The sequence below is a fragment of the Marmota marmota genome, unplaced genomic scaffold (assembly GCF_001458135.2).
Source record: "Marmota marmota marmota unplaced genomic scaffold, marMar, whole genome shotgun sequence".
NCBI classification, from domain to species: Eukaryota; Metazoa; Chordata; class Mammalia; order Rodentia; family Sciuridae; genus Marmota; species Marmota marmota.
In genome coordinates, this window is record NW_026000225.1 from 2297402 (window position 1) to 2369490 (window position 72089).

A 72089-nucleotide genomic window follows, 5' to 3' on the forward strand; every position below is an offset into this window, starting at 1 on the left:
TCCAAGAGCCTAGCACAGCCCTAGGCACCCTCAACTCATATTTTTGAGTTAAGAAATGTTCCTATGAATTAACTTCAAGCCCTGGGCTCTGTTCAGTCAGGAGAGTCCCCTGTATCAAGTGTTGCTTTTACTAATACCTCATTTCTTCCTCACAACTCTTCTGGTGCCTCTTTTTACAATTTATGTGCCCTTCAGTACTGCTGCTATTAGGCTGAACCAGATGAAATTGCTGATCTTTGTTACTAATGTCTTGATCTCTTTTTAAAGAAAAGGCAATTTCATGTAACTCAGCCTAATAATGCCTGTATTTTATTTTAAGAATGTAGGAGTGGCTGAGTAACTTGCCCTAACATCAGAGGTCATCCATAGCATTATGTAGATTCAAATTTCAGTTTTCTGCCTTCTGAATTTCTTAGCATGCTACTTTCAACCAAATATTAAAGAACATGCACCCAGAACATGCAAGCTCCTTGGGTTTGAGATTCAGTTTCAATTAGTAGCTCTGTGACTTTGGGATAAAGACTTTTTCCTGTTCATCAGTTTTCTCAATGGCAAAATGGGGATAATGATATTAATATTATATTTTCTATTTGTAGGGTTGACTTGCAGATTAAGGAAATCTAAGTACAGACTTTAGGATAGTGCCTGGCACAAGGTAAGCACTCTGAAAATGTCAAGTATTATCATCAGGTTTCTTTTAATATGGTTTTTCCTGCTTGAGTAAAATGTGCCAACACACACACTGCCTTTGACTGCTAATACAATGCCATAGAACTGAGAAACTCAATGGTAGAAGACCTTGTTACAATTTTAAGTAGGTAGGTGATGAACATGAATCTCAAGGCTTGAGAGTTTCCCATAATTTCCCCCGCCTTACTGGAGATGAAAATCCAAGTTAGTTTAACACTACTCGATTCTCTTTGTCTGGGACTCTTTGAGGGGGTGTCACTTTGAGGAGTACCGCTCTTATTTATCATTCTTGACATCAAGCCAAGTAGCTGCCAAACAAGGGGAGCGCTGTGGGAGGACAGGCGGGCAATTCTTGTAAACAGTCCCTAAGTCAATCCTAGCGGGGGGCGGGGGCGCGGGAAATTCCACCTAGTTAAAAGATTAGGAAGCGGTGTCAAGTTCACCCTAGGAGTGTCAGGTAAGGAAATCCCCAAGCCCCTGTCGCAGAAACCGCTGCAGGTAGAAGTCGCTCGTCTAAGAACACGAGCGTATTAGTTCATTTTAGGGCCATTCTTTCATCTTAGTGAGCAGTCTCCCCGATTTCCTCCAGAGCTGTCTGGAAGCCACCTTCAAACCCTCTCCCTGAGCCCTGGGAGTCACCTGGGCAGGGTTCTTGGGGCTGGGTAGGCTCGTGCTGCTCTGCTCGCTGGCACCGTGGCGGCCTGCCCCGCAGCCCCGCGCGGTTCCTTTAAGAGCCGGCCAGGGCCCACGTGATCGTGACGTCAGAGCAGGAAGTGTTTGAGGAAGTCGCTGGTTTAAGATTCCAACATTTTAATGTCTTCAGGGGGGTGTCAGAGCCCCCAGCTTTGCCACCCCAGCCCCTGTCTCCCCTGCCCCCGGGAGCCTGTCCCCTGTCCCGCGTCCCCGCCGACAGGTGAGTCCCTTGGGTGGGCCGGGGGCTCCAGGTGCCACCTACAACCTGGTGTCCCCTCTGCCCGGGGCGGGCTTTCCCCCGTCCTGTTTTCCTTTCCCCTCACTTCAGGCTTTGAAGACATTTCTGTGGAGTTTAAAAACCGGGGTTTTCCGGGCGCGGGAGCGTTTCTCTCTGCTCTGGCCAGGATGGCCCCAGCCCCAGGTGGGTGGTTTGGGAGACAGCCGTGATTCATTGACTTGTAAAGACACATGTGACCGTGGGGAAGCTCAGAAATAGATTCTGTCTCTGCCCCCTTGGGCAGAAGGCGGGCAAGTCTAGGCGCCCCTCGCAGGAGTCAGGTGGGGGATCCCCTTTCTAAGTCGTAGCGTGTGGGGCAGCATCTCCCTCGAGTGACTCTTCCCTGCTGGCTTCCTCGAAGACAAGGTGGGGGAAGGTGAGAAAGCCCAAAGTTGGCCACCCCAAACAAACCACACAAACTGGCTTACTTACAAACGAATTCAGTTTTTTCTTCTCTCACATGGAAAGCAGTAGTATCTCATTACTTTCTCCATCTCCTTGAGCTCAATCTTTTCACCTGAACCTTAACTTTTGTCCTCCACCCCAAATTGCTTACAGAATTAGCAGGGCATCAATATGAGCTGGTCACCTTCCTTGCCAACCCAGACATGTGGGGCCTGGGAAATGAAAGAACGACTTGGGACAGGGGGATTTGGAAACGTCATCCGATGGCACAATCAGGTAGGGGCTTTCTGCAGCCTGAGCAGAGGAAGGGGAGGAGAGTGGGAAGATGGCCCCCTTTCATAGCTTCTGTTCTCACTGTTCTGAGTGGACAGAAGACCTCCCCTTTGGTGTGGTCATATGGGAGAGTGAGAAAGGGGCCATGGGAGGGGGCTGCTAAGCTGACTCTCAAACCTCTATTAGCTGTACTACTTAAATAGTACAAAAAAATTAAGTGCTTAACCCCATTTACGTATTTTACATTATATGTCTCTGAGAATATTCAAATATCAGGCACTAATACATAACATGCTGATAAATGTTATAAGACAGACAAATTGAAAGGATGAGAATGAAATTTTTAATATTTTAAAAATTAAAATATTTTAAATATTTGTTAATTGTGATGTCTCTCCAGTATTATTTATAGCACAAAATACACAGACCCGCTTGAACACAAGGATGGCATATTATTGAGGGTAATGGATGAAAGTCCATATTTCAGATAATTTTTAGTTATTTGAACTTATATCTTTTTGAATATGATAAGATCCTCATCGTGTTTAGTCCTTCTAACATTAGAAGTGTCAGTTCTCCCACATTTGTGTTTGTGCAGATGTTAGATGCTCTGAAATTTTCTGTAGGACTTTCTGTAAGCTGCTTGTTCACTGTATGAGAAACTTTAAATTGCATAATAAAATCAATAGTTCTGCCCAAGTGGGGCTGTAACTTGCCCTTGTCCACCCTCCTGCTCATGGAACACCTCCTTGCGTACTTTCCTGTGGTTACCTCCAGTGTCAGACATAGCACAATAAATGATCTGAGAAGAGTGCTGTGTGCAGAAGCTCAATTTTATTTTTCATTTTTTAAGATTTCAGTCTTGGGTAAAACTTAGAGAACACATATCCAATTTGGAGACCATTTCTCTAGGGAATCTTCATTCACCAAATAACTGAAATTAAGTTCCTGAACCCAAAATCAGACCCACTGAAATCCTTGAAGGAATGGTTTTTAGTTAAGGGCTATTGAGGATCTTTTGTGACAATAGGGGATAGGAAACTACTAACCACTTTCCAGGATCCTGGCTGCAGTGAGTGAGAGGGTCATCAAGTTTGCTAGCCAGCTATGTCAGAAGGTCATTATAGATGGTCACTCTCCTGTATCATTAGTTGGAAAGCATTCCAGGCCATGTCTTGAGTCCTGTCAACTTTGAGCCAGTGGAAGGACCCCCAAGGAATGTGGGTGTCAGACCTAGAGAGCAGAGTACTATTCCACAGGTGATAATATTCACACACCCAACTTGGAAACAAGGATTTCAGCAAACCCTATGGATAAGGGGCCCTTAGAAATATAACTATCTCAAGTCTGGCATGGTGGCACACACTTGTAATCCCAGTGACTAGAGAGACTGAGGTAGAAGGATCAGCAGCTTAAGGCCAACCTTTTCAACTTAGACCTAAGTCTCATACCTAGTCTGAAAATAAAAAGAGTTTTGGGGGTGGTGGTGGGTCGGTGGTAGAAGGCCTCTGGGTTCAATCCCTGGTACCACCTCCAAAAAAAAAAAAAAACAAACCAAAAAACACAGAAGCTGACTACTATTCTTGTTGTTTGAGGTTCCTCCACAGCCTGTCTACCTTGCCTTCTAGCACCTTGGCTTCCAACAGGTTAATCTGTGAGCCCTGTCTCTGGGACAAGCCTCCCTCTCCTCCTTTACATAAATTCTGCCTATTCCTCCAGGAATAGGCCTGTAGGCCACCTCCATCAACCCTTTTTCACAGGCTGCTTCATTCCCTGGGAATTCATTCTTCCATTGAATTCCTTATCTCCACTCATTTGGCATGCCTCTCATAGACTGACTTTTTGTCTGTGTGTAGGAGTGCCATGTCAAGATGGGTCAGTTCTGGATTTCTTTAGATTTTGGCATAGTGAAGATCTTATGTATGTATTAGGTGCACAAAATCATTCACTCAGTTCATCTTTAAGTATTTATTGAATGTGTGTTATGGCTTAAATGGTGGTTAAAACAAACTTTTTAAGAGAAGAAAAGAGCCGTTAATCAACTAATTATAAATGTGTACTCCTGATTGTGATAAGTGAGTCTGAAGACCCCTCATACACTGATACCTTATACATAGGTAGGATCAGTCAGGAGGTCAGAGGGGGGCATCCCCATGGAAATGGTGCTTCAAGTGGGTGGGACTGCAAGGCCAGTGGGACTGGAAGGGGGACTTGGAGAGCAAGGTGTACAGCGGGTAGGCAGCTAAAGGTAGAATGTGAGGAGCTGCTCTCTGTAGAATATGCTTCTATTCAAAGCCTGCAGAGATTCATAGGAAATTTAACCCGAGAAGGTTTACTTTTGATCCAAAGTGGGGGAGAAGGACCATGGTATTGGAGGCTTATTCTGACTGTAAGGGCACATTGGATGGGATCCAGGCAGTCAGTAGTGTGCTGGGAAATTTTTGTCAGTCATCAGAACAACAAAAAACAACAAAACAAACAACAGCAACAACAAAGAAGAAAAATAAATGTTCTGGTTTTTAGTGTTAACAACCATTTCCATAGGGTTACTTATTCCCAGCATGACTAATTTCAAGCCACCAACAGTTGAACAACCAAGTTTTACTAAACTAAGAATATTGAACAATTAGCTGATCCTGGGACACCATTGGCACCACTGTAATAAGGTGGAGAGACCAGTTAGGAAGTCTTTGGAGTAGCCCAAGTGAGAGGTTGGACTGACTGATAGTGGTGGAGATGATGGTAAGTGGGTACATTTAAGTGTTATTTTAGGTGTAAAATGAACCAAACTTGGTGGTGGGACAGTGGAAGGGGTTGAGAGAGAGGGAGGAGCCAAATGTTAACAGACTTTTAGTGATGCTCTCTGATGAACCTGCTCAGCCCAGAAAGCTTTCTGTCATCCTTGTGGGTAATTCCTCAGTTTGGGAAGCCCTGAGGGGCTTCAGGGTGCTCAGGGGAGGCCTTCAATCACTATCTAAGATCAGAATGTGAGAAGCTGCTCTCTGTAGGATATGGTTCTATTCAAAGCCTCTTAAACAGGGTAGCTGAAGCATTAGTATTGGTTATTTAACTCCAGTCAAGTATAATGCTTAACTATGTTCATTTTCCAATACTCTTGTGGTTTATCTTGTCTGCAAGTGGAAGAAAATTTGTGGTCAACCCAGGAGAAATTACTTTTAAAAGCCTAAGAATTGGTACTCATAGTCAGAGAAATGATGCCTGTTAATCAGACCCACTGTTTATTGAGAATCCATCATATGCTAGCATTAGGGTAAGTATCATACATGCTTTTTTTTTTTTTTTGGTGGTACTGGAGATGGAACACAGGGCCTCATGCATGCCAATCGATGTGCTTCTACCATTGACCCACACTCCCAGCCTTATCTCACCTGCTTTATCTCTAGTCTTCACAATAACTCTCACAGGAAGTACTACTGTCTATTGTCATTTTTAATAGCTGAGTAAACTAAAATACAGTGTGGTTAAGTAATGTACCCAAATAGGCTAGGCTAGTAAGTAAAGGAGCTGGAAGGTATACAGCTGTTCAAATACCAGACTTTCACCACTATGGTTTCTCCAGGTAGAGCCCATGAATAGAGACACCCTGGGACCTTCCCAGTATTTCATTCCTAGTACTCCTTTATTCTTCACACTCAATTCAAACCATTTTAAAGCATTAGGGGAAACACTCTTTGAAGGACAAAATATGTAAATCTTTCTGGTTAAACCAAGAGTTCCCAAAAGAGTTAAGATTGAGCAATTAAGATTGAGCATTCTTAATCCAAAATGCTCCAAGATCTAAAACATTCTGAGCACCCATATGACACCACAAGTGGAATATTCCATACCTGGTCTTGCAACAGGTCACAGTCAAAATGCAGCTGAATGCACTGAGGTTGTGGCTCAGCAGTGGAGCACTCACCTAACGCGTGGGAGGCCCTAGGTTTGATCCTCAGCACCACATAAAAATAAATAAATAAAATGCAGCTGCCCTTAAAATACTGTATAAAGTTACCTTGAGGCTATGTGGAAGAAGTGTATGTGAAACAAGTGGATTTGCATCCCATCCCCAGTATATCTCATTATATATATGCAGATATTTCAAAATCAGAAAAAAAAATTCAAAATCTGAAACATTCTGGTCCCAAGTGTTTCAGAAAAGGGACATTCAACTGTATATCCCAGTGAGGAAGGATAATAAATATCTCACCCCTGGTCTCCCAGTTTCTCTGATTTTCCTACAAAGTGTGGGCCTTGATGTTCCTTGCTGTCAGTCTGCTCTTAAATCTTCAGTCCAATGCTCAGCATAAACCATTTAGCAGTGTAGTTTAGATAGCCCAGTAGTTCCAGTAAGACCTATTTAGCATTCAAAGGAAAAAGAAAATGCGGTAACTCTAGTAACTTCAACCTGCTGTACCTTTTGGGAAAAAGCATTCAAGGAAAAAAAGTGGCTTATAATCATATAGATATTGCTTCAAATCCTGACCCTGAAGTGTCACAGTCTTGGCTTTGGGTCACAAGTTCCCATATGCATTATGAGGTTTCTGAGATACTGATTCCCTCCTCAGCTTTGGATCCCCAACACAGTCAGCAGGACATGGGGCAACTGCTCTCTGGGAGAATCTGAAAACATCTCAGGAAGCCTTGAAATGTATTCTGTGTATACTTTGATGTAAAAGAGGCTGGGAATACTCCCTGGGGTCCTATGGGATGCTTGTGAGGATGGAGGTAATGCACTGGCTATTAGAAGGCAATAATATTAATTATCCTTCCGGCGAAATAGCACTATCCTACACTGGATAATACAGCTCACTTCTGCTTGTCTGTGTGATTTAAAGTCCTGAAGACTGATTTGGTTAGTGAGTTCACTATGAATTTACTGGGCGGGTCTAAGCTACATCAGGGATATAGAAACAAAAATAGATGACCCTGTCCTTGATGTTCTTATAATTGAGGTAATAAAATTAGTACTTGGGAATATATTGAGTAAGTCTAAATACAAGCACAAAATATTGTGGAAATAATAATGACTACCATTTATCAAATGGCATGTGCCAGCTGTGCTAGATGCCTGTCCACTTGTGTCTTTTGAATGCTCAGAGGCAAGGGATGACTTCTTCGAGGGAATGGAGCTTCAGCAAGATCTTGAAAGGAGGTAGATAGCCTGATAGGAAAAGAGAAGACCTTTCAAGTGAGTAGAGCAACATGGATCAGAGAAAGGAACTGATAGTGCTATAGTTAATCCAAAGCTTACTACGGATCAGATGCTACAGTTCCATTTAATTGGCAACACTGGAAGGGGTAGAGTCATGAATAAAAAGTAGAGTCACTTATGGATAAGTAACCAAAGACTTAAGTAATAGGCTCAACACCACACATTTGCCTGGTGAAGGAGGAAGGAGTTACACATTTGTCTCCTGAGCCCGTGTTTCTGGCTCCTGTGGGTAAGATTGGAGTCCATTGTGTCCATTAGGTGTCTCTGCTCTGCTTTAAGTACAATTGAAGGAGTCACAGTCTCTGATCAATGCTGAGGAAAGAATGTTTCCCTCACCTGTTAAGTTAGAGATGAAGCTGCAGCCGGACTCTGGACCTTTTGACTCCCCAGCCTTGGTCCTGTCCACATAATCTCTCTGGGTCCAGATTAGCACCTTCTTTCCAAAACATTCATCTTGAGAGTCAGGGTCCGAGAAGGAATGAGGAGATTATTACTAATTGTCACTGTGGCCTGGTTTCATGGTTGCCATGAAAACAAGCAATGGCTTTTCTGGGCTAAGGGTCTAAATGGAGCTCTGGTTTCCTGTGAGTTTCCCCTGAGTCATTAAGGGGCTAGCTTAGGGAAGCTGGGCTAGCCCCTTTTGTTTCCTATGTAAAACTGACCTTCTGGCTCACTTCTGCTGAAGCACCTTTTGGTGGCCATCAGGTCTGTAGATGTGTCTCCCTTCACCCTTACCTTTTTTGAACTTTATATTGCACATTTATATACAAGTTTTATTTTTTATTTGTTTTTTATTCCAATTAGTCAACTTTTATATTTTCATGCATTAAAGGCAAAGAATTGCAAATTGTGAGGGCCTTAAAAATCAACCACATTCAATATAGATAATACTTTTGGCCCTTTTATTTATTCAGAATACAGCCAGTTTTAAATTTTGTCCCACATGAGGAATCCACTTACTAGAGAGTTTGATACTGAGATCGTTTAGGGCAAGTCTGGGCTTCATAGAACTGAACTAAGACTCCAGGGGTTCAAGCAAAATACAGTAAGTCATTGACTAGTATCTGAGTTTCCCTGCTAAGAAACAATAAACTCTGGGGTGGGGATGTGGCTCAAGCAGTAGCGCGCTCGCCTGGCATGCGTGCGGCCCGGGTTCGATCCTCAGCACCACATACTAACAAAGGTGTTGTGTCTGCCGAAAACTAAAAAATAAACATTAAAAATTTCTCTCTCTCTCTCTCTTAAAAAAAAAAAAAAAGAAACAATAAACTCTCCAGGGTTTCAAAACCAGTATTCATAGTCTGTTTCTGTACCATTTAATTGAATTTTGCTTTCTAGAGCAGGTATATTTTTAGTAACAAAATCATCCTGTTTGGGTTTCTGTTTTGAATGAATCATTAATCAGAAAAATGGGAATGTTTTAGAGTATTACCTAGAACCAGTGAGGGCCACTGTGTTAGGAAAAGTTTATGTATCTATTGCAGACATTCCTAGGCCTAGGAAGTTAGGATTTCCCCTACAACTGTAGGGCTAAACTGAGCTATCCATAAGTAGAAAGTTATTTTTCAACTCTGCTGTTATTCCAAGACTTGTTAGTTCACTCTTTTTAGTTTGAGTTTGAAGATTGAAGGGCAGAATCTAATCCTCAGCCTTTAATATCAACCATCATTATAAAAATCTATTCTCAGAATAGAGGTACTTTGGATTAGACAAAGGGGAATGAAGGGAAGGGAGGGGGGTTGGAAACAGGAGTGGAATGAATCTGACACAATTTTCCTATGTTTATATATGAATACATAACCAGTGAAACTCGCCATCATGTATGACCCAATAAATTAACTAAAAAAAAAAACAACTATGGATTAAATGGCAGAAAGATCAATAGAGGGAAGGGAGCAGGGAGTGAGGGGAGGAAGAGGTACTGGGAACTGAATTAGAACAAGATATATTCTGTGCTTTTTTTTTTTTTTTTAAAGAGAGAGAGAATTTTTTAATATTTATTTTTTAGTTCTCGGCGGACACAACATCTTTGTTGGTATGTGGTGCTGAGGATGGAACCCGGGCCGCATGCATGCCAGGCGAGCGCGCAACCGCTTGAGCCACATCCCCAGCCCCTATTCTGTGCTTTTATAATTATGTCCAAATGGATTCTACTGTCATGTATAACTAAAAAGAACCAATAAAATAAATTTAATTCAAAAATTTAAAAAATCTTTTCTTGGCTTTAGGATTGTGCAGGTGGTAGCTGTGTGTTAGATACAATGTTTGTGTTCAGCAAAAGACTACAATTTTCCAATTAGTAGACTGACATATTGCATTAATTATATCTCAGTAGAACTGTTTAAAAAGAGTAGGTGTGGGAGATGTAGCTAAATGGTAGAGCTCTTGCTTGCCTATTTTTTGTGAGGCCCTGGGTTCAATTTCCAGTACTGCAAAAACAAACATCAAAATAGAAAGTAGACATATAACTGCTCAGAGAGCTTGAGCAAAGCAGTTTTGGGCTTTTTAAAAAGCAGCTTCTGAAAGAGTGCTAGAGGTGTTGTAAATATCTGTTCTTTGGCAGTGGAGCTGTAATGGTCAAATGATGCTTCCACCTTATTTCTGAAGCTTTGAGTTCTTGAATGCCAGTTTTAGAATTGGCTTATTGACTGGTGATTTAGTGATCTTAATTAGACAACTTCTGATTGTGTTTGGAGATTTGCGTGGTTCCTTTTCTTATTAGTTGGCTTCTTAGTTGCCGAGGATCTTGGCCAGTCTGGTATATGTGAGGTTGTGATGCAATTCAGGATAGCAGCATGCACACTGGGAGACTTGCCACAATCCTGTGCATGTCTTTAAGTCCCCTTCAGTGCCTTATGAATGTAACACTTAGAACATTTAGGATTCCTTAGTATGCATTTTCATAAAATGAGAAACCTAGGAAAATGGTCTGACAGGGCCTCCAGGATATCCTTCAAAGGGGCCAACAGTATTATCTATATAGATATAGTTGATTTTAAAGATCTTTATAGTTTGTAATTCTTTGCCCTTTTTACATGGAAATAAAGCTTTACATAAATAGAGTGTATTATAAAGCACAAAATTTGTAGAATTTGGGTATAGTTTTGAAATATTTCCTTATTGTCACATTTACTCCACCATCCTGCAAGGCCATTGCTCTTCTCTAGGTGTGTGCTGAGTGTGAGGTTTTTGAAGGAGATTTTTGCTGCGAATGCACAGAATGCACAGGACACTGACGCAGGTCAGTTGTTCACTAGTAGTTGGATTAGCTTCCAGTCTGATGCCACTGGAGTTGCAGCTGGGGACACTGCTATCCCTTAACCATCCTGGAGGCCCCCTGGTGGAGGCCGCAGCTGCTGCCAGCTCTGCAGTCTCAGAGCCCTTGCTCATATGTGTCCCGCTTGGCTTTTTGGTACACCAGTGATGAGAGGTGACTTAATCCTTAGGATTAATTCCTAATCCTTAGGAACCAACCATTCAGTTGATTAGTCACACACACACAAAATATATTGATTGCCTTCTCTTCCACTTAAGAAACCACAGTAGAGAACATTGTGCTAGTTACTAGTATAGAGGCTAAAGCCACAGAGATGGATAAGCCTATAATTTAACAAAGAAAAGAGAAAAAGCCCTGTTTCCCTATATAAAATAGCTCTTTAATAGATGTATGCAGCGAAAGAATTACCTGTTATAAGAATTCAGATGAAGACAAGGTCCTCTCCGTCAGGGGCTAGCATTGCCTGTACTGTGTGGTCAAGAGCACAGATGTGGAAAGCACAGACCAGGACAGATGGTGTAATTTAGCTGCAATTTTGGAAGCCTGAACCATTGGGGAGTGGCAGGGTAAGCAAGTTGGAGTCAAACTTCAGAGGTTTTTAAATGAAGGAGTATCTACATTGTGATAAGTTGTCCTCTTAGTAGGGTCTTCAAACACCTACCAGGGACAGGACACTGCTCATCTTCATGACAGCCCTGGAAGGTGGGTATCAATATTTCCATTTTATAAAGGAAGATATTGAGTCATAGCAAGTAGTGACCCCAAGGTCACATAGGTGGTAAAGACAGTTGGAATTTGGGCTGGCCTGTGTCCCATCTCTTATACTCTGCTTGTATCCTCTCTGAATAGACAAAACTCTTACATGAAACAATGATGACACCCAATATGGCATGAAGTATTGGGTTGAACCAGTATGAGTGCCATTTTTGTAGGTCAAAGTTGTCATATATTAACAGTATCACCTGGTTCAACCTATTATAGAAGCAGTCTCCAAACAGAGTTTGGAGAGAAGTAGAAATTTTTCTGGGCAGGAATGGTCAGCAGAGATACCATAAAGGAGGTGGGAATGGAGCAAGGTCTTAAAGGGTTTGTAGATTCTACATGTAGAAGTGATGTGGGAGAAGGGCAGGCTGAAAAGTGGGAGTGGTGAGAAGAGCAGCCAGATTGAGAAGATACCCTGAGCTCTCTCAGGGACAACTGTGTGGTCTCTGAGCCCCAAGAGGTAACCACGTTTGGTAGTTCATTCTTCTATCCCCACTCTGCTCTTCCTATAGGAAACAGGTGAGCAGATCGCGATCAAGCAGTGCCGGCAGGAGCTCAGCCCACGGAACAGAGACCGCTGGTGCCTGGAAATCCAGATCATGAGAAGGTGAGGGTCTGGGCATTTTGAGCTGTGGGAGCTGCTACCATGGCCATGGGATGCTGAAATGAAATCTGCAGCAATGGCCATGCCTGCTGCATCTTGAAAAGAGAATCATATCTCCCTCTGTTGGGACACCTGCCAGGCTGTCCAAATAAATGACTCTCCTCTTCTAGAGACTTCTAGAGAAGTAACATATAAAGACTACTTTGGGCCTTGTGGCCAGTTTTATTTATTACATTAAATAACTTTATATGGTTATGAAAGCATACCTGTAGTCCCAGCTATTTGGGAGGCTGAGGAGGTAGAATCACTTGAGCCTACAAATTCACAACCAGCCTGGGCAACACAGCAAGACCCCATCTCAATAAATAAATAGCTGTCATGGTGAATTTTCCTTTGTTAGCAAAAATTTCTTTCCCCTGTATTTCCAATTCTAAGGTGGCATGAGACTCTCTACTGTTGTGAGCCTACTGCTGATATTTATTCCTCCATTGTGGAGCCAGGGTCTGTCACTTGCCAGGTGGATGCTGTCCCCTGAGCTAGGAAAGCATGGAGGTAGTACTGTCAGCCTGGAAGACAGCAAACAGGTGCTCCCTCTGCCAACCTTTCAAATAAAGGAAAAGGAGCAGGTGTCCACCTTGATTATGTGCTCACATGCATGCACATGTCATCCTCTTGAATGAGCTTGAAGTCCTTCTGTTTTCTCTGCTTTTAGAAGCAGTTTTGTAATACAGTAAGGACTAGAAATGGGGCCCTCTAAAGAAAATTAAGTGACACATGATATACTCACAGGGTGCTTGAGTTCAGGGTGCTGGAAGTAGAGCTGGGTGGATGCTAATTGACCTAGTGACTGAGGTAAGTTGCTTGTTCCTGGGTCCTTGTCTTCCTCTATTTGTTTCTGAGGACCCTTGGTTATTCCAGGCCTTGGTTGGAAGGTTGATACATGGAGAGGGGAAATGGATTTGAACTGAAGCTCAGGTTCTGCCCTCATTTTGTTTTCTCCTTCTTCTTAGACTGAATCACCCCAATGTGGTGGCTGCCCGTGATGTCCCTGAGGGGATGCAGAACTTGGCACCCAATGACTTGCCCCTGCTGGCCATGGAATACTGCCAAGGAGGAGATCTCCGAAAGGTGAGGCTTTGAGGGTAGTGAGGTACAGAGCTCATCAAGGCAGAGCTGGGACACAGGGAAGGGAGAGAAAGGAGGACCTCTGACCAAAGTCATTACCAGGAAGCTCAAGGAGCCATGATGATTTCATTGAACTTTTTGTTCTTCTCAAATCCCCTCTCCGTGCCCACTTTGGCTGGTGTTATATGTATATATGTGTGTGAATCAAGAGACTGAATCAGAAGCCCTTATGAGAAAGTCAGGGAAGGGCCTTCTGTACATTCTTCACCGTGATTATTAAAGTAACAAGGAAAACTCATCATCAGGTCTGGAGCATGGGGAAAGACTGGATGAGTTCCAACACAAACTTTTCTTCACTTGCATGTTAGGGCCACTTCAATCCTTTAGGGTCAGTGTTGCTGCCAATCTTAGGAGGACTCTTCTCCACAGATATGACATCACTGCACAGAGTCACAGAGCATATCAGGAAGGGTACTGGCTTAGTCATTGGGGCACTTGGTTGTGGTTCCAGACCTACTGCTGACTCACCTGCTGGGTTTTGCCTTCTTCCTTCTCACCAAGAGACTTTCTCTGTCCCAGAACCTACACCCGAAGGTGGATGTTGGCACCTCTCCCTCATCTCAGGGATGGTTCCATGTGCTACCCCCAGCTGTTCTCTAGAACAGCACTACACAACCTGCTTTAACATGGTTCCTGTTTATGGTTTTCAACAGCCTTATGATGTTTGTGCACAAGTAGGATTTCTGTGGTATAGATGGATATTATAGACCAGAGAGGTCAGGTCATCTCAGGCCTCAGGAGTGCAAGAGCTGAGCTGGGGTCACACTGCTATGAACCCAACCACAAGCTCCTCCTCATCTGTGAAACTGAGAAGTGCCACTTAGGAAAAATAAAAGCTTGGATCTGTTCTTAGTATAGTTCTTCTCAACTCTTCACTCTAGAAAGTCCATGATTTGTGGGGATCAGAGGAAGGGATGCACATTCTGTTCTGTCTATACATGGCAGTTTCCCAGACTCACATCATGTGCTATTCTCATTCTTCTGGGCATTTCCGCCTTTTTTTTTTTTTAAAGGAAAGTTTCCATGAGGGTTGATCTATGTGAGGAACTTTCTCCAGCCATGGGAGGTAGGCATGCCCTGGGAATGGTGAATTGTCTGGCAGGATGTGAATACAGTCACTGGCATGGTTCAGGAGTGGCCAGTAAGAAATGGGAATGTGACAGTGCTTTGATTTTTTCCACCCTGTTTTTCTAACCTTTTGACAATCATCCAGTTACTAACTGCAGCTGTGTGGAGATAAAACCTTGTTGTTATAATTGAATAGAGAATTCCTAGCGGACAGCTGTGGGCAGTAGGTGACTATGGCCAGATTACCAAGGATTCTTGAAGTGGAGCAGGGTATTTTTCACTTGGTCTTCTAGGCAACAAAGAGCCAATGAAGGAAGAAGATGATGAAAATTCCAATATGACTCCCCTGGGTTGCAGGTGATCTCTGGGGAGGCAGAGGCCTCAGTTCTTGCTGTTACCTGGAGTGTGGCACTGTGGGGAGGGCACTGTTGCTTAGAGTTCTTGTCATCTGTTATTTCTTTTGTTCTCCAAATAAGAGCCTGTCTTTCCCTCCTCTAAAAAGTTCAAAATCTACATTCATGGACACAGACAAACTTGGCCAGCCATGCCAAAGTCAGAATTGATTTAACAAGTTAAATCAGCCAGGCATAGTGGTGCACACCTGTAGTCCCAGCTAATTTAGAGGCTGAGGTAGGAGGATTACTGAGCTCAGGAGTTCCAGACCAGCCTGGGCAATATAGCAAGATTCTGCCTCAAAAAACAAAGCAAACAAACAACAACAACAAAAGAGTGAAGTCTGTATGCCATATAGGTAAATAGTCCTTGGAATATTCAGGAATATTAATATTAATTAGTGACCATACTCCCTAGTTGGGAGGTTTCTTTCTCCATTGTTTTCATTTGAGACCAACTTCCAGCACACATGGAGCCCCTTGATAAGTCAAGTGGCCAGTTGGGCAAAGGGTAAGTGCTCAGGCTCAATCACCAGGTGGCTTGCCTCGCCTTCTAGCCCTGCCCTCTGATAGCTTCTTGAACTGATAGATATTGGAATCCTTTAGTCTCAGTGCCCCCATCTCTGAAATGGAAACTCTAGTAGTGCTTACCTAAGCAGAAGCTGTGAGGATTCAGTGAGATAATGCAGGTAAAACCTTAGTGAGCTCATGTAGTAAGTGCACATTAACTATTCCCTGCTGTCATCACCGTGTTGCAAGGCAATGTCAGGGAAGTGGTCAGAGGGTGGGTTTCAGTGAATGCCTTCCCAGCCTGGCCAGCTGAGCTGAGCTTAAATTCTGGCCTGCTTCCCTCAGGACTACAGCAACAGGTGAGACCAAAAGTTCCTCATCTTAGAATGACTCAGACACCCCACCCCACCCCCATCAGGGCCAGTGCTGTGTATGCACGAGAGCCTCTGGGGGTGTTGCCTCCTCCAGCTCCTCCTTTGACTGTTCTGCCAACTTTGCTGCTTAGCCTCCCTCAAAAGCAGGTCCCCAAAGCCAAGGGCTGGCTTTGACACTGGTATGATACTGTGGGGCTGATTGGTAATTTGTGAACACTCACACTGACACTGCTTTTCAACTTCTTGGCAGTACCTGAACCAATTTGAGAACTGCTGTGGCCTGCGAGAAGGAGCCATCCTCACCCTGCTGAGTGACATTGGTAAATCCCTTCCCTGGAAGTCAGGCTGAGGCCTTCAGGTAGAATGTAGTACCTCTGTGAGTCCTTACAGAGCACAGAGGGGAGACATTTCAGTTCTTTGGTTTTTACAGAGGGTTGGATGGGGTCATGGTGGGGCCCCAGTGGAATGGGGAGGTCAACAGGGACTAGTCAGGCAGGCACTGAACTCAAATAGATTTCCCTTCCTTCCTGACTAAGTCATGAAGTGAATTATGATGCATATAGAGCAACAGATTTCCTTTCCCATTAAAAAACTCCACTCCCTACTTTCCTGGAATGGTAAGGGATGGAATACGTTGTCATTTGAATGAATTTCATCCGTTGGCAATGAATTTTTCCACTCCCACATTGATAGTTTTTTGCCAGCCGCTGGCATTGGAAAAACTACCCTTGTTTAATCGTTTGGTACTGTCAGTGTCCTCAGATGAGGGTGTCTGTGGCATTCTCTGAGAAGTCCAGGCTGGCTTTGGAGACAACAGTCACCTCAGCCTGCAGAGGTCACATGCCGTTCCCACGCCTTGGCTCTGGCCTAGGAAAACAGGCACCAGAAGTGCCACAGAGACTTTCTCAGGTCCTTTTTTAAAAATAAAAAAAAAAAAAATCCAACAATATCCAAGGTTGTTAGTACATATTGATAGTTTGAGATCTTAAGGGTCAGAATCTATTTTGGATATGACTTCATTTTCATTCCCCCTTTATCTCAACCTTTTGAAGCTGTACATTTTATTTAAGTTTTTTTTTTCTTGCAAATTGTCAAAAAAAGAAAAGTTACAAGAGTAGTGTAGTGAAACTCACACACCCTTTCCTTAGATTCACCCATCGTCAGCATTTTGCCACATTGGTGAAGCTGTATTCTCCAACCCTTGAGCTGTCCTCTAGTCTCTATCAGTCACTTGGCCTTGCTAGTGTGAGTCCATCTCCCTTACTCTGCTTCTTTGGATAGAGGGTGAAGGGACAGTGGGGAATCAATTAATGAAGTCTGAGATTCAGTAATCTGAATCCTTCTCCCTCTATATGTGGTGTCTTTTCCCTTTGGGTGGAGTTCACATGGAGGGCAAGCTGACATTATATCAGTCTTATCTGACTTGACTGGGCAGTCACCATTGGCCTCATTGATTTCTCTGTCTGTGGACCTTCGTGTGTCTGCAGGAAGGGCCCTCACTATTTACCTAGACCATCTAATCTAGAGGTCAAGAATTTCACTTGATTTATTGACTCCTTGCAGCATGGCTTGCTCATCCAGATTATTTATGTTTAGCAAGTAGTTATTTAGAAGGTCTTTAAATTATTGGCTCAAGTAGCCATATCTGTCTTCTGCCATTTTACTTTCCTAAGTAGTTCTCTACTGATATTAATAACACCTCTACTGGTTGCAGATTTTTTTTTCACCTGGGTATATTTTGAATCTTCTTACCATTAACTTGTGTGGTAACTTTTGTATTATGCAAGTTGCCCACACAGATGTAAGTTATATGTGAATCAGAATAATGAGGACAGGTGAGCTTTAAAGTGCTTATGTGGTACAGCTCAGCTCTCTTATATGAAATAGGGGATTTAATTCTTTAAGTCACTGATTCTCTCTTGTTTCTATTTATAACCCCAAGTTGGAAATATTTAGGCTCTGAAGAACTTCTAAACTAGAATTAAACTACTTTTTGTGGGGAGTGCTGGGGCCTTGCACATGCTAAGCATGTAGTCTACCATTGAGCTATACCCCGAGTCCTGAATTAAATTTCTTATAGGCAGAAACCTGAGTAACTGCTTTATCACCAGCTTCTAGAAGAGTATACCTTGTATATATCATCTTCTCTATCAATATTTATCAAATGAATGAAATAAACCCTAAAGGAAATTAACACAAAAAAGAACTTAGTTTTGCAAAAACCTGATGCCCACATATTATCCTTAAACCAGCTCTTCCACTTACTAGCAGTATGACCTGGGGTGTGTTACTTAATTTTTCAGAATGTCTGAATTATTAATTATCAATTAGAAATGTGACTAACTTCATTAGAATTGTTATAAGGATAAAATGAGATGGTATACCCAAAGCTCATAGCATAACACTCTTTTCCTAGCAGAATGTACAGTTAGCTGTTCCTTACTCATTTCCTTCCTGCTCTGGATTTGTATTTATGGTTCCCTTTTTGAAAAATGTCAGGTCCTAATTTGGGTTGTGACCTGAGTTTGGATCCAGCAAACCTGACAGGTGGTTGTGTTATGAGACTTTTCTTCCTGGAAGTGGCTGACCTTCCCCAGATCCATTCCTATCTCAGTCAGCTTTTGGATGCAGTCACACCCCTTGATTTTGTGGTTATGCTAATAAACTTGTAATTCATTTTTATTTGCATTTCTGATTTGTATACGGGGCCCATTAGATTTATTTCATTTGCAGGGAATCTCATGACTGAGTCAAATTTCAAAAGCTTTACTTGGAGCAGCTAATCTAACATAATTCTTTTGTATTTTGAAACATTTCCTGAGCATATTTTGTTCTAGTTTGTTCCAAGTGTTGGCCCCACATTTCCTATGTTGGAGTTGCCACTGCTGTTCCTTTCCCTGTTGACTTCAGATAAGTGTCAGAGCCACACCCTTGTCTGCAAGGTCCAGATTTATTGCCTTCTCTTCAGGGTTAAGCTTATTTGCTTCTAATTTCTTCTGTACCTCTGCCCTCCCTAGAGTAGCATCAAGATAATGGACATAGGTAGGATTTTTCCACTGAACTTTACATTGACAAGATAACACTGCAGAATACACATGAGGAAATTAGGCAAGCACATGGGAGCCCGCCACTTCCTATACTAGGGCAAGCTTGCTAACCATTGCCCTTACACTGGCAAGAGATGCGGGGGCAGGTGTGGAGCAGCCAGAAATTATTTGGCCTTCCACACAACTTGATCCCAAAATAGATCAAGGAAGTTATATGCAAGTGGACTGTAAATTAACATCTTGCTCATTATCCTTTGGAAAACATTGGACTGTGTTTCCTTCTGCCAGTGGAGGAAGAAACTGATGAGCAGTCAAAACAGAGGGTCAGACAGCAAGCACTCCCTTGTACCAGGGGTTAGGGGGATCCTGCCCATGCTGAGGCCAGCTGGGCAGTCTGGACCCCTTTGTGGATTGTAATGGCCTTTTTGGTTCTTACGTTAGGATTGGTCTCCTTGATTCTCTAGGTGGCTGACTTGCTGTGGTGACTGAATATATTAGTCAGCTTTCTATTACTGTAATGAATACCTGAGGTAATCAACTTATGAAAAGATTCATTTTTGTCTCAGTTTTGCAGGTGTTCAGATCATGTTTGTTTGGCCCCATTGTTTTGGGCAAGTGGGGCACATCATGGTGGGGAGCATGAGATTACAAAAAGCTGCTCACCTCACAACCAGGATGCAAAAGAGAAAGAAGAAGACAAAAGGGTCTGGAGTCCCACTATCCCCTTCAAAAGCACACCCCCAGTGACTGGAAGACCTGTCACTCATCCCCACTTCTTAAAGGTTCCACCACCTCCTGATAGTGCTAAAGGCTGGAGACCAAGCCTTTAACACATGGATCTTTGGGGGACGTTCCAGATCCAAATTATGACACTAACCATCTTGTTCTCCGAGTCTTCAGGAATCCCACCCCACATTATTTGTGCTTTGTTCCCTGCATCACCATCTCCACTTCTGTTGGCAGCTGCTCCTAGATGGCATCCAGTATTTCAATAGTAAAGAGCAGAGAGGGTTCCAGGGAGAACACATGGCTTGAGGGAAGAGAACTCCATTAGGAATCAGAAAACTGAGTGCTCTGTTTAGTGTTTTCCTACCTGTGAATTTTCTTGCTTGTTCTAGTGAATGCATCAGTCTGACTCTACTGTTGATTATAACAAAACATGTTTACTTGATCCCAGATCATTTCTATAGAAAGTGTGTCGAAAAGCAAAAATAACCAGATTAATAAATAAATATAATATAATTACAAAAGAGAAGACAGCTGGCTCTCAGTCCTGAGTTTCTCTGCTTTACCAGCTCTTTAACCTTGGGCAAGGCTGGTGACTTTCTGGGTCTGAGGGTCCTCAATTTTAAATGAGGGGTTTGAGCCTCTAAGTGACCTCTAAGGTCCATTACACCCCAGCTATTTCATTTCACTGCTTAGGTAGCTGATCTGCAGAATGATTTTCCCAGACTGTCCTTGAGTTGCCCTCAGCTGTCCCAGCCTGACAGCTTGCCACAGACTCATCTGCATGATCTTTTGCCAGGAGCTTTGTCTTCCTACTTTCTCCTCATTCCTGCTTCATCCCATTCATCCTTCCCCACATGGATCAGTGGCCCATTGCTTTCTAGTATTCTGTTTGCCAGGCTGTTCTTGGGTCATCTTTATTAACCATTTCTTTTCTAAAATCTGATTTCTATCCTCAGTCCATATCCATATCTACAAGAATTTCTCTTAGAGTTGATTCTAAATTGAAGTCCTAGACTTCTTCCTTAAACCAGAGCCTTTCCCAGCTTCCACTTTGTTGTGTCACTAGACCCATCTTTCTGTCAGTTTCCCAACATGAGTGTCAATTTTTAATCTTGCTCTTCTTAGAATCTGTCCCTACTCTTGCTCCATACCCTCCCATTTAAAAATTCTTCAGTCCATTTAACCTGCCTGTGTTGTATATTCCATTTTCCCTGTTACTACTGCCTCCACTAATTCAGTGTCACAGTAAATCACTGTCATGACCTCTTACTGGCTTCCTTATCCACATTTTGCTAATCTATCATGCCTCTGAAAAGACATTTCATTATACTATTAGCTAATGGCTAATCTTCTTAATCTAGCATTTTCTCCACCCTCTAGAGCCAGCCTACCATATACTTGACTCTCAAAATCCACTTTTTATCCTCCTGCTGACTTTTGTGCATGCTGCCCCTTATTAGGCTTCTGTTTGTATACCTCCCCAAGGGCCCTCAGCCTTTTTGTCTTTGTGGGCAGAGGTTTAGACCTGATACTGCACACACAGTGATTCTTTCACAGGATTCCTCTTCCCTTGTTCCTAACGACACTACAAGTACTTGTTGAAGGACTGAGGAAATGATTTTACACTTTCCTCAGCACTTGGTGTTGCTGCCTTGCTACCTTGCTGATTAGTCATAGAGCCTGTTTTAGCTGGGAAACCCAGCCAGACTAAATCTTTCTCCATATGTCCACAGTTGGCCTTCCACTCTGTTTTGTTGGCAAAATCCAGGGACACAAACTGGCTGGCACATATTAGGGACAAAATAATTTTTGATTGAGTGCATGGGCATCCTATTGCCATTCTTAGTCAGTGGCAACTTGTATTTTGGTGACTACCTTTACTTTTTTCTTTTAATCTCTGTCTCAAGATTTTGATCCATTTGTCTTTCCATTTCTTCCCAGTGGAATGTACTTTAAACAGGTATTCTGAAGTGAGCTTAGTTATCTCTTGAAACTTGTGGTGTGGTAAGTAGGGATTCATAGACACAACCCTTCTAAAGCTCCTTTCTACATTGAAATCTAGTGAGTCCAGCTATTCCCTAACTTGGGTTGTTGTCCAGAAAAAATACACAGGCTGTGATTTAGAATTGTGTTTTATCAGTAAGAATCACAGGATAGTCACATTCTTCAGTTGTATGTCTGTGTCTGCCTCATAAGCTAAGGGAGCACTGGGGTAAGTCTCTGAATGCCATTCCTGATGAGGATAATAGCTGCTGTTATTTGTAGAAGATTCTTCAACTGGGACTCTTCTTTCTGCAGTGTCCTTTCTAGGACATGCCACAGTGTAGTCTAGTCAACAATTGTTGTATGTGTGTATGTGTGTTGCTGGGGAATGGATCCAGAGCCTCACACATGCTAGGCAAGTGCTGTACCACAGAGCTACATCCCCAGCCCCTGAGGTATAACATCAAAGTTCACACAGAGCAAGCACTTCTCATAACTTGTTTCTGCTATTAGAACATGAAAAATTAACTCTTGGCTTTTATGCATTGGAGTGATGTAGTTCCCAACTTTTATAAATGTGTACTATCACTATTGCCAGGAGTTTAGAGTTGTTGTTGTTTTTTAATAAACTTCCAGATGCAACACTGTTTTTCTTAAATCTCAATATTGCATTTTTCATCCAGTTTAAACTAAGGTTCTCTTGGCTTTAGACAATTTTGACTTATTTCCTGACACTGTTCTTCAGAGGCTGTTTTGTGAAATGTGACTCTGTCTGACTAAACTAAACTCTTTGAAGACCTGTTCTGCAAGAGAAACCATTTAAGAGGTCTTGCTTGTCAGAATTTTTACTGTTTTCAGTTAGACAATGTGTAAATGTGTAAAGAAACTACCTATAACTATACCTGTTAGATTCTTTAATTCTAGACTTTGTTAAGTGAACAGAAATATTTGAGAATAAATGACCACCCTGAAATGAGAACTAAAGTTTGTTATGTACAGTTGCTTAAGCATCAAAATAAACAGTTATTAATAGTCATCAGTGGACTCAGTTGCCATCCCTCTTCACTTAATGAGTGAAGTGTAGAGAATAACATGTTGTCTCATCTGAACTCTTTCTCCTCATCGGGGACTTTTTGAAACACTTCACCTGCTCCCACCCCATGTAATTTGCCTTAAAATGTTACACTTCTGGCTTCAGGGCCTTTGTCTTAGTCTGGCATATGTACTTCCTCAAATTACATGAGTCTCAAGTTTCACATAAGTCTGCTTTGGAATAAACTAACCCACACTTTTACATACATTATATCCTGATATTCTTCAACAGCTTGTCACATACCAAAATTTTATTGAATCCATCAGTAAAATTTTAAGTTATTGTGTGATCTTGGTGCCTGCTGGCAGATAGTTCAAGATTAATAGTAGTGCTATCTCTGACTGTAAGGTTTTGTGGGTGTGGTTATTAGAGTTTTATTATACTTCACTTTGCTTCTTTAATAAAAATAGCAAAATAAAAATGAAAGTGTTGGTAAGAAGTTTTGACTTTTAGAAATTAATGCATTTGAGCTGAGTATGTAGCTCAATGGTAGAGTGCTTGCTTGGCATGCATGAGACCCTGGGTTCTGCCCCTGGTACTGCCAAAATAAGAAAACAAAGTTGAGACCAAGATAGAGTGGAATTCTTCAGGCACATGGAAAGCAGCACAACTTTGACTTCATTTGGATGGTGATTGTACCTAATCCAATCAGGTTACTATGTCCCTTATGAAAGAAAAGAAAATCAGGAACAAGTATGAAATGTTAAAACTATGTTCAAAGACTGGATTTAAAAGGGTATATAATTAGCAACTTTGCAGTATGGCTTAATGTCCTGAGCTAAAACCCGCCTAATAAAATGTAGTTCCATTGTTGAGCTCTCTCATTTCGCCTTTCAAGTGCATTTTTAGGCAATGTTCAGGTGAAAGTCCTCACAGAGCATGCTGATCACTTGGGTTTTGTGGAGGCTTTCTCCTCTCTGCACAGTGCTCCCTCCTGATGCAAATAGACAGGACCAGCCACCTATCCTGCAAGGCTGCCTACTTCTCCACGGCTGCATTCTCAGTCTGACCCAAAGAGAGTTTATGTGTGTTTTTGTGTGTGTGCTTATATGGGCATGGGAGTGTTTAAGCATGTGTGTGGTGGCATAGAGAGGGCTTGTTTTTAAACTTCTCTTAATGTTGCTGTTGCTTTTGCTTTTTACTCTCATAAAAAAAAAAAAAAAAACAGGTCATACCATTCACTTGGCAGTAGTACATCATTGACATCCCTCTGAGTCAGAAACTATAAACTTAAATTACTTTAAAAGAGTTGCCAGTTGTACTGTGGATCTACCATAATTTGTCCAGCCATTCCCTGATTGTTGACTTTCACTTTATTTCTAGTATTTGGACTTTGTTTATAATATCTTTGTCGTAAACTTTCAAAACTTTTTAATGTTATTTATGCTTTTATCTTTATACCATGTAGTTTTCTGCACATAAGACTACTTTTTTGCTAATTGCACTTCATGATGTTTTTGTTTTTGTTGCTAATGTGAAAGAGATTTTTTTTTTCTCCTTTTCAACTAGATAAGCTAATACGGAGGACAGCTATTGATTTGTATACACTTGTTTTGTTTCCAGCCAACTAGATTCTTACTAAATTCTTTCCATTTTTTAGTCTTTTGAGTTTTCTATGCATATTTATCATATCATCTCAAATAGGGATAATTTTATCTCTTTCCAATACTCATTCCATTTTTCTCTTCCCTAGTTAGTCTCTTGTTAGCTATTAAAGTTGATTAAACCTCTCTTACAGGTAAAAATCACTTCTTCTTGGAGTCCAAGTTACGGATGGATCTCTGTTGCTCTGTGCCATGGCCCTCCTTGTGTAATATCCCATTTCTTCTTCACAGCAGAAGCTGTGTGTGTGTCAAATGACCTCACAGGCAGTTTTCTATAGGCTCGCTTTCCACATAAATTCTTAGATTTGGAGCTGTGTCCTTTGTTTTATCCCCTGCAGAACCTTCTAGAGAACTAGGCACAGTTTATAAATACCTGCTGAACTTTTGAAATGTATTGAAGGCATTCCTTTTCTGTTCCTCTCAGGCTTCCCAATATCTTCTTAAAGCCAGCTCCAGCCTCGTTAGACTCTAGGTCTTAATGACCATAGTATTCTTTGCCCAAATGGCCTTTTTGCCCTCCCTGCAGAATTTAGATTTTCATACCTCAAGACCAGAGAAGTTCCCCTTAGATTATTTCAGTGTCAGTACAACTAGAGAACTTGTGATGCTGAAGTAAGCCTGAGAATTTAGCATTTCTAAGTTCAAGTGATACTGGTCCAGGTAATTCAGTTTGAGAATCACTGCTCTAAACTATAATTGGTGACCTCATGGGTGCAAGGCAGAATTAATATTGTCAAAATGGCCATACTACTAAAAGTGTTATACAGATTTAATGCAATTCCAATTAAAATCCCAACGACATTCCTCACAGAAATAGAAAAAGCAATCACAAAATTCATTTGGAAAAATAAGATACCCAGATTAGCCAAAGCAATTCTTAGCAAGAAGAGTGAAGTAGGAGGCATCACAATCCCAGACCATAAACTATACTGCAGAACTATAGTAACAAAAATGGCATGGTATTGACACCAAAATAGACACATAGACCAATGATACAAATTAGAAGACACAAAGAATTTTTTTTTCTTATAGTGCAGGGGACTGAATCCAAGGCTTTGTGCATGCTAGGCAAGTGCTCTACCATTGAGCTCCTCTTCAGCCCACTGAGGACCATCTGTCCTAGGCCCCTTCCTGCCACAGTGAGTTTGTGCACTAAAAGTTATAGAGTGCATTTCAGGGGCACATTATATAGGATAGGAGATTCTGAAATGAAAAGCATTTCTTAAACTTAATAAAAATTCACTCCCCTTTCCACTCCCTCAGCTTCTGCGCTTAGATACCTTCATGAAAACAGAATCATTCATCGGGATCTAAAACCAGAAAACATCGTTCTTCAGCAAGGAGAGCAAAGAGTGAGTGACCTTCCTGTACTCAGGAAGTCTCAGGGGCTGCCTCAGGGAAGCTGCCTGGTAGAGAAGGAACATGTTTTGTAGGTTTGTTTATATTCACATTTCCTTGAGTCACACTTTGATCCTCTGGCCATACTTTTTTATTTGAAACAAAATTCAGCAAACAGTTCTTACTGGCAGATTGAGGCAAGTTTAAATGGCTCACATTGTTAATTGCCCAAGTTGCAGGATTCTGATAAGGAAAATACTGTTTGTTGTCCTACCTCTACTCCCAAACTTTGGGGCTAGTACTTCTTGGAAGTAGACTTATTGTTTTCCATTTGTTTTAAGAGCCTTAAATTTTAATACTAAAATGGAAACCAACTGTAAATTGGTTATCAGTGTGTCTGAGAAAAGACGCTTGGAAATGGCATTTGCCATCTCAAGCCTTGTCCAGCCTGCAGTCCCCCAGAATTCTTGTGACCCTCTTGAATGGCTGCTCTGCTTAGGTATGGTGGTAACCACCATACAGGACTTGATGCTGTTGTTGACTGGGCTGATGAAGGGAATACAGCAGCTCAGCTCCAGTTCACTAATCCCTCCTGGTACAACTCTGACAGCATCCTAGACCTGACCCCATACCTATGACAGGATTCACTTTCATTCCAGGGCATATTCATTCTTGCTGGTAGTTCTAAAATTTGAGAACTAAAGTATTTCCTGAGAAGGAGCTTGCCTGATCTCTGACATTAAGAAGTCCAGGTTTAGCAATCTTGAGGGCTGGTCCATGACCAGTTAATTTTGGCCTTTTTGTGATTGGTGGCAGAATGAGGGAGAATATATGCCTAGCATTTTTACAGTGAATGATTTCTCTACCATATTCAGTGCATTCTTCTATGTATCTGGCTTTAGGAATCTAGGATTTAATACTCTCTGGGAATTCTGTAATAATCTCTGCTATAATGACAAATTATCTGAATCTTTGTAGAAGAACAACACATTCTGATAACCCTCAGATTTCTCCTCCATTTTTTTTCAGTTAATACACAAAATTATTGACCTAGGATATGCCAAGGAACTGGATCAGGGCAGTCTTTGTACTTCCTTTGTGGGGACCCTGCAATACCTGGTAAGAAATGGGATTTACATGTTTGCTTATCAGTTTCTCTCATGTTTGTAGGGCTCCTCTCCATCCTTACCTGCCTGAACCTAAGTCCTGCCAGATTCATGGATGTTTCCTAGATATATAGAAATTGTCTCATGAGCTCACAACCATAATCTGCTCAAGTTAGCATATTCTGCCATCAGATGCCCTCCAGGAGGATGTAGTCTTCTTTGATGTCAGAAGGGCTGAGCCAGTGTGCCTTTACACAGAACTGTAACCTCACTGTCCTTCAGTATTTTCCTTACCCTTCTTTATTTTATGTGATCTAAGTTCTGAATTACTCCATTTATTCCAGAATATCGATCCAGTGCAGTCTGTGTGCCAGGTGCTATGCTTAGAGCTGGTGATGCAATGGGAAAGAAAATAAGCATTCCCCTGCTCTCCAGGAGCTTAAAATTTAGCAAGAAAGTAGGTGTTAACTTGATACACAGGTAACTAAGAGTTACATTGCATTGAGCCCTACAGAGGAAAACTGTAGGATGTCATGGGGGTATATAGGACCTAGCCTAGTCTGGGCCCCAGAGGATGAGTAGATAAGGGCTAGAGATTAAAGGCAAAGGTGGAGGAAGGGGAGATTTGGGTGAAAGGAATAGCACATTGGAAGACCTAAGAGCATGACTGAGACCTAGAGAAGGAAGAGGGAGTCTGAAGTTGATGCTGGGGAGGGAGAGGGAGAGGGACGACAGATCGAGGGCCTGCTAGCTGGTTAAGGGTCTTAAACTATATCCTAAACCCTCTGGAATGACATTAAAGAGCTTTACCTTGGAAAAGGAGCAGGCTTTGAAAAGACTACTTTCATTTTGGTGTAGAGAATGGATTGCACTGAACAAGAGAGACAAGCAGTAAGAAGCCTATTTCCGCAGGCCCATTCAGAGCTGGTGGTAGCAGTGAGGCGGTAGAGAATAATTAGATAAAAAAGGTTGAAAGCTAGAGGAGCTTAAATATCTTCCTGTTTTTTAAATAAGAAAGAAGCCATTTGTTCTCTTTTTGCATGTGTTAATATTTCTTTCGTGTCCTACCAATTCTACTACTGAACTCTCTCCGTTTATCACCTGCTCAGTGGAATAGAGGTTTCTTAGTGGTGACTCGTGGGGAGCTGTGATTCGGGCATTTGTATCCATAGAACGTGTACTTATATTTGTTCTGTTGAGTACCTGCAGGAGTCGTCATCAGCTCAGCAGCAGTTAGGGGGATCCTAACAACTGTGACCAGTTGTTCACCTGTGTGAGTTAAAACATCTGTTCATAACCAGAACCAGAGGTTGACCCGACCATCCCCAAATTTCTTCTCCTGGCTTGGACTCCCTGACCTTTCTGTAACACATTTCTACCCACATTGTACATAGTTCTGTCTCCCTTGCTCATGAAAGTCCTTTCTGTAATGTCTATGTCTCCTGCTCATTCAATGAACCTTCTGAGGCCAGTTCTGGCCCCACCTGGGCTTTGTTGCCTTCCTGGATCACCCTAACTCTCTCACCTTTGGCAGATGTCAGGCTTCTGGCTTTTTCCTGCCTGATTGAAAATATCTCATTCCATTGTGTGGCCACATGTTACTTGGTTCAGGAGATTCAGTCAGCATTTAATGCATGCATTGTTTATTTGGTATACATAACCTGGTATTGTTTTCCTTTGGTTTATGTATTGTATCTTTGCATCTCTACAGAGCATCCATGACTGGGCCCTGCATTGTCTTAGCTTTTCAATAATCCCTTGAAATTCTTCTGCACAGCCCTCATTTTTAAAGGGGAGAAATTAAAGCACATTGAAATGCATAATTGATTTACTCTGATCTACCAAATATAACCCCTCAGGGCCCTGACTCCTTAGCTCTTCTCTCAGCATTTAATGAGAGTATGTGAGGTACAGGAAAACCTTAGGTACCACCAGCTAGACCACCATCCTCAGGTAGTTACCTCCTCACCCTTGAGTGGATGTGCTAGAACCTCTGGGATGGAGCCAAGAGAGATGGGGGTTGCGTGGGCGGGGGCATGATTAGATGAGCTACTTGGACCTTTTGCTGTGACTTCTAAGAAGAGAGGACAGCTCAGGTGTGCCTTTATCTTGTGTTGTTGCAGGCCCCGGAACTGCTAGAGCAGCAGAAGTACACGGTAACTGTGGACTACTGGAGCTTTGGCACCTTGGCCTTTGAGTGCATCACAGGCTTCCGGCCTTTCCTCCCTAATTGGCAGCCTGTGCAGTGGTGAGTGAGAGCCTGGGCAGAGAAGGCTGCCTAGTAGATGGAGTTACCCCTGGCTCTGTTCATCTCTTTCACTTTGTCCCCAATTCACTGGTTGCCCCAAAGCTGAGCCTGAGAGGTCTGTGCTTGATCTTCTGAGAGGAAAGCCTATTAACATATAGCATGTGGGCATTTCAAACTCCACAAATCTAGAAAAATGGGTGGTTGTTAAGAAACCTCTTAAAATTTAATACTATGTGAGTGCTACTTACTTGTTCTGTGTTCAGCAGTAACGAGTCAGCCTCTTTGTCCACTGTTAAGTGAATGTGTGTACTTAAAATGCTGTACATTAGTAAAAAATAAAGGATACCTGCACATTATACGTGAGGAAATATTTACATGAAAATTTAGTGTTGACAAATTTTAGTGCACCTTAATATACATTTTTATTTTTTTCTTTTAAAGAGATCAAATCTCACTATGTTGCCAGACTGACTCTGAGCTCCTGGGCTCAAGTGCTCCCCTGTGTGAGCCTCCCAAGTAAATGAGACTAAAGGTGTGTACCACCATGCCTGGCCTGAATATAAACTTTTGTTTTAAAAGTATAAGAAAGTCAGACTGAGGTTGTGGCTCAGCGGTAGAACGCTTGCCTAGCACATGCGAGGCCCTGGGTTCGATCCTCAAAAACAACATAAAAATAAAGATGTTGAGTCAAACTACATCTAAAAAATAAATATTTTTTTAAAAAAGTATAAGAAAGTGGCTTTAAATGTGAATCTAATAAATTATTTTTTACTTATCAGTTAAAATAACTTCAAGTGCTGGAGGGAAAAGAAAAAAAGCTTAATCATTACTAAAATACATGATTTAAAAATTAACATTCTCCCCAGTCAAGTAACTTTCACTGAAAATTACTTCTTGGGAAGCCACACAATAATTCAAATGATGTTGTTGTTTCTCAAAAAGTTTTTATTTCAAGTTTTTTTTTTGTTTGTTTTGTTTTAAGCAGTAATAAGTTTGCATGGTTCAAACTTCAAAAGTGTGAAAGAGTATGTACTCAAAAGTCGTCTCATACCCTTCTCCAACCACCTGGTCCCCTCCCCACAGGCACCTGATACCACTTGGTTTTGTTTACTTCTGAGGATGTTTTTAGAACCTCTCAACCAAATTGACCGATATTTATTTGTTCAATTTTGCATTTGCCCCCTTTTTTTGCACCACTGGTGGCATAATTTGAACACTTTCTCTGTGTGCTTTTAAAGCATTTTACTCTGTAAAAGTTTCCTTCGAAGCCAATTTATCTACAGCATAAAAAAGATCCTTGTCTTGAGCCTAAATAGTCTGCCCAGTTTGATTACTTCAGATAAATTTTGTTTTATTTTTGTAATTTTAGAAGATACAGATAAAATTTTTAAAAATAAACAACTATAATCAGACAGTCTGGGAATAACCACTATGAACATTTGTATATTTTCAGTGTGTGCATGTGTTTTATAATTTTAAAAAATAGGTTATTATACATACTCTGATATACCTTGCTTTTCAAACTAATATTGAACCTACTTTATATTTTTCCATGTTGTTTGAATGTCCGTTTGGTGTTCCATTGAGTGTCTGGCTGCATTGTAGTTTATTTAACTTATGCTCTGTTGTTGGAAGCTTGGGTGGTTTATAATTTTTACTTCTTAAAATAAAACCAAGAATAACATCCTTGTATGTAAATCCTTGCACATTCATAGTTATTTCTCTAGGATAAATTCGTAGGAATGGAATTAACAGATCAAAGAGTATGCACGTTTTAAAGGCTTTGATGTGTATTACACTGCTTGCCAAAAAGGTTATTTAAATACTTACTTCCGCCAGGAATACACAAAGCTGCCTCTTTCTCCACACCATTGCCATTGGCTGTTGTCATCTTTCTAAATATCTTTTTGGAAACAGTAAAGACATTAACTTTTCAAAGGACAAGTGTTTACATCATGAGAATGTTTATTGATGAGAATAAAGTGTAACCTCTGAAATGAGTTCTAGAAGAGAGGTTTTTTGTGATGGCAACCCAAGTCAATTCTGTATTTGTATCCCAGACACTGGTAATGTAAAGAGGACAGAGATGAAGTCCCTTCACTGGAGGAGTCTGGCAAAGTGGCAAAATATGCCCTCCTGTGGTGACTTATGGAGAAGACTTTTTTTTTAGCTGCATAGATTCTGGAATATTAGAGAATTTCATAACTGTAGTCACATTTTAACTGTAACCATCATGAAAAAAGTTTGAAATTATTTGTGTATCTATAGTGATTTTAATTAATCAAGGGATTATTGCATTTCTTCAATTTAGATGTTGAACTTTTCCATTATTTATAACAAGATGAGTTAGAGTCCATTAGAACTGCAGGAACAATTTTTTTTTATATTTATTTTTTAGTTTTTTAGGTGGACATAATATCTTTATTTTACATTTATGTGGTGCTGAGAATCAAACCCAGTGCCTCACGCATGTTAGGCGAGTGCGCTACCACTTGAGCCACATCCCCAGTCCAGGAACAAATGTTTTTGAAAATATATCTCTAATGGCTCAGCATCTTCATAGTTAAATCTATTGTCTACAGAATCTTCTTCCTAGAACTACCCTCATCAGTACTGGAAGGCCAGGTGGCCTTAGTAATTTCAGAACAGGAGCAATTTTGAAATATATTTTAGGATCTGCCTAAAACATAATTTTCCATTTAGTGTGTTTTTTTGTAATTTTCTATTGATAGACAGTTTTCTGTAGGAGGACCATCCTACTTCAATTAGAAAGTGAGAGGGCCTCTGATTCCTACCTATCATAGTTTCTGCCAGATGTGGAAACTCCAAGACTCTGCCAGACACCAACTATTCTGGATCTCATGCATGCTCTTGATAGGCCAGTTCACTGAATTGTTCAGGACAATAGCATTTTTAATTTGAATTTCTCAGGAGTTTCAGTAAAAGATGTATTTGTATATTTAGGCAGAGTATAAATTACACCAGTAATTTTCAGACCCTAATTCTGCCATTCTAGTTGTGTGACCTCAGACAGATCACTTCATCTTCATCTCCTTATCACTAAGTGTTGGACTAAAAATGATATCACCACATGAGCAACTAAGGAAACAATGGCAAACTACATAGTTATCTTTAAAGTTGAAATATAAGGTATTCTTGTTACCATGAAGGATTGAAGCCAGTTGGTTTTAAATTTCTTTCCTTCAAATACTACTTCAGATATCCCAAGAGGTTCCATAGATTGGGAAATGTAAAAGTTCATTTCTCCATAGAAAAAAATATTTAGCAATACACATTTAAAGGGAAGTATATATGTGTGTGCATGTATTGCACATCTCATGTAAATGTGACCTGCATTTGGTAATCTTGATTTGGAAGTCCTAATTTTATCCTGTATCAAACATGAGAACTTACATTGGGTGGAATGGAAAGTAGAGAAAATGAAAAGCAAGAGCCAAGAATGAGAGTTCTGCTGTTTGTAGAACTCAGGGCACAAGATGGTGAATGACCACTAGAGGCTGTCCTTTAAAAACTCGCTCAGGTAGTACTGACCATTCTTGTAATGTGGTGCTGCGTATTGAAATAGGGTCTTGCACATGCATGCTGAGTACATGCTCTACCACTGAGCTACACCTCCCCTACCCTACTACTAACCATTCTTAAATGAAGAAACCAACCTACCAGGATACCAACCATTTTTCCAAAAGATTAAATATCCATCTGGAGGTACAAGTCATCTGTATAGTTGTAAAGTGATGTTACAAATGTTAAATGGCTCTTGAGGCCACTGAGTGACTTGAGGGAAATGATAATGGCATACTTGCAGGCACTCAAAAGTCCGGCAGAAGAGTGAGATGGATATTGTTGTTAGTGAAGACTTGAATGGAGCAGTGAAGTTTTCAAGCTCATTACCCTACCCCAATAATCTTAACAGGTAAGGTACCATGGTAATTTACTACATATCTTCCTTTTTTCAGAAATAAAAGTTTAAGGTAACATCTGATAACTTTGAAACAGACTACCCTGTGACTAAGAACTTGACATAATCTATCTCAATCTTAAACAGGGTGAAGTCCCATCCCTCACCTACCTCGAAATCATCTTTTCTCTTTCTTTTTTGTTCATTTCTTGTAATTATATATAAGATAAAGCTCACGCAGAACTCAATATAATTACTTCCATAGTAAGTCTTTTAAGGGGAGCAGATTGTACCTTATTTCTCTTTGCACTCCTCATCTGTCCTAATGCTGTGTTAAGAGTCAACAAATCCTTGTAGTTTGAATGGCATTCCAGTCTAATCCAGTCAGAATACAGCAGTTAATTAAGTTATCAGAATTGTTTCATAATACAAAGGAAAGTTACAAGGCATGGGGAATGATGACCATGAGCATTTAGAGGTATGGTGTGCAGTAGAGTTATGTGGGGTGATTTTGGATGTGCTGGGAGGATGTGTATGCTATGAACAGATGAAAAGGTTGGAGGAAAGAAGTTCAGAGGGGAGACTGGGGTGAGCAAAGGCACTTTAGGGAGGCCATGAGTAGCTGTGTGGGTCTCAGGGGAGGGCTTGAGTGCATCTAGGAAGCAGGTGCTGGGAGTCCAGGAGAAGGGGTTTGAATTTTGTCATGGGCACCTACCAGATGCTAAGTCCAGCAGTATGGGGGCTAGGTTGCGGGGTGGGCTAGTGATTACTTATAAACCACTCCCTCCCTGGCTGTCCAGTGCTGCAGATGGAACCCAGAGCCTCATACATGGTAGGCAAGCACTGTGCCACTAAGCCACACCCAGCCCTAAAATGCATTCTTTTAAAAAAAGTTTTAGGTATAGATGGACACACTATCATTTATTTATTTATTTATTTTAATGTGGTGCTGAAGATCGAGCCCAGTGCCTCACACATGCTAGGCAAGCGCTCTACTACTGAGCCACAACCCCAGCCCCCTAAAGTACATTTTAAAAACTTCACAGATCATTGTTCACAGATCATTCACAGGTAGCCAGTCGGAAATGTGTACTGGTCCATGAATTGGAAATCCCTGATTTAGGGGAACTGTGTTCGCAGGTCAGGAGAGGAGGGATGACACATGAATGATTAAATTGGTTGGAAGCACTTAGGGTTTTTTTTTCTCTCTCAGATTAGTCCATTTCATTTTCAATAACCATTTATTGGTTGCCACCCATGTGCATAACGACAAGACATATGCAGGGTCAAACTTTTAAATTTACACATAAAGGCAGCCTGAGACTGGCTGGCAGTATCTCTTCTACACTGTGCTTTTCTCAGCGTACTGGCAGAACGACTGGAGAAGTGGCTGCAGCTGATGCTTATGTGGCACGCCCGACAAAGAGGCACAGATCCCCAGTATGGTCCAAACGGCTGCTTCAAGGCCTTGGATGACATCTTAAACTTAAAGGTAAATGCGCAAGCAAGGTAGCCCTGAGGCAACTGCTGGGTCCCCTGGTGGGACATAGCAATTCTGACAAGAAAGATTTGCTGGAGGACATAGTAGGTCAGGGGCCAGCTTGCTGAAGGAGGAAATTTAGGCTTCTCTGACAGTCTTTCCACAAAAGAGGCTGACAACTGAGCTCACTGACCTTGACAGTTAAGTCCTCACTGTTTGCAAACACTGAGCTCTTTGACCTTGACAGTTAAGTCCTTACTGCATACAAACAGGAATACTAAAGACTGGAATGTGGAAACCTAGCACCCAGCCTCCCTTCCTTAAGTTAGGCCTTTACTTTGTGGGACTGGGAAATGTTGGGAAGTGGAAGATCTCTACAAATAGATGGGGATCTGCATAAAGACTGTTGTTTTTGTTTTGTTTTTTAATATAACATCTGAGTTGTGTTGTAGCTGGTTCATATCTTGAATATGGTCACGGGCACCATTCACACCTATCCTGTGACAGAGAATGAGAGTCTACAGGACTTAAAGACTAGAATCCAGCAAGATACAGGAATTCCAGAAAAGGACCAGGAGCTACTGCAAGAGGCAGGTCTGGCGTTGATCCCCGACAAGCCTGCCATTCAGTGTATTTCAGATGGCAAGGTGAGCTCCTTGCTTCCTGAAGATTGCCCTATTTTCCCCTAACTTCGTCTCCTAGTAAACTAATCACACTTTTGGATTGCTACTTTATTGTATCAAATAGACTGTTAATCATGCATTACATATACATGCCTGCTTTTTTTTTTTTTTTTTTAAGTTGGGGTATGAGATCTCCTGTGTGGCTTACTAGGAGACACACGCCACTTCATGCTTGACTTGTTGTTTCCAGATCAAATTTGCTTTCTTTTAAAAAATATTTTGTTTTTTAGTTGTAGCTGGACCCAATACCTTTAATTTATTTTTATGTGGTGCTGAGGATCGAACCCAGTGCCCCACATGTGCTAGGCAAGCGCTCTACCAGTGAGCCACAACCCCAGCCCCCCAGATTTGCTTTCTTTTGCCTTTATTGCCAAAATGATTCTCTAGTCTTCTGAGTAACCAAAACTATTTATGATTAGAGCTGTTAGGCACCTCAGTGTTAACCAGCTCAATGTGAGACATGGTCCTTGCTCATAAAGAGCTTATAAACTAACTTATAGTCATTGCATAGGGAAGTATACAGTGAACTTCTAACTGGACAGGAAAGTTAATCAGAGAACAAAATAGAATACAATGTATTGTAAATAAGGTTTAGGTTCAGGTTATTTTTATGCTTGATTTCGGGACCCCCAAAAGACCACCAGAGACCAAGATCCATGTAAGCAGCAAGGAGGCGTTTATTGCGAGCTAGCTCCATCCTCCCCAGGCACACAGCAACTGGTGACACTGAGAGGCCCCGGGTTTGCAGCAGTTTTATATACTCTTTGGGGAAGGCAGGGACTTTACATACATCATAGCATCACTTAGCAATCATCACACACCGCAGGAAAATCATAAAACAACTCTAAAACATGATTTGCACACTCACTGGCGGGAACAAGTTGGGTAAGGATGATTGGTTAGTACAAGAGGGGGACACGTTTGAACTGATTGGTTTAAACCACGAGGGGTGTATGTGCTGAACTACATGGTTTCCCAACATGTTATCAACCACCATAAACTACTGGGAGGGTCATCTGGCATCCCAGGTATTTTCCCTGTCTCATGCTGATTGGTGGCTGCTAGGGGGTTGCTATGGGTCCCCACCTAGCCTGACTGAGTCAGGGACACCTGGTGCCAAAGATCTCTCCTGTGATTTGTAGATAAACAACTCAGCAGGGTGGGTATGTGCCTAGGAGTGCTCTGTGGGTCTTTTCCAAGGACAAGGGTCACGCCCCCTTCCTTGGACAGGCTTTGCTCTGAGGTAGAGGCTGGTTTCTCAATTATGAAAAGGAAAGATGAGTGTAGGCTGGAGTCAGGAAGAAAATCATCATACCTGCTTAGTACCTGGGGCTAAAGATGATGCCCTTGTTGAACAATGGAAGTTGATCCAGAACCTCTCATGATTAGCTGGGAAATGGGAAGGTTGGATCCACAAGATTTCATTCTGTTCTTGCCTCTTTGCAGCTAAATGAGGGCCGCACACTGGACATGGATCTTGTTTTTCTCTTTGACAACAGTAAAATTGCCTATGAGACTCAGATCTCCCCACGACCCCAACCTGAAAGTGTCAGCTGTATCCGTAAGAACATCATTTGTTGTTTTTTTTTAAAAAAAGATCAGTTGTAATATATGGATGAAGGCAGAAGAGAGAGACTTGAACCAGGGGAGGGAGCTACATAAAGGAAATTCATTTACCCAGTCCTAAGGGCAGCTTTCTCAACCTAGGATGTGAAAGGAGTAACACAAGCAAAACAAGTCAAGGAGATTATCAGTTAATTTCAATATAATAGAGCTTTAAGCAGAGGACAGAATACTGCATATTAGCCATTTTAGTTATTTTTGAAGTTGCATTTATATTTTAGTAACTAATGTATGTAAATGGTATCTTTAAGAAGAAATATGAAAGATTGAATATACCATGAAAAAATAAGCCAGCCTCTCTTTCCAACTCCCCAGCTTGTGAGTTCCCCTTCCAGGAAAACTGCTGCTATCAAATTTTTGGATATCCACCCAGGGGTATTTTTTCCTCACACACCACTGGTAGTACCCTTTTAACTTAACAATTTATTACATAGATTTTTCCCCTGTTGGTACATACAGAGCTGTTTTGTTTTTTAATAGCTGTATAACATTCCATTGCATGAGCGTTTAATGAATAATTTTACTCCCATCTCCCCAACAAACATACATATACTTAGAATAAACAGACTGGCAGTCCAAGGTCTTAGAGATCTCTAGGCTTCTCGCTAGTTTAATTATCTCTAGTACTGTTAGCTGATGCTGTGTTTTTATAAAACTTCATGAACCTTAAATGTTGTGAACATGAAAGACTTTCTTTTGAAAATATGTGGGCCTCTGTACATGTGAACATGCCTTTAAATGGTTCACAAAATGTATCTTCAAATCAAATCAGTAGCTGTCTATTAACCATCTGGTGCATGCTTATACTGTGAATAGGCTACACAAAATATTTAAGATAATAACCAAGTATAATACCAAAAAAGTTATGTAATAGTATAATAATTATAAATTTTTTTTAAATACTAGTGATGTTTCAAAGCAGGATGTAGTTCTTTGCAGGAGAGTTATTTTCTGACAATTGTTCATCTCTTTTTCCAGTTCAAGAGCCCAAAAGGAATCTCTCGTTCTTCCAGCTGAGGAAAGTGTGGGGCCAGGTCTGGCACAGCATCCAAACCCTGAAGGAGGATTGTAACCGGCTACAGCAGGGACAGCGAGCTGCCATGTATTGTGCCAGACATTTTTTTAAAATTTAATTTATTTAAAATTCCTTGGTGGCTTTGGCTCTAAGAGAGGTGGCTGAGGCAGGGACCCAGAAGCAACTCTTCTGAGAGACAAGAGGGAGACACTGGTTTGGATAGGTAGGCAGTGGTTGGGTGGGCTAGCTGGAGGGAAGCCCTTTTCAACCTGATGAGGTGAGTGTGGTCAGTATATGCAGCAGAATTGCAAAACTGAGGGTTGAGTTGGCTGAACTGTGGACAGAATTTGGAACTCAGGGAAGCTCATTGCAATTTGGGTTAGAAAAACTCCCCTGATTATTATGCTGGGTTACAGATGCTTTCCTCATTTAAGAGAATTTAGTTTATTGGCCGTTTGTATATAATTCTAATTTTGGTGTAGAACCCCATGTATTGCTAAGGGCTAGGAAATTGTCCTTATGGTTTTAAGTGGCTTCTTTAATAATAGTGATGATTATTATTATAGCAGGGACCTCCCTAGGTGTTTGAGGGGGGTTTGTTATTATACAGGAAATGGTATTTGGATCCCAAAGATGCTCCAAGGTTCTGTTTCTTGTGGTTCCTGCAGGATGAATCTCCTCCGGAATAACAGCTGCCTCTCCAAAATGAAGAATTCCATGGCCTCTATGTCTCAGCAGCTCAAGGCCAAGTTGGATTTCTTTAAAACCAGCATTCAGATTGACCTGGAGAAGTATAGTGAGCAAACCGAGTTTGGAATCAGTGAGTGTATTCTGCAATGAGTGTAAAGAAACCCTTCCTTCCTTTCTTTCTCTCCTTTCATTCATTCATTCATTTTTTTCCCTTAGGTTTCTTTTGTCCTTTTGTAATTAAGTTGCTTACTTCTGTTTTGGTTTTGTGGTGTTTTTGTTTTTGTTTTTCATTTTTTTTCTTCCCAATTTTTGTTTTTCCAGCATCAGATAAACTGCTACTGGCCTGGAGGGAAATGGAACAGGCTGTGGAGCTGTGTGGGCGGGTAGGAGACTCATTTTAGGTTTCTGTTCTTGTGATATGGCTTTGTTCTACCATTTCCCACTTTCTCATCAAACACTGGTTGATCTTTCATGTCAGAATTCAAATTTCTTTGCCATGCCCTTTCTCCTTAACCAGACTTGTTGGAAAGAAACTGATAGAGTACCCAATACAAGAAGCTCTACTGTAGGCAGACTCAAGGTAGACATCAATGTTTCAGATTTAAGTAAAGAGCAAAATATCAAATGTCCTTGGAGAAAAACCTAGACCTCTTGTTGTTAGGAAGAGAATTAGATGAATGATCAACGCACCCTCTTGTTAAAGTTTTTGCCTGATTTTGTTGGTACATGAAATTCATAAGAAAGGAAAGGTCTTGGCAGAAAGTTTCAGGACACTAAATCAGATGCCACTGAAAAAATAGCAATTATGGAGTCAATGGAATGTGACTCGGTAAATCTTGCATAAATTCAAGACCCTGGGCTCCAAGGCTTTTCCTACCATCTCCACCCTGTGCACTTGCATGAGGACTTTCACCTCTGTTCCTTGATGTCTGTTTTTAAAAATGAGTCCTGATGGGTTTAAACTTGTTTGGAAGTGAATATCATATAGACATTTCCTTATTTGGCATTTACATACATCATCTATGAAGTAAAGGAGTCCAGGCCTTCACACACATGATGGCACTGGGATGGACAAATGGAGAGAAGACAAAGTAATGTGCATGGGGCATCTTCTTTGTGCCGGATACTTTATCTTACTTAATCTCTAAAATGGCCCTACTAGAATTCTTTTTATGGAAGAGGAAACTACAACTCATGGGTTAAATAACTGTCCATGGGTCACACAGAGGTAGATGTGAGATCCAAACTCCAGTTATTCTGACTCCAGAGTCCATATTCCTTCAGCCAGTCATTTGAAAGTTTCCATTGAGTTTGGAGGTTCTCCCTCTGGCAACCCAAAGCAAACCTTGTTCTTCAGAATGCTTTTCTTGCATCAGTTGATATTAGTGTAGCTTTTTCATTAGGAGAATGAAGTAAAACATCTGGTGGAACGTATGATGGCACTGCAGACTGACATCGTGGACTTGCAGAGGAGCCCAATGGGCCGGAAGCAGGGGGGCACACTGGATGACCTGTGAGTACCACCTGGGAGAGGACCAATTCTGCTCCCCCATACTGATACCCCTGCCCAAGTTTCTGGTTGTGTGTTAGTGTCATCTCAGGAGGCTTGGTAGAATCAGCCTCCTGCAGAGCATGTTCCCCGGGTGAATCATGTCAAGATGTTCCAGAGATGAGCCAGGGGAAATCACCATCACTCTGAATTTCAGTTTCCAAATCTGTTAAATAGCAGGGAAAACTGTCTGACCTCACAAAGTTTTTGAGGATGCATTCGTGAATTGCATATAAGAAGCAATCTATAAAGATCTATAAAATACAAGTATCCTTTACCATTGTATCAGACATCACTGCGCATCCTGCCTACCGTGGCTCAGAAAAACAGGGAGGGAGGAGCCTGGCAAGTCTAGGAATTTAGATCTAGACACGGTTCATTTGAGTCTTCATTAGGTATTTGGCATTGGCTCCAGGAGGGAATGAGGCATACAGGCAGAGCATCCTACCTGAAGAAATAACATCTTTCCCCTGTGTGCTGACAAGAAGGAAGCAGGCAAGCAGGATCAGTGTATTAAGGACTCCATGGCTGAGCTCAGTGTATTTCCTGATGCTTTTACTAGGATTCTTGAGATGAAAAATCTGAGCATCAGAACTTTAATTATTTGTTCCATATTTTCTCTAATTCTTTAATCCTTATTCTCTAGTTTTCAAATGAGAGTCTTCTTTTGAGAACATTGCCTGACCTTTGTTAGGGGAATGGGATAAGAATTTGTGTCTGCCCTTGGCTCAAATTTTCAAGGGTAAGCATGTTTTCTTGCTCAGATCCAGAGATAGCACCTGTAGTCACTACTGTAGAATTCAAGTGGAAGAGGAATTCAGAAGGATGGAGCCAATACTGCTTCTCTTAAGATTTGCTCTAGTGATACCTTGGGGATGTTTGAATTGGATGATGAAGGCAATCATTCACTTACCACAGACATTACCAGAAATAATAGTCTTCTCCAATCCAGAAAGACATATCATCATTCTTATGTTTGTAAATCAGTAATTCTGCTGGCAGGAATTAGCAACCAAGACTTCCAGGGTTCCTATTTGGTCTTGAATCTAAACAGAGCTTCCTATATATTTCAGAGAGGAAGAAGCAAGAGAGCTTTATAGGAGACTAAGGGAAAAGCCGAGAGGTAGGTGGTATGGGGGCCTCTGGCTCCTTTTTATCTCATTTTGAGGCACTGGTACTTTTTCCAGGCACCTGGAGCAACTATGTTACTACCCCTGTCTTTCCCAGACCAACGAACAGATGGTGACAGTCAGGAGATGGTACGGTTACTACTTCAGGCAATTCAAGGTTTTGAAAAGAAAGTGCGAATGATTTATACACAGCTCAGGTACGAGCCCTCTTTCCTGCTAGAGGATGGAATATAGTGCAGCAGGAAGGCCATGGGTGAGACCATTTCCCTCACTCTGATCTGATTTGCTTAACAGCAAAAAAAGCTATTCACAACTACAAGTTGGATCCATATTATTAGGGGTGATGTTCTGCTTGCTCCAGCCCAAAGCCCACTCGAGTTTTTCATGTTTGTTCTTCACAGCAAAACTGTGGTTTGTAAGCAGAAGGCATTGGAATTGTTGCCCAAGGTGGAAGAAGTGGTGAGTCTAATGAATGAGGATGAGAAGACTGTCGTTCGGCTTCAGGAGAAGCGGCAGAAGGAGCTCTGGAACCTTTTGAAGATCGCATGTGTGAGTCAGCCCTTGGCCTGCCAGCCACCTCCCTGCTCTATGCCACTGACAGCATTCTGCTAGGGGAGCCACAGCGTCACCAACAGCCCTCCTTAGTTGCCACTGCTCTGTTGTCATCTCTGTGAAATGGAATGGGCAGGGAAGGGAGGACTAGGTGGGGAGATGAGAGGAATGCTTGTGCTGGTAGTTTTTATTTATCCTAGTGACTGCCTTAATTACCACAACCCAAGTGGCTTCTAACAATAGAAATTATTCTCTCAGAGTTCCAGGCCCCTCCAGCAGCTCCAGGGGAGAGACCTGCCTTGCCTTTTATAGCTGCTGGTGGCTCCAAGTATTCCTTGGCCTGTGGCCATGTCACTCTGGGATCTGTCTTCACATGACTCAGTGTCTCCCATCTGGATGTCTTTCTAAGGACACCTGATACTCTATCTGGATCACACTGAGCTAGTACAGAATGATCTCATTTGGGGGCCCTTAATTATATCCGTAAAGACCCTTTTTCCAAATAAAGTCACATTTGCAGGTTCCAGGCGTTAGGACTTGGACCCACATCTTTTAGGGCCACCAATTAACAGCCTGGTCAACCCTCATCTGGGTCTGTGGTGCTCTCAGCATTATGGCCTAGACTTTCTGTGCATACCATCTTAATGCAACTGTGATTCCATCAAATCCACTTGGGGTGAAAATATAAAAATTTAAAAGCCAGAGAAAAGAGAAGAGCCAGTGGGGATGGGGTTGTGGCTTAGTGGTGGAGTGCTTGCCTGGCACATGTGAGGCACTGGGTTTGGGCTTCAGCACCACATTAAAATAAATAAAGGCATTGTGTTCATCTACATCTAAAAAAAATAATTAAAAATAAAGAAGAGCCAGGTAAAAGTTGGTTATGGAAGCCAGAGCCACTAGGAGAGTGGCCCAATCCTGAAAGGCTGCAGAGAGGTTGGAAAGAATGGAAAGAGAGCAATTTGAAGACTAATTCCTGCCAGCAGAATTACTGATTTATAAACATAAGAAGCTACTAGTAAGTAGCTTCAAGAACAAAGGGAGGAGGAAGGGTAGATGGTTGCTTATGGTGGGAGCAAGATACAAAGATGGTGCTTTTCAAAGGTCTTAGAGAATAGAGCATGTTTGTGGGCCAAGCAGAAAACAGTGTACCAGGAGATCCTTAATCAGAGAGAGGTGGGGGACAGTTGATTAATTTGGTCCTGAGACCCAAAAAGAGTTAGGATCAGGAGCATTGTGATAGATTTGCCTTGGAAGGTGTGAGCAGCATTTTTTCCTATCAGAAAAATGATAAAGAAAAAAGGAGGAGATGATCCAAGAAGGAGAGAGAAGTTGAGGTCTGCACAGGTGATAACTTGACCTGCCTTCTGCATTCTTTGAGTGCTACTTGCTCAGCAGTATGATGAAAACTGAAGATACAGTGGGGACAGGGCATGACATCTGCCCTGGGGAGTTCATAATCTGGCAAAGGCCATGGACAAGGACATGAATGAGAACAATCTAGAGCAAGAAGTGCTAAAAAGCAGCTATAGCTGTAGTACGCATGAGCAGTGGTGTGAATGCAGGGGAGGAAAGCCAGCTTTCATCTGAGAGGTGAGGGAGCAACAAGAAAGGCTCCTGATGAGTACATAGGAGTTAGGTGGGGGAATGGCAGTAAGGACATTCCAGTACAGTTGGATTGCTTCATTGAAAGCATAGAGGCCTGGAAGAGAGTCGTGCATTCTGGGTGGCAGAAGCAGGTTGCAGTGGTGTTGGAGAAAGGGTTTCACCAAGAATGAAATCTGGGAAGGTCAAGGGTTATCTCAAGTAGGCCACCCTGTGTTTTCAAAGTCTAAGGAAATGTAACAGGATTTGTTCTTCCCTCATATCAAAGAATGCAAGTATGAAAACTATATGATCCTCTTTGGGTTTTATGGGAATCACTCTGGTGGCAGCTGGAGTCCAGACTTGGCACTCTGTCAAACCTCAGTACTAACTATGAGGGGCCATGCAGTGGTGGGTGCTCAGGACCTAACAGGAGAATGTTAGGAGCAGATTGTGTAGAAGTGATCTGCCACCCATAATTATAGACCCAGGGAAGAAATGAAGGAGTAGGTGGCTGATCAGCCTGGAAGGCACAACAGATAGATAAGAGCAAAGCTAACATACTTGAGGAACTGGGATTGTGGCTCAGAGGTAGAGCGCTTGCCTAACATGCATGAGGCACTGGCTTTGATCCTCAGCACCACCTAAATATAAAACAAAGATATTGTGTCTACCTATAACTAAAAAATAAATATAAAAAAGTTAGCATATTTGAAAGTCTGGTTAAAGACAACCTCAATGTTTAGCCAGAGAAGGGTATAAGCTTAGAAAGGTCTCCAGATTGACAGCTAGGGAGAGACTGCAGAACTGCTGCCTCCAGCGAGGGTAAGAAGCAGGGATGGTGAGTGTAGAGCAGATGAAGGAGGAGGTGTCCAGAGACTCATAGATGTGCCTGAGGTGCAGAGAAGATGACAGTAAGTCATGTTTACAGTAGATCATGTCCACACTAGGTCATGTTCACAGGCTGCATATATGAAGAGGTACAAAGAGCTGGAGCTAGAGCCACTGGCTGACCCCCTGCTTGAAAGGGCAGTGGCTACATTGCTCCTGGGATTCAGAACAGCTGCATTTTCTTCTTAACTCTACTGCAGATTGTGCCATTCACACAGTTTCTTATTCTTTTTGTGTGTCTCATTCTCCTTGGAAGAGTAAAAATACCTTTCTTTTGTTTAAGAGTACTCCAGGAATCAAATTAAATAAAGCCTGCAAATTCAGGTGTTCAAGTTCTCTATATTTAGAGTCCTTTTTCAAAAAGCACATATGTTGATACAGAAACACCTTTTTTTTTTGGTGCTGGGGATTGAACCCAGGGCCTTGAACATGTGAGGCAAGGCAAGCACTCTACCAACTGAGATGTATCCCCAGCTCAACTTTTGAGGCATAATGCAATATCCCCAGCTGTTGTCACGGATAGAGATGTTGACTGGTAGTTTCTAGGAATAGTTATGGTGTCTTACAGGCAGTTGTCTCAAGAGGAAGTACTGTGGTGCGAATGCAGAATTTGTTTTGTTGACTGTTTTGGGGTTTTGTCCTTCAGAGCAAGGTCCGTGGTCCTGTCAGTGGAAGCCCAGATAGCATGAATGCTTCTCGACTTAGTCACCCCGGTCAGCTGATGTCTCAGCCATCCACTGCCCCTGACAGCTTACCTGAGTCAGCCAAGAAAAGGTAAGTCACAGTTAACAATGCCTAGTATCACATTCAGGGCATATCAGGAGACCATGGAAACGGAAATTATGTTTATCACTGATAAACATCTACTGGTTTTGTGCATGCTTCTCTTTGTTATATATGCAAGGCCTTACAGTGACAAAGGTGATTCATATTTTACCCGCATAGTCCCTTGTAACTTGCCCACTAAGTAGTTTCCTTGTCCTAGGTGGATTACTAATTGTTTAGTGAGGATACAGTTCTAGTCAGTCACATATTGTTACATATAGTCTATCAACAATCATCTCTTCTTCAAAACCATCTTCCCTTCACACCTGGGTTGTCTGGCCTCCTCCATCCCATTCACCTACATTTTGAGTTAGCAAGTTACTATTTTTCTTCCCAGGGCCTCTCTTCATCTCCCATTCATCCCTTCTTTTCCTTCCTTTTTCCTGAACCACTTCAGTGGAATTCCCAAACAGAACATTTCAGCCCTTTTCCTAGCAAGGCTTTCTGCTTCTGCTTCCTATCTGTTACTGCTACCTAGACTTTTTTTTTTAATATATTTTTTCAATTGTTGATGGGCCTTTTATTTATTTACTTATTTATATGCAAAGCTGAAAATTGAACCTAGTGCCTTGTGCATTATAGACAAGAGCTCTACCACTAAGCTTCAACCCCAACCCTGCTGCCAAGTATTGACAAATACTATTCTGACCAAGTAGTTACTTTAACAGTGGCTTCACATTCCATTAACAATGGCTTCACATTCCATTCTAGATCAGGTCTGAACTTTTTCAGGCACTTGCAAGCACCTCATTGTGGCTCTTGGGCTTATCCACTATCCCTTACAAACTGCTTGCACTAGCCCAGTTCTTAAAAAATCCCATCCAGACCAGCAGCAGCAATAACATCCAGGTACTTGTTAAAACAGTAGATTCCTGGGTTCCACCAAAGCTCTGAATCAGTGGTGGTGCCTAGGAGTCTGTGTCTTACAAGCTGTCTGGATGATTCTGCTGCATGTGGAAGAATGAGAACTGCTGTCCTTACTGAGCAAGCTCTCATTCCTCAGGTGCCCTTCACTGTGGTCGTCCTCCCACACACTGGGCACACTTTTTCTCTGCTTTCCACCTCCTTCAAAGCCTTGAGCATCCACACATGCCTTGCTCCCTTCTTAGGATTTGTTTTCTAGTTCAGTTCCATAGGCATTTATTTAGCACCTTCTATGTGCTGATCCCTAGGTACTGGAGATGGTTAAGTCAGTTCCTGTAGGCAAAACTGTAGGCACAGAAAATAAAGTAATGATTGCCTAGGGTTAGTGGGGAGGAGGAAAGGACTGATTGATAATGGTTTCTAGGTTTCTTTTAGGGGTGAAAAAATGTTCTAAAACCAGACATGGTAATGATTGCTCAACCCTATAAATATACTAAAGCCATGGAATTGTTCACTTTGAACAGGCACACTTTGTGGTGTATAAATTATATATCAAAATGTTTTGAAAGAATTTGTTCTTTTCCTTGGGGAGTTTGTTGCCAGTTTTGGTATTTAATCATACACAACTTTAGATTCTTCATTATGTCCCCTACCTCTTGTAAACTTCTGGAGGACTGTAATGTGGTCACAGGTCACGTGACTCTCTGAGCTGATACTGAGCCTTTAACTTAGCTAGAAGTCCCGTAGATGAGCCTGAGTACAAATGTGCTTGTTCCTTCCTACCCAGGATTTTGTTCTTTCCCACCAAGTTTTATAGGGCAAAGTAAATTCCAGGGCACCATTGACCTATAATTGGTGTTTCTCCTCCAGTGGTATTCTTAAAGTTCAGAAAATTTGTACTGAGAGCACAGAGATTCTCTGGTCTCTCCATGTCATAAAGCAGAGGCCAGAAAAGGACAAATGGTTTGACAGAATCTCCTTAGTCTCATGGTGGCCCATTCATGAAAAGAAACATGCATTTCTTACTATAGAAAAGAGAGATCAGATTCAATGAAATAATATCCCAGAACTATGCATTTCAGCAGATCAAAAAGAACTGTGGAGGGCTGGGGATGTGGCTCAAGTGGTAGCATGCTCTCCTAGCATGCGTGAGGCACTAGGTTCGATTCTCAGCACCACATAGAAATAAAATAAAAGATATTGTGTCCACCTAAAACTAAAAAATTTTTAAAAAGAACTGTAGAAACCCAGGGAACTGCTTACTCCCCTCCCCCCACCCTTTCTTTCTTTTCCATTTCAAAAACTGGGAAATAATTTACTTAAGAGGATACCTTTAGATTTTGGCAATTTGAAAAGAATTCAGTATAGCTATCTAGTAAGTCAAAAAGCTGTTTTGCTTTATTAATTAAACAGATCTATTTACTTTTTCCCATTTTGAACAGTAATACTCATGACTGGATTTGGGCTTCTACGAAGTACTTAATCAGATGAATGGAATCATTAGTCAGTGACATGGTGTTAAGACATTTAGGATCAAAATAATTGTTGCGTCATTCAAAAAACAGTGTCAAAGGTTCTTTAGCATATTTTCAACTGAAGTATTAGCTTCATAAGATACTTATGACCCTTTCTAATAATTGATCATTATCTTTAGTGAAGAACTGGTGGCTGAAGCACATACTCTCTGCACCCAGCTAGAAAATGCCATGCAAGACACCATGAAGGAGCAGGACCAGAGTTTGATGGTAATAACTTGTGGGAACTCTATCTTTTCATGCCCTTTTTTTCCTGTAGCAAAAGAGAAAACAAAAAGGCAACCCAACATTAGCCTTGGTCTCAGTATGTATTTGATTTTCTAGTACTTTTTTTGTGATTCATAATAATTAATGGCTGTTGATTATTGCATGTTTCTAAGTACATTGTGTGCATTATCCTTTTTAATCTTTACAAGACTGAATCCTGATGAGGAGGCAACATTATTCCTAGAAGAGCCTGCCCCACCTTGGCTACTATTGCTGAGCAACTGTGTTGGGTGCTGTGCTGGATTCTGGTGACAAAACAGCAATCTCTCATGGCTCTGTACCTTAGACACTTAGCTTAGCAGTAGGCAGTACTGATATGGGGAAGCTACATGAGGAAAACCCAGCCAAGATAGAGAGGTACATTAAGACAAAACTGAAATCACTGCAAGGATCCTAAATCTTTCCCTTAGATGTTTAAATAGACTTTTTCTGCTAATATAATCATTTTCTAACTCTTCCCTAACTTCAAGAAAAATCAAAGAGGACACTACTGCCAGTTGTAGTCGTCTCTGATTTGTTCAAGTGTCCTCCTTTGTGGGAGCTTTCTGTACCTCTTATTTCTCTTCACCTCCTGGTGCTATATATATATTTTGATCATTTCACTGCTACTTGACCTCTGCCAGGAGAGAAGCGTTTCTCATCAGGCCATTTCCTCTTGTGAGATTGGAAACTTACAGTTGAGGTGATAACTGTCAGTATTACTTACCTACAGTGAGTATGTAAGTGTTGTGAGCTATTAGTAGTACTAAAATTCTCTTTTTAGTTTTCATAGGGCTTTGAGCTGATCCAAAAGTATTCTGCATGGTTTGAATATGTAGCTCAGTTCAAGACTGCCCTGCAATAACAGGACTGTTCCTGACAGAAGGCTTTAAACTTACTTTGAAATTGCATTGGTTGCCTCCTGAAAAGGAAGGAATGTCTAACATGCGTATTGATTTGCAGGCTCTGGACTGGAGCTGGTTACAGACAGAGGACGAAGAACAGAGTGCTTTGGAGCAAGCCTCATGACTGGGGGCCTAGACCACCTGACCTGCCACTTTCCTACAGAGGCTGCTGTGGTATTGACGTCCCAGTGCTCTCCAGCATCTAGATGGAGATCTTACTTCCCCAGCATCTGTGTTTTTCACCCCGGACCAAAGTTGTGGCCCTCAGCAAACCATGCCAGTACCTTGTCTGTACACTGGAAGTCCTCCATTATAGAAGCCCAGTAAATGTTGATACCAGTTGTAAGTTTTCAGGGAAACAGAGCCTCAGCAGCTGCTTCCTCTGCTATGAAAAGAGTGCTCAGAGTATGGTTTGCCACACAGACCACTGGACAGATGTCTAACTTGAATCTTTTAGAAATGGTACTTGGTGCCAGCCTGCCCTCTTCTGACTTCTCCTGAGCTCCAGGGAGGCCTTAATCCACTGTCCCTTTTTATGTTACAGCTAAGACTTTGTCTGGATTCAGCTTGTCTTAAACTGACTTTTAAATCATAGGTTTGGCCAGAACCCATCTCTGTTCCTTTTTATTTCATTGCTGCTAAAAAAATGTTTTTACCTACTGCATCATGGTCATCCCCCTTTCAGCAAGGTTGTAGTAATGCCAAGCCCCGCATTGTCTGCAGTCCTTTCAGCTACAGAGTGACTTCCTAGGGACAGGATGAAGAGCTACTACCTTCTTTTGAGTTCCAATGATGACCTGGGAGTAAGTTATCCTGGAGAAGAGGGAAAGAAGAAAAGGGTATCTGTCAATGACTAGCCTACTGACCTTTTTAACCTTGTAAAAAAAGTCTCTGTGTGGTGGTGGGGTAGGGGTGTTCCAGCCTCTCATATCATCTAGCAGTATTATTAAATTGGTTTATTTTATAAATAGTTTCTTTATTTTGAAACGTGACTGAAATACTTAGACTGGATTCTGCAGTCCATTTCTATAATACCTATGGTTAGAATTTCTGAACTCAACATCCAGCATAATGGAAAATTTTATAAAATTGAATATTATCTGGATCATAAACAATGTTGTAGCTCTGCTTCAGCATTTCATAAAACGATTTTATATGTAAAAGCAAGAAAAATGAATTCAGATGATCATAAACGGGTATGTTTTGTTGGTAAAAAAAAAAAAAAAAGACTTGAAGTAGAGGAATTTCATGAAGTAATTTCCATGGAGATAGTGTGAGGCAAGTGCCTGGTCAAATAAGTTTAGGAAATTCTTCATGCTTAAACTATTTGTTGGAGATTTGCTCTGTATACTGGTAAAGTCTCTGAAAAGTCTTATAATAAAGGAACTTGCTTAACTTTAGGTAAATTCATTATTGACCAATGTCATTTGATCATAGAATTTCACCCCTCCCCATGTGTGTTTAACATTAATATCCAAAGGATTTATGGTTTGAGAAAGCATGATTTTGGAAACCTTGGTTAGGGACATAGTAGGAAATAAGACAAGAAACCCTGGGACAGGAGGGAAGGCTGGGTTAAGGGCTGTGGACTTGTTTCATAGGCAATTAGAAATCACTCAAGAATTTTGAACAAGAAAATGACATAGCCAAAGCAGTAGTTTGAAAAGTTTGTCATGGGCCATTCTAATTAAAAAAGTGAAAACCCAAGAGTTAAGACTTCTTTTTCCAAAAAGATGAAGTAGATATGCTTTTTCTTTTTGTTAAGTACAACTAAAATCTTTGGACATTATATATGAGCAAATATAAGAAGGTAGAGGGTAAGGCAGACTGTATAGGGACCTTGGGATTTGAGGAATGACATTGGTAGTGAGTTTTTTGGGTTTTCTCTTTCATATATCCCAGATTGGGTGCTGGAGAAGCTAGCTAATGGGCACAGACAAAAAGGTCCCAAGGAAAGCATGCTCTCTTTTTTGAGTTTTCCTGGGCCTGCTATACAAATTACTACAAATTGCCTGGCTTAAACAACAGTAATTTATTCTCACAGTTCTGAAGGCCAGAAATCTGAAATCAAGATGTAGGCAGGACCATATCTCCTGTGTAGGCTCTAAAGATAAATTCTGTTCCTTGCCTCTTCCAATATCTGATGGATCCAGACAATCCTGACTTGTGGCTGCAACTCTGATTCAAGGATATGTTGCCACCGCCTCCTCCATCTAATCTCCCCTGTATATAATTTATGATAACAGTTGTCATTAGATTTAGGGCCAATTTGGAAAATGTAGGATAAGTACCTCCTCTCAGGATTTTTATGCAGTCACACATTTTGCCATGTGAGTAAACATTTACAGGTTCTGGGGATTTGGATGTGATTTGGGGTCACCCTTGGATCCCCTGAATTCATGTCTGTCAAACATCCCCAAAAGTCTCTATCCATTACAGAATCAACTCTGAGGCCATATTCTCACTTAGATATCAGCTTAAAAGTCCTGAATTTCATCATCTCAATCAGGTGTGGGTGAGATTCAGGCCAGTTATAATCTAGGACAAAATTTGTCCATCTGTGGACCTGTGGAATTAGGAAACAAGTAATCTGCTCCCAAAATACAATGGTAGAATAGGCATATGATAGACATTCCCAAACCAATAAGGAAAAATGGAAGGAATAATGAAGTCATCAGTCCCATCAATTTTGGATTTCAAGCAGGGCAAATTCCATTATGCTTCAAGTTCTGTAAATTGGTTTGTGGCTCTGCCTATTAGACCTATAGCAGCTTTGTTAATCTTTGCATGTGTGCTCACGGTAGCACCATGGACTTCTTTATGCCCATGGTGGCTCTATAGACTTTTGATTCTGCCCACAGAAACTTACTAGGTCTGTATCCATTAACTCTGTATCTGCTCAGCCAATGACTCTGCCCTTAAAATTATTTTTCCTTTCTTCACCCCCGCCCCACCCCAGAAAGACAGCATGCTTGCAGCCTAATAGTTTGATCAGCCCATTTCCTGCCTGTAGTTTTGGAATTTCACTAGCCTTTCCCTTCTTTCATCCCGTGTCCCTTTAATCTAAGCTGATTTCTGTTGATAACACATTCTCAAAAATAATGTAGGTCTCCTATGTATGTCATGGAGTTCCGCACCATTAGACAAGAGGGCCCTCCACATATTTTCCAGAATAATCCCATTCCTGACTTTTACTGAAATGGTTGAGTGGGTCATATGCCATGAGTCGTATGCCTAATCTCTTCTATGAAAGTTTGTCCAGCACACACTTGACTTTCTCTCCAGGGGGGCGCTTTCCCAGAGTGAATTTTTAAATTTTAGTTTTGCAATCTTGGTAGGCCAAGGACATCCCAAGTAATCAAGTGCTGATTCTTTTTTTTTTTCCTTTTCTTTCTTTTTTTAAAATTATTTGTAGTTGTAGATGGATAGCATACCCTATTATTTATTTTTATGTGGTGCTAAGGATCAAACATAGTGCCTCACACATGCTAGGCAAGTGCTCTGCCACTGAGCCCCATCAAGTTCTGGTTCTTTTTTGCTTAACAACTCTTCAATTTATCTCATTCTTTTTGCATTTTATTATAAGCAACAAGGAGAAGCCAGGCTGTATTGTCAGTGTTTTGCTTGTGAATCTCAGGCGAATAACCAAATTCATTGCTTACAAATTCTGCTTTTCACAAAATCAGAACACAATTCAGCCAGTTTATTTCTCTATATAAAAAGGATAATCTTTCCCTCAATTTCCAGTAATGTGTTTCTTATTTTTTTCTGAGTCCAACTATGTTTGTTTGTTTGTTTCTTATTTTTTTCTGAGCCCACAATAAAAACATTTGTATTTATTTGTTATAATTGGTTATACATGACAGTAGAATGCATTATGACACATTGTACACAAATAGAACATAACTTCTCATTCCTCTGGCTGTACTGCTGAATCACACCAAGAGTATATTCATTTCTGTAAATATTTTGTTCATAGTAAATGTGTTCTTCAAGATGATAGAAACTTTCTCGACCATGCTCCTAATATCCTTCTCAGTCTTCATCATCTGTCTTTAACATCTGTATTTCTATCAACATTATTCAAGGCAGTCAAGACTTTTACTGTCATGTACCTTAATATTCTTCATCTTCTATTCATTATATAATTCCAAAGCTACTTCCACCTCTTTGTGTTATAGTACATGTTATAAAGCATCCTATTCCTTAATACCAAAATCTATCACCTTTCTAGTTTTCTATAATAAATTACCTCAAGTAGGTGACTGCCTCAGCCTCTATTGTTTACTGCCTCCTATTTATCAAATATCCCCGGTGTGTCTTTTTTTTTTTTTTTTTTTTTTTTTTTTTTTTTTTTTTTTTTTTTTTNCTACCATCCCCCCTCCCTCCCCTCCCATCTTCTCTCTCTACCCCATCCACTGTAATTCATATTTATCATGATACTTGTTAAGATGGTCCTCCCAAATCTTTTATTACAAATTTTGTTGTATAAGATAGTATCTACTTCTTTGCTGCAAGTCACAAATTCTGAGAATTAAGATGTGAACATATCATCTTGGGTACTACCATTTAAATTACTACATTAGCCATAAGACCAGGAGAAAGAATCTTAGACAATGACTACTCCAGCCAAATACCACAGCAAAACTGCTTTTCTGTCAGCAAAGGTCAAACAAGGAACTTTGACTTCCACACTCATCAGATTGTTATGAAGAGTCCCCATATCTCCCACTAGGGTGATGACAAAAGAAGACCAACTGAGGAGCTAGGACTTACATGTCTGCTAGATGCTAACAAGTCCCCTTCCACATGGTATCAAGGGAGACTACATGGTGAATGGCACTTTTAACCACCCATTAATTGTATTAATGGAGACATAGTTAAGAGAGTAAACTCCCACATCTTTCTAAGTATCAAGGAGCTCCTGCTCCCAGTATTTGTCAATGGAGTTTTACTGAACTCTACTTCCATCAATGAGTATATCCAGCAGACATTCCAGATGGCAACAGGCAGATTACCATTTTCACTTGATAATAATTAGATGGCATTTTGTCTCCCTTGATAGAACAGTGCCAGAGGAAGCCTACTCAGAAGATTTAAATAAAATACAGAGCTACATAACACTCAAGTATCTAAATTTCATTCTAAAATCAATTCATTTTTATCATGGGTCTATATATTTATTCAGATCTTCTCATAAAACTTTTAAATAGCTGAAATATTTTACCCATCTAGATGTTGCACATTAAAAAAAATTAATTCCTACAACACTGTACTTTTGTGACATGTCATTTTGTCAATATTTTTTATTTTCTATAATTTTTAATTGGTTTTTAGTGGTAGAGGGGAATAAGTTAATGTTAATAATCCAGTCATCTGGTACATTTTTATTGATTATAAATTAAACACATTGATTATGTAATTATATATTATTTTAATAGTTTATTTTAATTCTATTGTTATCTATATAAAAGTTACTCTTCATGGCAAATATGATTTTTTTTTCTTTTCTAATCCCTTTGATGTTTTATTTCTCTTGTCATTGTAAGAAAATTTCTGTAAATATTTAGATCTCCAGTACTGGTTGTACAATAGTGATGATATTGGACATTCCTGTCCTCCACTGAAACCAAAATTATATTACCAAAAAGGATGATTACCATAGGCTTCTGTCAGATAGTGTTTATCAAGTGAAAGATGTTTTATCATATTCCATTTTCTGAATCCTGTTAAGATCATAAATTCACTTGAACTTTATCAAATGCTTGCTTATGATTATTTTTAAGTTCAGTTAGATAATATTTAGGATTTTTAACATTTATTTTTATATCTGAAAAGGGCCGACATTTTTCCATAAGCTCCAAAATAGAATGAGTTTTTTAATAAGTTTAAGGAAAATGCTGATTTTTTCCCCCTAGATTGATGCTCAATATTTTTAACTTTATGTTGATGTCTCACAAACCTACATTTCTTCTTCTTTTTTAAATAAACCTACATTTCTACTCCTAAACTTCAAATTTCTGTATCTAGTCATACCAATCATATTCAAATACCTCACCCAAATCTCCTATATCTGTAATTTTATTTCAGGTAATGAAATTGCCATCTCATAAGCCAGAAATGAATGATTGTGTTAGTCAGATTTCTGTCACTATAACAAATACCTGAGAAAATCAACTTATAAAGAGAAAAGGTTTATTTTGGCTCACAATTTTGAAGGTTCCTGTCCAGGACTGACTGGCCCCATTGCTTTAGGACATGGTAAGACAGCACATTATGGCAGGAGTAGATGGCAGAGTGAAATCACTCACCTCGTGACCAGGGAACAAAGAGAAAAAAAGGAAGAGACTAGGATCCCATACTCTCCTTTGGGGGCATACCCCCAATGATCAAAAGACCTTCCATTATGCCCCCACAAAGTTTCTACCACTTCCCAAAATGTTTGCTTATGATTATTTTTAAGTTCAGTTAGCACTTCCCTGGGCTTTTGGCAAATTTTTAAGATCCATACAATAGCAGTGATCATGCTAGCCTCATTGCATTTTTCATCCTCCAATGAATATGAAGAGAAAACTGGCAAGAAATAAAGTTAGAGGGTAGGCAGGAGATGAGTCATCTTAGACCTGCAGGCCACAGAAAGGAGTTTGGTTTTTATTCTAAGAACAGTGAAAGGGTATTTAAATAAATGTAAGATATTTTTTGCATTATGTCTTTAAAAATCACTCTTGTCCTATTTAGTGAATAGTCTGTGGAAAGAAAAGGGCAGAAGCAGGATGTCCATTGATGACAACTATGGCAATAGTTCAAGAGACCATGCTACACCAGACTTGCATAGTAGCAGCTGAGGTGGTGAGAGGGAATCTGATTCAGAACAGGCTTCCCTTCATATTCATGGGGGATTAGTTCCAGGAACAAAGTCTCCAGATGCTTAAATCCCTTACATAAAGTGGTAAAGTATTCTCATAGAACCTATGCACATCCTCCCAAATATTTTAAATTATCTCTATATGCTATGTACTGTTGTATGGTTTAAGAAATAACAAGAAATAAGTTTGTACATGTTCAGTATAGATAGGTTTTTTTTTCAAATATGATCCATGTTTGTTTGAATCTGTGGATGTGGAGTCCTCAGATACTGAGGGCCAGCTGTGTTCTAGAGACTGAACAGACAAGAACTTGCTGATAAATCGGATGTGGGGTATGAAAAGAAAGCAATTAAAATGATTCCTGGGGTGTTGGCCCGATGACAGAATAGATTAAAATGCCATTTACTGAGATAGGCAAAATTTAAGGAGAAGCGAGTAGGTAAGAATCAAGAATTCTTTAGAATATTTTGTCAGTTTGATGTGTGAGCTCAAGGGAAAGGTTAGGTTAGAAATATAAATATAGATGTCTTCAAGCTACTCATAGCATTTTAACACTAGAGAAGGTGGAAAAGCTGCTTAGAGAATCAAGGCCTGAGCTCCTTTCCCATTAAGGGAGGAGAGCCGAGGAGGAGCTAATAACCAGCATGTACATACATGGCCCCTGAAAAATGGACAGAAAAGAGGAAGGAAAACACAGAGTATGTGCTATCTTAGAAGTCAATTGAAAACTAGTTATTTCAAAAAGAAACTAGTTAAGTGAATCATATGTAGGTTGTCTAAGAAGATCAGGAATAATTTTCCTTGTATTCTCTAGTATTGATTTTTAAAAAGCAGCCATAATATTCATATAAAATTTTTTCACACAACTCCCTACATTTGTAAATCTGGAGGTAAATAAAAATGCTTTTATTTAATGAAGGATAGTCATTCTCTCGAACAAAGTAATCTGAATATAACCTGGCATATCGATATTTAACAGGAAAAATATGAATATGGAAAAAAAACTAGTCCAAGTCTATTTACAAAATTTTGTCAAAAATATACAAAAGAAGGTAAGTAATAATATATAAAAGATCTAAAAAATTAATAGAAGACAACTACCTCCATTAGAAAAATAAGCAAAGGCAGGGGTAGTGGCTCAGCTGTAGAGCGCTTGCCTGGCATGTACGAGACCCTGGGTTCGATCTTCGGCACCACATACAAAAAATAAATAAGTGAAATAAAGGTATTAAAAGAAAAAAAAAGAAAAATAAGCAAAGGACATGAATAGGAAATTCACAAAAGAAGAAATACTAATGTTCAATAAGCATCACTTAACATGTACACTGATATTGCAAAAAAAACAACAAAAAAACAAAATTAACCATATGTTGCTATTTAAAGAAAAAAATTATGTAAAGCCTTACTTCATTATTTTAAGATAATGGGGATTTTTAAAAGGCAAAGATTAAAAACAAGAAATGTATGTTCCAAAATACTGATAGTAGTCAAGCTGGATAGAGAGATGATCACTAAATTTTCTTCTCCTTTTATTCACTTATCAAATTTTTCTACAGCAATTATGTATCATTTCATAATAAAAGTTTAACTATACACAAAGCAATTGCCTAGAATTGGTTATAAATGGACCTAGGTGTTACGCTTCTAGGATAACATAGAGCTGATGTCATATTTCGACTTCTCATGGTATAATGAAAATTTAATTGCTCATTATAGGTCCTTACTTGCTTATTACATTCTCCCTTTCTTGTGGTCTTTTCATCACTTTGGCTCCTAGCACAAAAGGGGAATAAAAAGTAAAATATCTTTAGCTAATAGTTGGCAGAAAAAAAGTTCTGGTGGATAGCTGCTTGTGTCCACCATTCCACGCTCCTGCAGTGCCGAGTACAGAATTTCACTGCAGTGTGGATTGCAAGACATTCCCAGAGCCTTTGGAAATAAGTATGATGCTAGTGTTGCCTTTATCACATATGAAATCTGTCATGCATTCAATATCTATTATTGTGCACATATATGTTCACAAGACCAGTCTTCAGTACCCAATTCCTACCATCAAAATTGGACTTCTGTTTTTCCTTCTTTAGGGAGAGGATTCCAGAGAAACATCAGGAAAACAGAATCTCTTAGGTTAAGATTCCAGGTCTTCCCCTAAGAAACATACCAGGATGTAATTCTGAGGTTCCCATTTCCTCTAGCAAAACTCAAGCTTTGAGCCATTTGCTTCTAGGGCAGCTTCCAAGACCCTCCCTTTCTTTTTCTACCAGACCAAGGACGCTCCTCTGTAGCCCCGCCCCGGAACCGCCCCAGCGCGTGACGTCACCACACGCGCCGCGCCGCGCCGTGCCTCCTGTCAGAGGCAGCCATTGTTCAGCCGGTCGCGCCCGCCTTGCTGGGCTGGATTGATCCTTATCCCTTCCTCAAGTCCCCGTTCCTTCGTAAGGCTGGGGGAGGCAGGCTAGTCCCTGTCTCTCCCAGGCTCTCCCAGGCTCTGGACACCCTGGAGCCCTCGGGTGCAGGCCACCATGAGTAAACGGAAGGCGCCGCAGGAGACTCTCAACGGGGGAATCACGGACATGCTCATGGGTTAGTCCCGGCCCGGCCCCATTGGCTTTCTCTTTCCTTTCTACCCATTGCCTTCCTTTCTCCCCATTGCCTTCCCTCCCTTCTCGCCTGCCGCTATAGTCCAGTGGGTGGGGTCAGCTCCTTGCAGCTGGTGGTCTTCCTTGGAGCTCTTCCTGAGGCACCCGTGCCGGGAGCTGATTGTCAGTTCTTCCGGGGATTTCTGGGTCATCCCTTGGGCAGCCTTTGCTGCCTGTGAAGAAATGGGTAGCCACTGACCCTTAGATGCTGCCACATCCTCTTCCAGGGAACTCAGTTTTCCTGCGTTTACTCGTAATTCTTGTTCACCCAAGCCTCTTGTTGCCTTTTCAGAACTCGCAAACTTTGAGAAGAACGTGAGCCAGGCTATCCACAAGTACAATGCTTACAGGTGGGACAGTGCAGCATTCTTTGCTAGCATGCAATCTGGTATACACCTGCTTTGTGTGGCACTTAACATAACCAAGGTTCCAATGGATATTTCGACCACCTGCAAGAGCAGAAAAAGCAACAAGAAGGTGGTACCTCACTTAATATTTCTGGAAGAATTTTGACAGAGCTCTATAGGATCAATTCAGATAAGTTCCCAATTATCCAACGTGATTGATTGGAAATGCAGTATGATTTTAAGCCATAATGAAAGGCAGTGGTTGCAATATGTACTCAAACATTTGTGGTGCGACGAATCATATCTTTCCATCTGGTTGGTCTGTGGCTGATCCTGTCACCTTCGTCGGATCTAGTCCTTGTCCATTACCAGGGGCCTTTTCCTAGCCATTATTTCCACATTTACCTGTCTCAACCCCTTAGCCTATAAATGTGCCCAAGTCCCTCAGTTCTTAACAGCAAAATGAAAACAGTCTTAACTTCCCTCTAGCTAGTACCTTATTTTTCCTTCTTGAACAATCTATGTTTCATTTCTGGACTTCCTCATCAGTAGTCATTCCCTTATGTCATTGCAGTATAATTCCCATCTTGACATTTCTCTGAAAATACTCTCACCTACATCTCATCTTATTGGAGTCTCAGTGGCATTCATCATAAGCTCATTCCATGAAAGTCTTTCCCTTGATTTTCACGATGGTAATCCCTTCTATTCTTTCATTTTTTTCATCTGTCTTAGCTTTTACTGTTGCTAGTTTCCAGAAGTCTTCCTGTAGCCCTTTCAATACTTTCTCTTTCTTGCCTTTGAGTACCACTTAAGTCATAGACTCCAAAACTTTGGGCTTTCACCAGAATTTTTTCCTTCCCACTCAAACATATTTCAAAACTGATTATGCTTTCTTCTTATGATTTCCTATGTAAAGTAATTGTACTATCATTCATACATTAGTGACCTAGAATTCACACAGATATTCAACCCTGTTTGGGTCACAGCAGTGTTTAATCTTGAAGGAGCTCATCAGAGGTTGACAGGAGCAGAAATCTAGACAAAGGATACAAAATGGGGCAAGTCCTTGAGATGAAAGAATATAACATTTTCTAAAAGTCAGTAATTCAGTTGGCTTAAGGGTTATATATAGCATGAGTGGGAAATAAATCCAGAAAAGCAAATAATCCCCTACTATCCCTACGTACTACTCACATACATACTCACCCCTAGTATACATTTCTCTTGATTGTGAATGAAGTATTTTTAAAAATAATCTAGTCTTGTCGGTATTTCATATCAAATAATTCAATATTTTTTTTGATAAAGCCTAAATATATGATGGCATACAAAAGGCCTTTCATGATCTAATTTATTCCTTTCAGGCTTGGGTACCCAGTTCCAGTTATCTGGATCTACTTGCCTTTCCTTAGCTAATCCCTTCCATAAACCGCCTTAGCCTGTTGCTTCCCCTATAATTATAACCTTTCTAGAGCCATCATCAATCATATGCTAATAAATAAGGTATAATTCAAATCTAAAGATATATATGCTAGAATAGAGTAAAAATCACAGGTTCAAAAGATTATTCAACATTTGTGCTTTAGATTTAGTTGTACTATTGCTTTTTATCAGCAACAATTCTAAACTACATTTAGCATTGAAATTTTAGACAGAATACCCTGTTGAGCACCCAGAGTATACCTAATCTATCATCAGATTATTAAACTGGGTGTACGTAGAAGTAGGCAAGAAACACATGATCACTGCTTTATGTTAAACTGAAATGTTAACAATTTTTTTTTAAAAAGAATTGATATAAGGACATAGGGAATTGCAGTTTGAAGCCATGAATTTTAAAATAGCCATCTGTAAGCAAATTTGATATCTAATAGTTCAATTAGTTTGTTAGCACATTTTAAGCAAGAATTATGAATCATCTGCAGAAACAATTAAAATATATTGTTATATGCTATTTTTCAATTATTTACAAGAAAGAAGACTACTGGTATCCCAGATCCCTCTAGTGTTACATAAACAGTTAAAATTATCCTCATCTGTGAGAAATTTCAAGAAACTTAAGAATTAGAGATATAGTAGGTAATCTATCAGCTCTCTAAATTCTAAGTTTTACATGGGAATGGAAAATTAGTTATCTTGGTGAAAGTGTAAGGTAGATATTTGTATGTGCATTTTAGTTTAAGAAAAGTTAAGATCTTGCTTGTTTTTTAATTGATTTTCCCTTTTTTTCTCTTATAGAAAAGCAGCATCTGTTATAGCAAAGTACCCACACAAAATAAAGAGTGGAGCAGAAGCTAAGAAATTGGTAAGTTTAGTGAACACACTGGTCGAACAGTTTACACGTGTACAAATTTGGGGGGTTCCCACAAAACTAAACTCATTTTTCTGAAGCTGTCTTGACCCACACAAACAGATTTCACTACTCCTAATTTTTTGGAATAAAATTAATGCCATTTAAAGCATACTCTTTCAAGCTCAAAATGTGTTTATTTGGAGATGAATAGATATATAATTGTACTTTTCTTTTTCTACTCTATCACATATGCATGTACTGACTCTCACATTGAATTCCTCTGACAATGGTGGCCATTGTCAGATGGTGTACACTTGTAATCCCAGCAACTCAGGAGGCTAAGGCAAGAAGATTGCAAGTTTGGGGCCAGACTCAGCAATTTAATGAGTCTTTTAGTAACTTAGCAATACCCTCTCTCAAATAGAAAATTAAAAGAGCTTGGGATGTAGCTTAGTGGCAAAGAATCCCTGGGTTTAATCCCCAGTACCCCACTGCCCCCCAAAACTATGGTGATGTAATGATACTATCATATCTGGTCCCTATCTATCCTTCTCTGATCCCCAGGTATAGGGACTTACATTAGTTACATTTGGGGAGAGTATTCCCCAAAGAGATTTTTACCTACAAATAGGCACATGAGTAGACCTTTTTTCTAATATGGTAGTTAGCCCTGTTTTCATTTCCATGAAACTCTATGTGCTAGTAGTGTCCTAGTAATATCAGTTTCTAGAGGCTCACATCTCTTGGTAATTTGTAATAATATCACTAAGAATGTCCTTGGAAGGTCTCCCTATTGATAGATGATTCTCTCTTATTTAACCTTACATAAATGATTCAAAGTTGCTTAAATATCTTACATTTTGTTAAAAATGCCAAACTGACATGGCTTTGATTATTCCAGATGATAGTTATCATCTCCATTTGTTGTTCTTTACTTGTGTTTTACAAAAGTCCTCTGGAATTTTAAGTATTATATTTGATCATCCTTAATTTTTCTAATGAGAGCCTTAAAAGTATGAACCATAAATGCCCTTTGTTCTCTCACCCTTCATAGTCACCCATGAATCTTGTGATTCTTACATTAATCACGTGCCACATCTTAACCTTGAATTTGTTAACCAATACAAATCCTACTTTGGTGCATGGGTTTTAAATCCTTTGTGCCATGAACCATTACCAGCAATAGTATATTTTCCCCCAATACAGCATCCAACTAAGTTATAAATACATTAGACATTTACTTCTTATTCTGAATTTCTGTCTTAGTGAACTGTTGCAATGTTAACCTCAGAGACCACACCTATTCATTCTGTTCCCCTTTCATTGAAACTCCTGAACTTCCTTTTCTGTGCTGATTGCAAATAAATTTTATTAAAGTTTTTGAAAAGCTCTGATACACTTCATCCTGAATCTGAGCTCCTGATATGACCCTAAAAAAAAGCATGAAAGTATCCAAAACTCCTTTTCCATTAGACTGGACTTCACATAAAAATATCAACATTATTTCTTTTTACTATTACTTAAGAATCAAAGACCTATTATCTAGCCCATAGGAGTGCTTCTCAATAATTCCAGAAATCTTACATTTCCAGAATGAGTTGTTTGTCTTTTATTCCTTAATGTTAGATACAGAAAATAGCTTGGGTCTAAATTGCTTGAGGTCTATTTATTGAGTGAAATTGTTGTAGCACTATCTGTAAAGGAAAAAATAATTACCTTTTTATCATTTAATATTAGAAATGAGAAGTCTGAGCAGTTTTCCTTTTCTAATCTTCCTAAATCTTTTGTTCATTTCTACTTGGTTATTGCTTTTTCAGAACTTGAATATGCATTCAGTAGTTTTTGAGACATCGAGAGTACACAAGGGTGAATTAGGGCTAAAGGTCAGTAGGAAATAACTGACACACATGTTATTTTGCTTGTTGAATGTTTAAAAGGACCAATAAATGTGAAAAAAAAAGTTTAAGTTGGAAAATAAAACAATATACCATATATTGCCTCTCAAATTATCAAACTAGTATGAAATGTAAATAAGGTTGTGAAAAAAAAAAGAACCTTCATTTACTGCTGAAGGGTGTCTTGATTGTTACAGCCTTTCTGGGGAAAATTTGGCATACTGTATATATTGACCCAACAATTCCACTTTGAGGAATTTGTTCTAAGAAAACCAGTAGAGTTATGTGTACACAAGGACTAAGCAACTTACAACTTTTGAGCACCTATATACCAGGCATTAGGGATATGCAGTGAACAGATAAGATCTCTGCTTTTTTAGAGCTTACATTCTAGAACAGTACTGTCCAATATGGCAACCATAAACCACATTTGACTATTTAGTCCTTGAAATGTGGCTAGTGTAACTGAAGAATTCTAAATTTTAATTAAATTGTCATTATGTGGCTAGTGTTCTACATTGGACTTTGTAGTTCTAGAGCAATGATTCCTAGACCAATGTGATACCTAGACCAGCAGCAACAACAGCACTGAGGAACTTAGAAGTACAAATCCTTGGCATATCCCTGATAAAGTGAATCAGAAACGCTAAGGTGGGACTTGACACTGTGCTTTTTTTTTTTAATACAGACACAACACATATTGGGTTTTTAATGAGAAAATGTCTGTATACTTGCATCAAATGCCTCACAATCACTATAAAACCAAAGCAGGATAATAACACCGAAATGGTTACATACACAGGAAAGCCAGATACAGAGTATAATTTTCAAACACAGTATTACTACTTTTTCCCCCTCCTCCAATAAAAAAAGAAAGAAAATGTCATTTGGATAAAGAGCAATACAAAATCAAAATTGGCAGCTTACTGAATGCTAAAATTCAGGAAATTGGTTCTGTAACTCAAACTGGATATAATCACCATCTCTAATACTTAGGCTGTTTTGTTTTTCAATACATAGTTTAATTAAATCCATTCTTCATTTGGAAAAAAAATGTCTTCAGCGACAAGAGTCAACTGCTTTAGTGTTCGTTGTTATTGAGTATATATATGTGTGTGTTCATGTGGAACTGATATAGATACTGCTTCTGTGTCATTGCCTAGGGTGGGCAGCATGAATGGGTAATTGGCATTGTCATCCAAGTAGAACTCAACCCGACTTCTGTCACTGATAGACCCTGTTTCTATAATTTCTGGATGAGAGAACCCAGGTGTGTCAGTAGACACTTTGCTTGTGTCCAGGTGATGCTAATGCATGCACCTCTGTTCTAAAGGGAGTTCATAATAGCATTATTATACTATCAAATAATTAGAAACCATCTAAATGTTTACATGAAGGGTATTAAGTAAATTATACATCTGTAAGATGATATACTAAAGACACCATTGTATTTATTTATTGATATAAAAATGTGTTCATAATGTATTAGGAAAAAGCATATATGTAAAGATGTATATTTATAAGTAAAAAAGAAATCAAATAATAATTTCCAGGGCAATGAGATTGACAAGTGATTTTAGTATTATTTGTGTAACTTTTCTAATTTTTCTACAACAAAATTTAATTTTAAATGAGTCATTTAGACTTATTTTATAAAGGTTTCTCTTTTGTCAATCATTTAAGCATTTTGCTGCTGGGAGAATTCATTACTGGGGTTCAATTTTCTGTCCATTGTTTGAAAACTTGTCACTTATGAGCATTTGTTTATCTTTTCCCACTTTATCATTTAGTAATTTGGTAAGCATTACAATTATATGATTTTTATATTTTTCATTTTTTGTGTAGCCTGGAGTAGGAACAAAAATTGCTGAAAAAATTGATGAGTATTTAGCAACTGGAAAATTGCGTAAACTGGAAAAGGTAAAATTTTAACTGATTTACTTATTTGGTTACAGTGGCTTCCTTTATGGCAACTATCATGTAGTGTCCTTACAGGGCAATTGATGTCTTTACTCACTTTTCCAGAAGGAAAGAGATGAGTAGACTTTATGGCTTTACGTATTCTATTTTTTAAATGTGAACATTGCTTCTATAAAATTTTCACTTATTAGTTGGGCATGGTAGTGCAACCTGTAGTACCTTATGCACAGGAAGCTGAGATGGAAGGATCACTTGAACTCACAGGTTTGAGATAAGCCTGGGCCACTTTGTCTCACACACACACAAAAAAATCCCTCTTATTTTATGTGACATTTAAGAGATTTTTAGCATCATGATACAGTTGGCTCTTTATTTTTTTTACTATTCAGAAAAGAGATTATAAATTTTGACTAAAAGGTCATTGTCATTTAGAATTTCTGTTCTTTAATTCTTCCAAGTATTTTTATGCTTTTATTTCACTCTAATGATAATAATTATATCATTTCTCGTCTCTTATGGATAGGCCTCTTAAAAGTATTAGAAAATTGAAAAATTCAGAGACTGGATGTTAAATGTTCTTCCCATGAAAATAACTATATGAAGTGGTACATTTGTTAATTAGCAAATTTATTGGATTTTACCAGTCTACAACTTATGTATATTTCAAGACATTGTGTTGTATATGATAAATACACGCAATTTTATCTGTCAATTTAAAGAAAAAAAGTTATTTGTTTTGGTGCTGATGATTGAATTCAGAGCCTCATGCACACACTCTACCACAGTACTATACCCCCATCCAAAAGTATTGAATAAATTAGAGATGAGACATCTTCAGCTGCTCTGTTATTCACCTGTAACTACCTAGGTTATATATGAATATTTCACTATGTGTTAACCAGGTAAATGTAAATGATTTTGGTTTTTAATAAGATCATTTAAGTTCTCAAAGCATTCTTAAATCATTGTTAGACGTTTTTTTTTTTTCCTTAAAGATTCGGCAGGATGATACAAGTTCATCCATCAATTTCCTAACTCGAGTTAGTGGCATTGGGTAAGAACTACTTTTTAACAGACATAGTCATAGATTGGTTATATTTTTCATGTCAATCAAGCTAAGTTACCTGCTGTTTTTCTTCTAAACCTGTGCTTCACTACCTCTTTGCCTTTACTCATACAGTTCACCTTTTCATAGCTTATGGATGTGAAGCTGATTATTCACATGATGCCTCATTTAAAGCAAATGTTACCTTCTCTCTTCTTTCCTCTAAACTCTACTAGTATTTGCTGTGTACACCTTTTGCCCTCTTCAGATTGTGTCTCTTCTGCTTCTCTAAGCATAGTGTTTTTCTTTAGAACCATGAATTTGGAATAAGCACTCAGATGTTTTTTAATGCAGGAATCTTTATCTCAGATTTGGAACTAGCACTGAAAAGGTCTTTTGACACTGGACAAAGGAAAGATTAACACTGAAATATTAAGGCCATAATGTTTTCCTTACCTCTTATCTTTAAGAAACAAGGCATTCCTTTACATTATATGATGATTATTCCTTTAAGTGACCACATTTTAGATAGAAGTTATTCTAAACTGTATTACATTCTTAAGCATAATATACTGAAAATTATCATGACTCCTTATGGACCCAAGGCTATTTTAAAATTTTCATTAGAAGATGTTTTAGAGAGCATGTTATATTATCCTCTTTTTTTAAGGAAGAAAGCTGAAACTTGAGTGTAGAAAGTACTGTGGCAGAGCCAGAATTAGAACTCTTGTCTCCTGACTCCGCGTTCAATTCTGTTTTTTGTTTGCCACATTGCCTTACTAATATCCATGTCAATTATACCACACTATAATATCATAATGTTTGCACACTGTTCCAAAAACTATGACTCGGGCTGTTATATGAACATGAATGTGTATGTGTGCTTTTCTTTCTGATCTCTGTTCTCACTTTTACTGTAAATTGATATAAGGGAAGAGAATCAGGAAAACTGAGTACTGGTCCTGACCAACTAAATTTGTTACCTTAGCAAATTATTTTCAGTTTTTTAGATTCTGATGCCCTTCTTTATAAAATGAGATGGAGATTTGATTAATCTCTAAGGTTCCTTCTGTCCCTGCCATTCCATAAGAGCATCCTTAGTCCTTTTTTTTTTTAATATTTTCTTAGTTGTCAATAGATCGTTCTTTCTTTCTTTCTTTCTTTCTTCCTTTCTTCCTTTCTTCCTTTCTTTATTTATTTATGGTGCTGAGAATCAAACCAGTGCCTCACACATGCTAGGCAAGTACTCTACCACTGAGCCACAACCCCAGCCCATCCTTAGTTCTTTCTAATGTTCTGATTTATTTATGTGAACATGGCAATCACAGTGATTGTTCATTAACCCAATCAGATTTTATCACTGCTTTGCTCAGTATGCTCTAACAGCCTCCCATTGCACTCAGAATAAAACCCAAACTTACCACCCTGGCTTTAAAAACATGATAATGTGTGGCCCCTGTGTACTGCTCAGTGATATCTCATTCTAGCCATACTTGTTTTTCTTCTTTCTTGAACAAGCCAAGCTTATGCCAGCCTGAGGGCTTTTGACCTTCCCTTTCCCTTTCCCCTTGATCCCTTGTAGCTGGCTCTTTGTTATTTAAATCTCAGCTTATGTATTATCTCAGAGCCCTTTACTCACCACCCAGTCTAAAGCAGAACTCAGTCATTCTGTTATGTCTGGATTTGAATTCCTCCACTTGATATTTTTCTTGTTTGTATATGTATTTATGTATCCCCTTACTAGAATGTAAGCAGGTGATATCTAGTGCTCTTATTTATCTTATTTATGCTGTATCTTCAGCACAGTGTCTGGCATATGATATGGTCCTCAGTAAATCTTATTTGAGTGAATGAACAATTTTCAAGTGCCCATATGTTTGAATGTGGATATTATGATGGCTAGCTGTTTAGGTGTTTTTTTCCCTGTCCAAGTTCAGGATTATCTTCCTAATGATTGAAACTTCAAAAATTCTTACTTTGAATAAAATTGCACATTACCAAAGTAACCATTTTGGTAGGTCTTATTTAGCATAATATCAGGTCTTTATGTTTGACCTTCCCTTTTATTTTATTTTTTAAATATTTGATTGTTACAGTGACCCTGAATTCCATTCGATATTGAGACAATGCATTTCTTTCTTTGTAGTCCATCTGCTGCAAGGAAGTTTGTAGATGAAGGAATTAAAACATTAGAGGGTAAGTATGACCACAGGTTGCTAATTCCAGCTTAAATATGGTCCTGAAGGACCATTAATAAATACTCTAACAAACTAAAACCTGGAAAACCTGTTCTCAATTAATAAATACAAATAAAATTTTCTTTTTAACTCTGTAGTAGAATATAGATGTATAATTTATAGTCCCATCTTAAACATTTTTAGGTTTGTAATTCAGAAGAAAATCAAAACCAGGAAGTGATTTCTTGGTTTAAAGACAATGAAAATAGTTCTCATTTATAGATGTTTAGAAGATTTAAATTACTTTTGTTTCTATAATAAAACAAAAACATTTGTTTCTATAATAAAACATTTAATCTTATATGTTAAGATTAAATGCTGAGTTATATATATTGAGAGTTGAGTGCTTATTGAAGGAATTTTTAATTTGAAGGAAGTATTAAAAATAGAGCCTAAATCAAGTAATTTTAAAACACATAAACTTAACATAGCAATCCTTTCAATTTAATTTATCTCTTCATACTTTTCAAGGTGTATACTATATATATATATGAATTCATTATAGTACATCCATGGCATTAAGGGTTTAGTATTTGTGGGTTCAACTATTATAAGCAACACAGTGGTTAGGTGAACGTGTTTTGGAGACTGACCTGGTTTGAATCCCAACTAGCCATACTTGCTTTTCTCCTTTCTTGAATAGCCAACAAACTCATGCCAGCCTGAGGGCTTTTGACTTTCCCTTTTCCCTTGATCCTTCATAGCTGGCTCTTTGTCATTTAAATCTCATATTATATTATATTATATTATATTACATATTATCTCAGAGGCCTTTATGAGCATTGTGCTTCAGTTTCTTAGCTACAAAACAAATATTTCATATAATTTAATGCAGTCTGTAAAGCACTTAGCAGAGTGCTTAATAGTAAGTACTGAAAAATGATTAACTTACTTTTATGAAATATTGTTCACTAAACTAAGTATTACTAAACCGAGAATTTCTAGAGACTGATCTCTTTCTGTGCATCTCAGAGAGGTTATGTGCTTTTCTCCTTGTGACATATACAGTATATCTGAAGAAGATGATTGACTAAAGCACTTAAACCCACTCAAGTTTGTGGGTTTCAAGCTGGTTGCTGCTTGGGAGGCTGAGTCAGGCCAGCCTGGGCAACATAGCAAGAAACTGGAAAAAAAAAAAAAGTGGGTTTCTCAAAGGTATTCGGGTTTTATCTCTTGGTAGTGTCAAACATTTTGTTTTTATATTACTTCATAATTATGTAATGTCTATATATTTAACTTATAGATATATACATATATATCACTATTTCCATTTCATTTTCAGATATATATGTTTAGTATTTCCTGTGGGAGATGTTAAATGTTCCATGTGTCATAAAGATGCTTATTTTTCTCTGTTTTATATCTCCAGAGTGAATTTATGTGTTTGTTAATCTAAGGGTGATCATAGGAATTGCTTTTAAACCATGCTTGTTGTTTTCTTTAACGAGGTTCACTACTGTACTTATGCCTAGAAAAAGAAGAACACCTAATGGAACTCAGTCACTTTTAAGATACAGTGTTAGGACAACTTTTGCAAATTTAAAAATGAAGCTAATACCTTTACTTTCAACAGGATTTTTAGTACAATGCCTAAAGTAAGAGCAAATTTTCTTTTGATATTTGAAATGTGAAAGTAAAATGCACAAATCAGTATTCAACACTAATTCAATGGAGTGAATGAACAAATGTACACTATGAATGAACCTAAGTAATCATAAAGTCTTCAGAAGTTGTGATTGCTGCTGCTATGAATAGTAAATTAAGCAATATTAGTTCTTACAAGGTCGCCTTTTATGATAGCCAGCAAAATTTGATATAATTCCTGTATATTTATCATTTCATGTAACTCTCATTCAAATTTTGAGTCAGTAAATGGAAATGATCATAAAATTAGATGTTAAGTTTTTACTATATTGATTTGGAGAGTCATTTTTTCTAGTTCTTAATATCTAAAAATTTTTTTCTCCTTGTTTTTATCCAAACCATTTCAATGTATTTTCCCTCCAGCTAGTTCTTTGAAAAAAAGTAGCTGAGTTTAGTATTTTTTCTCCCAAAAGTGTTCAAATTAACACCTCAAACTTATCTTCTATTCAGATCTCAGAAAAAATGAAGATAAATTGAATCATCATCAACGAATTGGGCTGAAGTAAGAGCAAATTTTCTTTTGATATTTGAGATGTGAAAGTAAAAATTTTTATAGACATTCTTTTATACACCATAATAATTCCTCAAATTAGGTAAACACAAGCATTTTCCAATTTAGGAATGCTAAGATTTGTTGCAGACTCTTGTAGAGTTTGTGTATATGTACGTACATTTTGTTATTGTTTTATATTTTACTTATTTTAAGAATTTCCCTCATTCACTTGACTTTAGTGGACAACTCCCTCTTAAAATACATAAAGCTTAGTGCAGTGACTTAGACAGTCATTGGGTGTTCATTCCATGATTCTGTAGTACACAGCACTGTACTAGGTCTGGGGGAAGAATACTAAAGAGATTCAGTGTAGCAGTTTGTTTAGTCTGAGAAGAACATGAAACATGTAAACATCAGTTTACATGAACATGAAAAACTAAAGTTTTTTAATAAGAAGAAAAATCTCTAAACAACTAAAAACAGTATAAATAACTAGTATGTATGTTTCTCTATCAGTATCAATAATTATTTTGTGTGCTAGATATTGATTATTTACAATGATAGTGTATAAGCAGTATATGTATTTCCTCTTAAACTTATACTATTATTCTAAAATTTTGAGCCATTAAGAGACCAGGATGGTGTGATTCTTACTTTCTTTGCATTTATATAGTAAATGGAGGTATTGTGAAGAACGTGGCTATCATGAGAACTGATTTTGAAGAATTACATTATCATTCTTAGTCATATGCTTAGATATCATTTCAAACAGAGATAATATCTTTATAACTGCTTTATTGAGATATAAGTCATAAGTCATGCAATTTATCAATTTAAAGGATATAGTTCAGTGATTTTTGGTATGTACACAGAGTTGTGCAACTATTATTACAATTTTAGGACATTTTTGTTATCCTCAAAAGAACTCATCCATTAGCAGTCATTCCCCATTTATCCTCATTCAGCCCTAGGCAACCACTAATCTGCTGTTCAAATTTGCCTCTTCTGGACATTTCATATAAATGAAATCAATATGTGGTCTTTACTGATTTCTTTCACTTGCCATATTATTGACGAGGTTCATCCATGTTTTAGGTTAATATTTTAAAATGCAACAATTTGCAGAATTTTTGTGTTATTTTTGAATTTATATTTATTTTTTAACTGATATATAATAGCACTGTACATATTTGGGAGTTTCCATGTGATGTTTGATACATGTATATGCTGTGTTATTTAGTTAGAGTAAACATATCTCCTTAAACATTTATCATTACTTTATGGTGAAAACATTCAAAATCCTTTCTTCTAGCTATTTAAAATATATAGCAAATTCTCATTATCTATAGTTATCCTACAGTGCAATAGCACAACAGAATTTCTTACTCCTATTTTTGCAAGATTTAAGTGCAGTTAACTGTAACCAACCCCTTGATTTACCAGTAAAGAGCAGTACTTTGAAAACATGTCCCAACTTAAATATGTTTATTTACTATTGTAATGTGAATATGAAACTTACTTACATATAAGTTTTGATGCAGTTTCTTGAATATTACAAAGGATGAACTTCAGGATTTTGATCCATTTAAGAAACAGACACCCCATCTCAGTTTTGCTGTTGTCTTCTCAATAAATTCTATTCTTGATTTGTGAGAATTGTAATCTGCTGGTATAAGGACACTATGTATGGTAGGCAATTTAATTTCTAAAAAGATTTAAATTTTGCAAAAATCTTTTGTGTACTTTTTCTGTCTTTATAGATACTTTGAGGACTTTGAAAAAAGAATCCCTCGTGAAGAGATGTTACAAATGCAAGTAAGAATATGCTGAACTGTATTTTTTGATTACTGTTGAGAACATCACTTGGTGAAAAGCTGTTTTTGGAATACTGACTTAATCTTTCTTCTATTAGGATATTGTACTAAATGAAGTTAAAAAAGTGGATTCTGAATACATTGCTACAGTCTGTGGCAGTTTCAGAAGAGGTAACATACTTCCTAATCTTGGGCTATTTCATGCCTCAATGTTAAAATTGCCTAGAATATGTGAAAAACTTGGATTAAAAATGTGTCATTTATATTACTTCTTGGATTTACTAAGACCCTATAGTATTAGCTATTTATTTGTTCATAGATGGGAATATGTATAAATAATTAGAGGAGAGTCATTCTGATTTTATTATAGAATAATATTTTTAACTGCTTTTAACAAAATTTATAAAATTATTTAGGTATATTAAAACACTAATAGTGGGGCTGGGGTTGTAGCCAAGTGGTAGAGCGCTTGCCTTGCATACGTGAGGCGCTGGGTTTGATCCTCAGCACCACATAAAATAAATAAATAAAG

General features: G+C 39.3%; 2 protein-coding genes across 8 annotated transcripts in view; both read left to right on the forward strand.

Annotated features, from left to right (window-relative positions):
- The first annotated feature begins 1443 nt into the window (after positions 1-1443).
- Positions 1444-49761, forward strand: Ikbkb (inhibitor of nuclear factor kappa B kinase subunit beta). 7 transcript variants are annotated; one of them, XM_015506205.2, is made up of 22 exons: positions 1445-1603; positions 2219-2341; positions 12105-12199; positions 13207-13324; positions 15976-16045; positions 25445-25533; positions 26549-26638; positions 28749-28873; positions 32700-32807; positions 34155-34284; positions 34725-34919; positions 36402-36516; positions 37557-37680; positions 38262-38413; positions 38605-38666; positions 39687-39796; positions 40906-40955; positions 41060-41159; positions 41364-41511; positions 44633-44760; positions 47330-47420; positions 48420-49761. In XM_015506205.2, exons 2-22 carry the CDS (start codon positions 2237-2239, stop codon positions 48483-48485), a joined length of 2271 nt encoding a protein of 756 aa, XP_015361691.1. In that variant the 5' UTR covers positions 1445-1603; positions 2219-2236; the 3' UTR covers positions 48486-49761. The 7 variants fall into 7 exon arrangements, with proteins under 7 accessions (XP_015361699.1, XP_015361695.1, XP_015361696.1 ...); XM_015506206.2 differs by lacking the exon at positions 1445-1603 and adding an exon at positions 1639-1804; XM_015506208.2 differs by lacking the exon at positions 1445-1603 and adding an exon at positions 1857-2036.
- Positions 49762-57546: 7785 nt separating this feature from the next.
- Positions 57547-72089, forward strand: part of Polb (DNA polymerase beta) — a 25957-nt gene continuing 11414 nt past the window's right edge. The window contains exons 1-9 of the mRNA XM_015506237.2: positions 57547-57810; positions 58159-58216; positions 60455-60521; positions 64250-64324; positions 65320-65378; positions 67516-67565; positions 69701-69752; positions 71504-71558; positions 71656-71728. Coding sequence (XP_015361723.1) covers positions 57750-57810; positions 58159-58216; positions 60455-60521; positions 64250-64324; positions 65320-65378; positions 67516-67565; positions 69701-69752; positions 71504-71558; positions 71656-71728 — 550 coding nt within the window. The 5' untranslated portion in view covers positions 57547-57749. The remainder of the gene's footprint in view (positions 57811-58158; positions 58217-60454; positions 60522-64249; positions 64325-65319; positions 65379-67515; positions 67566-69700; positions 69753-71503; positions 71559-71655; positions 71729-72089) is intronic.

Coding starts and splice junctions, on each gene's coding strand:
- Ikbkb (XM_015506205.2), top strand. CDS start 2,237: ATGAGCTGGTCACCTTCCTTGCCAACCCAGACATGTGGGGCCTGGGAA. Junction 16,046..25,444: donor CACCCTGCTGAGTGACATTG/GTAAATCCCTTC, acceptor CCACTCCCTCAG/CTTCTGCGCTTAGATACCTT. Junction 47,421..48,419: donor AGCAGGACCAGAGTTTGATG/GTAATAACTTGT, acceptor ATTGATTTGCAG/GCTCTGGACTGGAGCTGGTT.